The following is a 72,089-nucleotide window of genomic DNA, read 5'->3' on the forward strand; positions in this document are numbered from 1 at the left end:
ATTTGTTTGCTCGGATTAAGGGGGCTAGTTGGTTCACCAAGATAGATCTTCGTGGTGCGTATAATCTGGTGCGAATCAGGTGAGGAGATGAATGGAAAACTGCATTTCATACGCCCGAGGGTCATTTTGAGTATCTAGTGATGCCATTCGGACTTGCCAATGCTCCATCAGTGTTTCAGTCCTTTATGCATGACATCTTCCGAGAGTACCTGGATAAATTCCTGATTGTGTACTTGGATGACATTTTGATCTTCTCGGATGATTGGGAGTCTCATGTGAAGCAGGTCAGAACAGTTTTTCAGGTCCTGCGTGCTAATTCTTTGTTTGTGAAGGGATCAAAGTGTCTCTTTGGTGTGCAGAAGGTTTCATTTTTGGGGTTCATCTTTTCCCCTTCTACTATCGAGATGGATCCTGTTAAGGTCCAAGCCATCCATGATTGGACTCAGCCGACATCTCTGAAAAGTCTGCAAAAGTTCCTGGGCTTTGCTAATTTTTATCGTTGCTTCATCTGCAATTTTTCTAGTATTGCCAAACCATTGACCGATTTGACCAAAAAGGGTGCTGATTTGGTCAATTGGTCTTCTGCTGCTGTGGAAGCATTTCAAGACTTGAAGCGTCGTTTTTCTTCTGCCCTTGTGTTGTGTCAACCAGATGTTTCTCTTCCGTTCCAGGTCGAGGTTGATGCTTCTGAGATTGGAGCAGGGGCTGTTTTGTCGCAGAGAGGTTCTGATTGCTCAGTGATGAAACCATGCGCTTTTTTTTCCAGGAAGTTTTCGCCTGCTGAGCGAAATTATGATGTGGGCAACCGAGAGTTGCTGGTCATGAAGTGGGCATTCGAGGAGTGGCGTCATTGGCTTGAAGGAGCTAAGCATCGCGTGGTGGTATTGACTGATCATAAGAACTTGACTTATCTTGAGTCTGCTAAGCGGTTGAATCCTAGACAGGCTCGTTGGTCGCTGTTTTTTGCCCGTTTTGACTTTGTGATTTCGTACCTTCCGGGCTCTAAAAATGTGAAGGCGGATGCTCTGTCTAGGAGTTTTGTGCCCGACTCTCCGGGTTTGTCTGAGCCGGCGGGTATCCTCAAGGAAGGAGTAATTGTGTCTGCCATCTCCCCTGATTTGCGGCGGGTGCTGCAAAAATTTCAGGCTGATAAACCTGATCGTTGTCCAGCGGAGAGACTGTTTGTCCCTGATAGGTGGACCAATAAAGTTATCTCTGAGGTTCATTGTTCGGTGTTGGCTGGTCATCCTGGAATCTTTGGTACCAGAGAGTTGGTGGCTAGATCCTTTTGGTGGCCGTCTCTGTCGCGGGATGTGCGTGTTTTTGTGCAGTCCTGTGGGATTTGTGCTCGGGCTAAGCCCTGCTGTTCTCGTGCCAGTGGGTTGCTTTTGCCCTTGCCGGTCCCGAAGAGGCCTTGGACACATATCTCTATGGATTTTATTTCTGATCTTCCCGTTTCTCAAAAGATGTCAGTCATTTGGGTGGTCTGTGATCGCTTTTCTAAGATGGTCCATCTGGTACCCTTGTCTAAATTGCCTTCCTCCTCTAATTTGGTGCCATTGTTCTTCCAGCATGTGGTTCGTTTACATGGCATTCCAGAGAATATCGTTTCTGACAGAGGTTCCCAGTTTGTTTCAAGGTTTTGGCGAGCCTTTTGTGGTAGGATGGGCATTGACTTGTCTTTTTCCTCGGCTTTCCATCCTCAGACTAATTGCCAGACCGAACGAACCAATCAGACCTTGGAAACATACCTGAGATGCTTTGTTTCTGCCGATCAGGATGACTGGGTGTCCTTTTTGCCTTTGGCTGAGTTCGCCCTTAATAATCGGGCCAGCTCGGCTACCTTGGTTTCGCCATTTTTCTGCAATTCTGGGTTCCATCCTCATTTCTCTTCAGGACAGGTTGAGTCTTCGGACTGTCCTGGTGTGGATACTGTGATGGACAGGTTGCAGCAGATTTGGACTCATGTAGTGGACAATTTGACCTTGTCCCAGGAGAAGGCTCAACGTTTCGCTAATCGCAGACGCCGTGTGGGTCCCCGACTTCGTGTTGGGGATCTGGTTTGGTTATCTTCTCGTCATATTCCTATGAAGGTTTCCTCTCCTAAGTTTAAACCTCGTTTCATTGGTCGGTATAGGATTTCTGAAGTTCTTAATCCTGTGTCTTTTCGTCTGACCCTTCCAGATTCTTTTTCCATACATAACGTATTCCATAGGTCATTGTTGCGGAGATACGTGGCACCTATGGTTCCATCTGTTGATCCTCCTGCCCCGGTTTTGGTGGAGGGGGAATTGGAGTATATTGTGGAGAAGATTTTGGATTCTCGTGTTTCTAGACGGAAACTCCAGTATCTGGTTAAATGGAAGGGTTATGCTCAGGAAGATAATTCCTGGGTTTTTGCCTCTGATGTCCATGCTCCCGATCTTGTTCGTGCCTTTCATGTGGCTCATCCTGGTCGGCCTGGGGGCTCTGGTGAGGGTTCGGTGACCCCTCCTCAAGGGGGGGTACTGTTGTGAATTCTGTGGCAGAGCTCCCTCCTGTGGTCACAAGTGGTACTTCGGCTGATTCTCTCTGTGAGCTTCTGTTGGTGGAGGGAAGTGGTACTGCGGCTTCTGAGTTTCCTCCCTCAGGTGATCTGGTGAGGTCGTTAGGTGCTTCTCTACTTAACTCCACCTAATGCTTTGATCCTGGCTTCCTGTCAATGTTCCAGTGTTGGACTTGCTTTTCCCTGGATCATTCCTGTGGCCTGCTGTTCTGCATAGCTAAGTTCTTCTTTGCTATTTGTTTGCTATTTTTTCTGTCCAGCTTGTCTAATTTGTTGCTGGAAGCTCTGGGACGCAAAGGGTGTACCTCCGTGCCGTTAGTTCGGTACGGAGGGTCTTTTTGCCCCCTTTGCGTGGTTTTCTTTAGGGTTTTGTGTAGACCGCAAAGTTACCTTTTCTATCCTCGATCTGTTAAGAAAGTCGGGCCTCACTTTGCTGAATCTATTTCATCTCTACGTTTGTCTTTTCATCTTAACTCACAGTCATTATATGTGAGGGGCTGCCTTTTCCTTTGGGGTATTTCTCTGAGGCAAGGTAGGCTTATTTTCTATCTTCAGGCTAGTTAGTTTCTCAGGCTGTGCCGAGTTGCATAGGCAGAGTTAGGCGCAATCCACGGTTGCCTCTAGTGTTGTTTGGAGAGGATTAGGGATTGCGGTCTGCAGAGTTCCCACGTCTCAGAGCTCGTTCTATGATTTTGGGTTATTGTCAGATCACTGTATGTGCTCTGACCGCTATGTCCATTGTAGTACTGAATTGCCTTTCATAACAGGACTGTTTTTTTTTACAGCGGCGGAGGAATACAGTGTGGAAGGATACCTTCCTCCCGTCATTGTGTTCCTGGAGCCCCTAGAAAGCGGTCGCATCAGCTGATGCTGCCGTTCTCTATGGGAGATCATCGTGGGACACTCGTGGATTTCTGCGGACAGGGAGTATATTGGTTGTTTGTTATTTTCATATTTTTTACAGATGACACTGGCTTCGGGAAACAAAGTGACAAGTAATGGTGAGTATGAACTCTATGTTTAATGTACTGTATGACTGTATGTATGTATTGTATGTAATGTATGAATGCACTGTATGTAGTATATATGTAGTTTGTATGTAATATGTATGTAGTATGTATGTAGCATGTATGCATGTATGTATGTATGTATGTAGCATTTATGTATCATGTATGTAGTATGTAGCATGTATGTAGCATGTATGTATGTATGTAGCATGTAAGTAGTATGAAGGTAGCATGTATGTAGCATGCGTGTAGCATATATGGAGCATGCATGTAGCATGTAGCATGTATGTAGCATATATGTATGTATGTAGCATGTATGTAGTATGAATGTAGGATGTACAGTATGTAGCATGCATGTAGCATGTATGGATCATGTATGTAGCATGTATGTAGCATGTATGTAGCATGTATGTAGTATGTATTTTTTTTTCATTCAACACATTAGCCAGATGATGGGTCTACTACTGTCCCATCATTGGCTAATGAGTCAATCTCTGTCACTGTAGTAGGCATCGTCCGATGGGACTTGTAGTGTGCGGGTGGGGTCTGTGGTGACCGTGGGGTGGTCTGTGTGTGCCTGCTGGGGGTCTGTGTGGCGTGCCGGGGCTCTGTGCATGTGTGCCAGGGCTCTGTGCGGGCCTGCCGGGGCTCTGTGCGGGCTTGTCCCATCGGAGGATACCTGCACACAGGCACAGAGCCCCGGCAGCCCGCACAGAGCCCCGGCAGGCCCGCACAGAGCCCTGGCACACATGCACAGAGCCCCGGCACGCCACACACACCCCACGGTCACCACAGACCCCACCCGCACACACACACGCAGTCTCTACCCATGCACCGCCCACACTCAATTATAGTGCATCATTGCACTATAGGCACTTCCGATTCTGGTATCCGATATCGCAAAAGTATCGGAACTCCGTATCGGAATTCCGATACAGCGAATATCGGCCAATACCCGATATTTGCAGTATCGGAATGCTCAACACTAGTTAGGACACAACTTTTTTTCTTAATTAGGCCAGATGTATTTTTTTGATGGGTGAGTAGACATAAGGTCTCATATAAGTCTGTTTGTTGCAGCTTAGTGTGCTGCAATCCATGTAGGACAGGTAGGCAGTGTCATTGAACAATCAATGTTTGCTAAAATGTTGATTACACATTGTATCAGTCTATGCAGCTTGTTGACCTGCAAACACTGAAGGATAAATTTATGCAGATAATAATACTCAGATGAAATACTGAATTGCCACTCTACATTATGCCATCTTAAGGGACCACAGCCCCAGCTGGATGAAAATAGATCTGATCTATTGGCAATCATTGAACCCATGGAGACAATCAGAGAAGCCAGGTTGGGACAATCAGGTCACCTTGCCCCATGGAGACATTTGGAGAAACCAGGTTGGGACAATCAGGTCACCTGGCCAGGTACCTCAATGGACTGTAAGCTTCCTACGCTTGTCATTACCTCCTCTCTGTGGATGCCTGACAAAAGTGGGGAGGCCTAGTCCATGCAGTCTTTCCAAAGACAGGCAGGTCAGTGGACTAGAGCTCCCACTGACCCTCATGTCTCCACAGTTTGTATTTTAATTGAGATCATGAGGATGTCATTTGAAGTATCATAATCCCCTTCACCTCCACTTGATCAAATCGATGATGAACAACTACACCTAAGGATACTATGTCAATATCATACATTCTCAATTCTTGCCATCTGTTAGTTTGGTATTTCTGGTAATTGTTTGGAATGTGCTTGTGCTTTTAAAATGCAATGCAGTCATTGGTATCAATCTTGACTGTCACTTTGCTGTCCTTTTTACATTCTTTTATTTTGTATTTAAGCTTTAAATGGTGGTTATACCAACATAAGATTACACGGGCACATGAAGTAATATGTCACTCCAATAATACTATAAATAATATTATGTGCTATTTTAAAGGTCTGATGATCTGTGAAGTCCACAAATTAATCTATGTGTTCAATGAAGGTACATATTGAACAATAACCACATGGTATGGAGCACAACTTTGGGCCCTTAGATCTGAAGAGGATTTCTGACTTAGGAATAAAGTGGCTTCTACAAAGGAGATCATTCAATGTCTTGCTCCACTTGGCCAGCAGCTGTGGAATAGGGGTGTTGCATCTACACAAATTTAAGGGTCACATACTAATAATGGCCAAAATTGTGATTTTTTTTCTTGATCTTATTCCATTGAAAGTTATATAAAGCTGTCACTTTCAGATATTATTCTACATTCATGTACTTGCCATTTTAAGCCTGCTACAGAAGAAGAAGTAACCCGGCTCCTCGTTTCTTTTCGCTTCTCGGCCTGCAACCTGCAACCATGACTCTATTCCCTCTCATCTCTTGCAGTCTCTCCACTCACCTAACTAAAATATTTAACCTCTCGCTTTCTTCCAGTATCTTTCCCTCATTTAAACACACAATCATAAACCTTTAACTTAAAAATCATCCCTCGACCAGAACTGCTTTGCTAACTACAGACCTGTCTCTAATCTTCCTTTCATCTTTGAACTCCTGGAACGCTTGGTCCACTCCCGTCTAATCCGCTATCTCTCAGATAACACTCTTCTTGACCCCTTATAATCTAGATTCCACTCTTTATACTGCACTGAAACTGCCCTTGCTAAAGTCCCTAACAATCTATTAACTGCTAAATCCAAAGGTCACTGCTCCCTGCTAATTCTCCTGCATCTCTCTGGCGCCCCCTGAGGATGGTACAATACCGAAACGCATATCAGGGAGGACGGATGTCCCTGTGTTATCTACCATCTGCATCAGGTAATGTGCGTGGAGAGACGTAAGCATGTGATTTTTCAGCATTACGGCTGTTTAGTATAGCAATCGGATCTCCCATTAATTCTGTGTACGGCTACCAATGTTTCATGCATCGGTGAACGCCACCTCTACTGCACTTTGCACTCTGCACTTTATAGTTTTCCTGTATGCTATTACCTCTATTCAGGGATGTACCCTACCTTGGGCTTGGCATGATGCTGATGACATCCTACAGTATGTTATCTTTTTTTAGCCCTATTTTGTACTGCTTGTCTGGTTTGATATGTTTTATACTCTATTGATGATAATAAAGTGACATTAATTTTGGATTCCATGACTGCCTGTTGGTTCTCTAGATTGTTTACATTATGTTTTGCAGTTATCCATATATCCATGCTTAGGTGGTGGTGTGACAGATTGACATATAGGTGTGTGTATATATACATATATGCATATACGGATATCTCAAGGCTGCGATATTCTAATCTCCACCACCGATAATGTACATCAGAATATGGCTATGCATTTGACACTGTGGATAACCAACTCCTCCTCACTATGCTTCACTCTATCAGGCTCAAGGTCACTGTTCTCTCCTGGTTCTCCTCCTGCCTCTGACAGCATCTTCACTGTATATTTTGCTGGACCTCACACTCTCCTCTTCTCCTTACTATCAAAGTTCCTCATTGCTCAGTCCTAGGCCCCTACACAGCCCCTAATGGACAAAGAATCAGTAGATTTGGATTCCAGTATCATCTCTATGCTGAAGACACCCAATCATACACTTATTAGCTTGACATCACCCCTACCCTAATACAAAATAACAAGGATTGTGTGTCCGCTGTCTCTAATATCAGGTATTCCCTCTATCTAAAACTGAATCTCTCCAAACTAAACTTCTTGTGCTTCTTCCCTCAATTATCCTAACTGTACTTGACATTGAAATGACCTTGGAGGGTTCAGTCACAACTCCCAAGCAGCATGCCCACTGCCTTGTGGTTATATTTGACACAGAACGTTCCTTTATTCTCTATATGACACCGCTCACTCACTCATGTCACTTGCATCTTAAAAACATCTCCACAATCCAACCTTTTCTCATCTTTGAAACTTCTAAAACTCTTACTTTCGCTCTTATTCATTCTCGCCTGGACTACTGGAACTCACTTCTGATTGGTCTCCCTCTAACCAAACGTTCTCCTTTTCAATCAGCCAGGGTCGTATTTCTGTCCAGCTGCTTTACCGATGCCTCTACCTTGTTCCAGTCATAACACTGGTTGCCCATTCGCTACAGAATACAATATAACTCATATCTCTCACTCACAAAGCCCAACACAGTTCTGTACCACCCTATATCTCCTCCCTCATCTCTGTCTACACGTGCTCTCCCCTCTGAAACTGACCTATCACTAACATCCTCCATAATCTGCAACTCGCACCTCCGTTTTCACGACTTCTCCCATGCTGCCCCTGTTCTCCGGAATGCACTACCCCAGACAATCTAACTGATTCCTAGCCCCCACGCAAAGCAATCCATCGGCACCTGGGCATGGTGACATAAAGGAAATCTGTCAGTACAAAAACAGTGTTTAAAACAAAACACAGTACCTTGTAAGGCACAAAGCTCTGATAACATTTTTATTAATACTTTATCAATACACTCGTCATTCAAAAAAGCTTATGAGGTGCTTGGTACACCATTGACATAACCGAAAATTTCAACAAACTTTCACCAATACTTATTTTCCATCTACCTTTGCCCATCCCTGGCTTTTGTAAAGCAATAACTGTCAATCAAGGAAGCAGAGGGCAGAGGTAGATGAAAAACAAATAGGAAATAATGTTCTTTCAACCAAGGGTGTACTGAGCACCTCATTAGCATTTTTGAATGAAGACCGATTTCTGAAAATGCAGTGGCAGATTCGGACAGTAAAGGTAAGATTTTTTTTAGGGTTATGTTCATACATAGTGTTGCGCTAGGTTGGGACAGTTATTGTTTGCCGAAAGACTCTTTAAAGGCATTTCATAGGGTTAAAAGTGCTATCATATGTTGGTCCAATGTAAGGAGCCACATCAGTGAGTTCTATCTGTCACACTGGAAAGCATTCTCTGCCTCAAGAAAGAAAGTTTACTTCATTGTTATTATTTCTCGACTACTTTTGCACAGGGAAATATTTATTGAACTTCATATATAGAGCTTCAAGAGCTATATGAAGAATAGAATGTGTTAAATCACATACAATACATTTACAATTAAGGCATATCAAATATTCAGAAAAAATTATTTTCTTTTTTTATCTCGCTTTATATGTGTAGAATCATTACAACATTATTTGGATAAGTAAGGAAGCTTGTACTGTATATTTTGAGTATTTGAAATGAAATATATTGCTAAATGGAGCCACTGACTGCAAAATGTCGTCTATACTGAACAGGTTAATCCCATTATTCCCAATTATTTTCTAGGAGTCCCCAGAGAGCAGGCATCCAGTATTAGAATGTATAATCCAGTATCACAGCTGGAGATCTTCACTAGGCTCCATTAGAGAACATTTTTCCACTAATACAATCGCTGAATTATTCATTTTTCCATATCTGCCACAGGGCATTTTGCTGCATGTAAACAGCATACGAAAATGTCTGGTAATGACATCAGCTGTAATCTGCCAATGGTTATGCTTTTTAAGATTCTCTTCTATAACCTATAGTGCGAAATGTCTAAAGCAGGGGTCTCAAACATGCAGTCCGTGGACTGCATGCTGCCCCTCAGGCTGATTCATGCAGTCCGGTCCAGGTCTCCTCGTAAGCACATTCATTTGAAATTCATTTGAAGACCAGCTGTCTGCTCTGCAATGCCAATAGCAGCCCTCAGCCAATCAGAGGTCTGAAGCTGACGTCGGCGTGCCAGTAGCATATTACGTCACCGCGATGTGCTGTCCCGACTGTGGAAGAAGAAGGGGACACCGTTCACCAAAAGAGCGGAGGATAGGTGATTGTAATGTGCACGAAAGGGAATCATGGGTATATGGGGACCAGTCTGGGGGACATGGCTGCTATATGGGGACCAGTCTGGGGGACATGGCTGCTATATGGGGACAAAGCTGGGGACATGGCTGCTATATGGGGACAAAGCTGGGGACATGGCTGCTATATGGGGACAAAGCTGGGGGACATAGCTGCTATATGCGGACCAGGCTGGGGACATGGCTGCTATATGGGGACCAGTCTGGGGGACATGGCTGCTATATGGGGACAAAGCTGGGGGACATGGCTGCTCTATGGGGACAAAGCTGGGGGACATAGCTGCTATATGCGGACCAGGCTGGGGACATGGCTGCTATATGGGGACCAGTCTGGGGGACATGGCTGCTATATGGGGACAAAGCTGGGGGACATGGCTGCTATATGGGGACAAAGCTGGGGGACATAGCTGCTATATGCGGACCAGGCTGGGGACATGGCTGCTCTATGGGGACCAGTCTGGGGGACATGGCTGCTATATGGGGACAAAGCTGGGGGACATGGCTGCTATATGGGGACAAAGCTGGGGGACATAGCTGCTATATGCGGACCAGGCTGGGGACATGGCTGCTCTATGGGGACCAGTCTGGGGGACATGGCTGCTATATGGGGACAAAGCTGGGGGACATGGCTGCTCTATGGGGACCAGTCTGGGGGACATGGCTGCTATATGGGGACAAAGCTGGGGGACATAGCTGCTATATGGGGACCAGGCTGGTAACATGGCTGCTATATGGGGACCAGGCTGGGGGACATGGCTGCTATATGGGGACCAGGCTGGGGGACATAGCTGCTATATGGGGACTGGGCTGGGGGACATAGCTGCTATATGGGGACTGGGCTGGGGGACATGGCTGCTATATGGGGACCAGGCTGGGGGACATGGCTGCTATATGGGGACCAGGCTGGGGGACATAGCTGCTATATGGGGACTGGGCTGGGGGACATAGCTGCTATATGGGGACTGGGCTGGGGGACATGGCTGCTATATGGGGACTGGGCTGGGGACATGGCTGCTATAAGGGGACAAGACTGGTAACATGGCTTCTATATGGGGACCAGGCTGGGGGACAAAGCTGCTATATGGGGACTGGGCTGGGGGACATAGCTGCTATATGGGGACTGGGCTGGGGACATGGCTGCTATATGGGGTCAAAGCTGGTGACATGGCTGCTATATGGGGACAAGACTGGTAACATGGCTCCTATATGGGGACTAGGCTGGGGGACAAGGCTACTATATGGAGACTGGGCAGGGGACATAGCTGCTATAAGGGGTCCATGCTGGTGGACATGGCTGATATGTGCACCAAGCTGACATTGCTTCTGTAATGGGACCAGATTTGAGGATATGGCTGCTATATGGGCACCAGGCTGGGGGACATGGCATTTATAGAGGGACTAGGCTGAGGTACATGGCTGCTATATGGGGACCAAGCTGTGGTACATGGCTCCTATATGGGGACCAAGCTGTGGTACATGGCTCCTATATGGGGACCTGGCTGGGGAACATGGCTGCTATATGGGAAACAGGCTGAAGGACAAGGCTGCTATGAGGAGACCAGGCTGGGGTACATGGCTGCAATATGGTGACAAAGCTGGGGTACATAGCTTCTATATGGAGACCTGGCTGGGGACATGGCTGCAATATGGTGACAAAGCTGGGGTACATACTGTAGCTTCTATATGGAGACCTGGCTGGGGGCTGGGGGACATGGCTGCTATATGGATACAATGCTGGGTGACATGGCTGCTATAAGGGGACCAGGATGGGGGACATGGCTGCTATATGGGAACCAGGCTAGGAAACATGGCTGCTATATGGGGACCAGGCTGGTGGACATGACTGCAATATGAAGAACAGGCTGAGACACATGGCTATTGTATGGAAGCCAGGCTGGGGAACATGGCTTCTATATGATAATTAGGCTGGGGCATATGGCTGCTGTAGCGGGACCAAACTGGGCTACATGGCTGCTATATGGGGACCTTGTTTGGAGATATGGCTGCTATATGGGGATCATGCTGGGTGACATGGCTGCTATATGGGGACCAGGCAGGAGGACATGACTGCTACATGGAAGCATGGATGGGGGACATGGCTGCTATATGGGGACCAGGATGGGGGACATGCTGCTATTTTGGGTCATGGATGGGAGATATTGGTGCAATATGGGGACTGGGATGGGGGCATTACTGCAACATGGGGACCAGGATGGTGATCATTATTACAGGATAGGGACCCGGACAGAGACATTACCTCAATATGAGGACAAGGATGGGAGACATTACTACAAGATGTTAGTTAGAATTATTTTATGGTGCTAATTATCAGACAATATTATTCTATGGGGAAAACTGAGGACAAAATAACAGGGAAAAAATTGTAAATAAAAAAAATAAATTATGAAAAAATATTTGCCACTAAAAGTACTGTTTGATATTCACAATAAAGTAAACAAAAAAAGTGCACATTTATTATCCCCACCTTCGTTTTGTCCCAAGCTATAAAACTGTACCATAACCCATACAATTAATGCCATTTAAAACAACTAAATAAATAACATGCCAAATATGTTACAAAATGCTCAAAAAGTGTTTAGAAAAAAAAAGTGGTATCACTAAAAATGTCATCTCATGCTGCAAAGAATGTGGCTCATCAAATTAATAATTTTTTTCTATATATGGCCAATATACCCAGAGTTTGAGCCAGATGTAGTCTCAAATAGCTCACCTGCAGACATTTGTGCTACCAGTGAGGGGTAAATGTTTTTTTTTTTTTTCAGATTTTATATCTCACAACGAACTAGCGCATTTCATATTTAAAAGGGTTTTTTTTAGCCTAGTAAAAATGTTGTTTTATATTTAGAGGAATACCAAAGTCTATTCCATAGTTGCAAGATGAACGTGCTATGAGAGAGGGATCTGCACTCCACAGGAGAAAGACATAGAACACAGAGCAAGAATTGATGGTTGCTTAGCTGAGGTTTAAATATTCATACTCCTTTGAAGTTTCAAAATTTGAGAACTTGCTGAAAGTCAGAGCTACCTTGTGCTAAAAATGAGACAAAATAGCAATTAAATCTTACTGATGAGTTATACTGAAAGGATATTTTGTTCTAGAGCTATGCAAATTGAAATCAAAATATCTCGTTAAATTAGGAAAAAAGACAAAATCCTTCACCTGTAATCAGCGTTGCAGGTTTGATGGAGTAAAAGGGAAAATACACAGTTGTACCACTGCTTTTTACTACTGCCGTAGAGGTGCTATCACTTATTAAAACATATTCATGTTCAGACACTTTCCGTCTGTGTTAATGAAGCATTACAAATGTTACAAATTTGCAGTATACCCAAAAGTCTCAGCAAATTAATAGTACTGGTTTGGAATATTTTATTTAGTGATTGTATTATAAGGTTTCTTCTAGGTTTGCTTGAACAAATTAGAGAGACTGTACATGCATAACCTTGATAAATAAGCATTATGGCCTATAATGAAACTTGGAGAGTGACCCTGCTCTTCCATGGCTCCTATCAGCAGCAAATAATATTAGAACATCTAAAGTTTAGGACTAGGGATGAGAGGACCAGTGGAAGTTCAGGTTCAGGTACCAAACTGGACTTTAGTCTAAAGTTCTATTTGGGCACCAGAACTGTACCGAACTTGAACCTGGCTTCGCCAGTGAGTAGCGATCGATGAACCCGATAAGTAAAGTTCGAGGTCCGTAACGAACACCTAGTGTCCATGCACGGACCCTGAACATGGATTTCTCCAGAAAGTCCCTGATGCTGTTCAGTTTCAGCAGCCTGAATATTGGCTGTTTCTTACGCTGCCACCTGTGTGACAGCACAAGAAACACCAGCTCTGATCAAACTTACCATCAGTCAGTGTGCTGTGGTTCCCACCCTGGTTGTCATACAGATGACAGCGCGTAAGCCAGCAGTACTACTCTCATCATCGTACACCTGCTCTCTGTTAGTGTAGGATGATGAGAGTATTCACCAGTCGGCACCTCTGAACTAAATAAATAAAAAAAGTTGTGCGGTCCCCTCTATTTTTGACAAATAGCACAAGCATAACTGACAGCTGTGGGATGCAGCCCTCAGCTGTCAGCAATATCTTGGCTGGTTATCAAAAATAGAGAGGTTCTTAGGCTGTTTTTTTTTTTTCAAATTATTTAAATAAATAATAAAAAAAAAACGGTGTAGGGTCCCACTCATTTTTGATAACCAGCCAAGCTAAAGCAGACAGCTGGGGGCTGGTATTTTATCTCAAATAAGGGACTTTATTCTTGCTGTGTCGTTATTGCAATCTTATTATGGGGTGTCTTTTGTTACTAACCCATATCAGCTAACATTTCAAAGCTGACATCAACACCACAAATATTACCCTACTTGCCACTGCACCAGGGCAAGTGGGACAAACCCGGCATATCCAATGCCCCCTTACCAGTCTGAAAATACCAGCCCCCAGCTGTCTGATGTAGCTTTACTGGTTGTCATTTAAAAAATGGTATTGGGACATCTCTATTTTTGATAACCAACCAAGATAATGATGCCGATTGCAGCTGTCAGTTTTGCCTGCTGTGGTCGTCAAAAACAGAGGGAACCACATGTTATTTTTAACCCCTTAGTGACGGAGCCAAATTTTTGAAAACTGACCAGTGTTATTTTATGTGGTAATAACTCTGCAACGCTTCAACATATTCCAGTGATTTTGAGGATTGTTTTTTTGTGACACATTATACTTTATGATAATGGTAAATTTAGGCCAATATTTTTTATAAATAAACACAAAACATCAGAAATCTGAGAAAAATGTAAAAAAATTAGCAATTTTCAAACTTTGAATGATTATCCCTTTAATCCATATAGTCATAACACACTAAAACATTAATAAGTAACATTTCCCACAAGTCTGCTTTACATCAGCACCATTTATAAAATATTCTTTTATTTTGTTAGCATTTTTAGAGGCTTCAAAATGTAGCAGTCTTATTCTGACTCACGTAGACACATTGAAATCAATGTGTCTCTGCACATGTCAGCATGTTTTCACGTGACCGCTTATACAGGAGAAGCTGGCGCTGAGAGGAAGCTGCGAGGGAGCCGGGTGAGTATTTTAGTAACAGCTGGAGGGGGGGGGGGCGCACAGGGGGTGGGAGGGGGTTGGGGCTCAGGGATCTTTATTTTAAACACGAAAAAAAAAAAATTTTCATATCTCTCTAGCGAACGCTGCTGGAGAGAAGATATGAATGGCGGCCTCAGCACCAGATGCAGGGGACATCGCTTACTTGTAGCGCTGTCATCTGCATGGTCCGTGTGGTACCCAGTTGGCACACGGCCGGCACACGGCTGCTGCACGTGTGCCACACTGATGTTCACGGTAAGTACACGGACACACGGACACGGATAATTCCTGGACGTGTTAGACTGGCCTTATATCTCAGGTCAGTAAAAAGATGTACTGGCTGTTATTAAGGGGTTTAAATGTATTTATTTACTTATTGCACAGTCGGCAGCTGGTGAATTCTCTTATCATCATACACATGCTCTCGCTGCTGTCAGCCATGTTCGGGCACTACATTCATTTGAATGGGGTCCAGGTTCAGGTTCAAGTTCTGGTAACATTCTAAAACCCGAAAAAACTATTTAAAATGTTCTGCCGAACCCGCTGGACCTGAACATCTACGGATTTGCCCATCTCTACCAGTGAGGCTTCTGCTAACTGTTGTTGAGGAAAAACTGTGTCTGCAGTTTTCATAAGGTACGCCTACCAGGTGACCTGTGTCATCCAACAGCGATTCTCAAATGAGGAGCATGACCAAAAACATCTGTGAAATTTGCTGTCACATGACTATTTTAACCCCCTAATGACCTGAGCTTTTTTCGGTTTTGTGTTTTCGTTTCTCGCTCCCCTCCTTCCCAGAGCCATAACTTTTTTATTTTTCAGTCAATATGGCAAATTGAAGGCTTATTTTTTGCGGGACAAATTGTACTTTTGAATCACACCATTGGTTTTACAATGTCATGTACTAGAAAACAGGAAAAATTTCCAAGTGCGGTGAAATTGCAAAAAAAGTGCAATGCCAAACAATTTCTTTGCTTGGCTTTTTTGCTAGGTTTGCTAAATGCTAAAACTGACCACTATTTTAATTCTCCAGGTCATTACGAGTTCATAGACACCAGGTTCTTTTTTATCTAAGTGGTGAAAAAAAATCCAAACTTTGCTAAAAAAAAAAAATTGTGCAATTTTTCGCTACCCCTAGTGTTTCTATTTTTCATGATCTGGGGTTGGGTGAGGGCTTATTTTTTGCATGCCAAGCTGACATTTTTAATGATACTATTTTGGTGCAGATATGTTCTTTTGATCACCCATTATTGCATTTTAATGCAATGTTGCGGCGACCAAAAAAACGTAATTCTGAAGTTTTGACTTTTTTTCTCACTATGCCATTTAGCGATCAGGTTAAGGGTACGTTCACACGATCCTGAATTCCCTGCGGATTTTTCAGGTCCTTTTTTGGAAAATCCGCAGTGCAAAATCAGTGCATTTTGCACTGCGGATTTTCATGCGTTTTCTTCTGCGGATTCCTCTGCGGGTTTTCACCTGCACTTTCCTATTGGTGCAGTCGGAAACCCGCTGCGGAATCCGCAGAAAGAATTGACATGGTACTTCTTTTTTTCCGCAGCGTTTCCGCGCGTTTTTTTCCGGGAAATTCAGGATCATGTGCACAGCGGGTTTCGTTTTCCATAGGGTTACATTGTACTGTACACCACATGGAAAACGGCTGCGGATCCGCAGCAGCAAATCCGCTGCGGATCCGCAGCAAAAACCGCACCGTGTGAACGTAGCCTAATCCTTTTTTTAATGATAGATCGGGCGATTATGAACGCGGTGATATCAAATATGTGTAGGTTTGATTTTTTTTTATATAGTTTTAATTTGAATGGGGTGAAAGGGGGGTGATTAAAACTTTTATATTTTTTAAATTTCTTTCAGATTTTGAAAAACATATTTTTTAAATTTTGGCATGCTTCAATAGCCTTCACGGGAGTCTAGAAGCTGCCACAACTCAATCGCCTCTGCTACATAGAGACAATGCTCTGATCGCCCCTATGTAGTAGAATTGCAGCATTGCTATGTGCACCGACCACAGGGTGGCGCTCATAGCAATCTGGCATCAACAACCATAGAGGTCTGCAGGAGACCTCTGGTTGTTATGTCGATGCACCGCTGACCCCGATCATCTGACGGGGGTCACGATGTGTGCATATCCAGCACGATAGCGGAAAGCACTTGTTAAATGCCGCTGTCAGAGATTAACAGCGGCATTTAACTAGTTAAAAGGCGCCGCTGGAGCCCATATCAAAGAGGGGGTTCTGCCATCGGATGTACTATTCCATCCGATGCCAGAAAGGGGTTAAAGATATAATTTCTCATCAAAAATGTAAAAAAAAGAAACAATTACATTTCATGCAAGTGATAGTTGCATGCTGCCTGCATTGAACTCAATGGCAAATCGACCAGCAACAAAAAATTCTGCAATTTTCAATATAATTTTGATTATGACAATACTGAAGTTGTTCAACGCTTGTTTCCCGGCCTCTTTCCACCAGCTGAGGAATAATGATGGGACAGAACGATCACTAATAGATCACTAACAGATTACATACAGTATCATGTTATAAGCAGCACATCTTCAGTTTACACCGGCGATGTGCTGCTGAGAACAATGATTTTTGTTCCAGCAAAAACAATCTGAATGCGCAGCATTTTACTTGTTTAGTAAAACACACCCCATAGTCCTCCATATATTATAATGTGCACCACAGTCCTCCACATAGTATAATACACTCCCTATAGTCCTCCATATATTAAAATACACTGCTCAGTCCTCCATATAGCATAATACACTCCTCATATTTCTCCATATAGTATAATGCACCGCTATAGTCATCCATGTAGTACAATTCACTTCCCATAGTATAATGCACCCCATAATTCTGCATATAGTATAACGTATTGCCCATAGTCCTCGATACAGTATAATGCAGCCCACATATAGTATAATGCAACCACCACCCTAAAGAATAAAATGCAGCCACCCCAGAGTATAATGCAGCCACCCCAGAGTATAATGCAGCCACCCCATAAAATATAATGCAGCCCCCTCATAGTTTAATGCAGCCCCCTCATAGAGTATGATGCAATCACCCCTCAAAGAATATAAATATAATACAGCCCCCCATAGAATATAATGCAGCCCCAAATAGAATATAATACAGTCCACCTCCCCACAGAATATAATGCAGCCCCAAAGAGTATGATGCAGTCATCCCTCATAAAATCTAATACAGCCCCATAGAATATTATACAGCCCACCTCCCCATAATATATAATGTAGCCCCCATAGAATATAATGCAGCCCCCCATAGTATATAACACCGCCACCCCATAGAATATAATATACCCCCCATAGTATAAAACACAGCCACATAGTATATAACATGGTCTCCCCATAGAATATAATATACCCCCCATAGTATATAGCAAAGCTCACATAGTATATAGCAAAGCCTGCATAGTATATAGCACAACCCGCATAGCAGATAACACAGCCCATGTAGTAGTATACAGCACAGCCCACACAGTAGTATACAGCACAGTCCACAGAGTAGTATACAGCACAGCCCACGTAGCAGTATACAGCACAGCCCTCATAGCAGTATACAGCACAGCCCACGTAGCAGTAATCAGCACAGCCCACGTAGCAGTATACAGCACAGCCCACGTAGCAGTATACAGCACAGCCCACGTAGCAGTATACAGCACAGCCCATGTAGCAGTATACAGCACAGCCCATGTAGCAGTATACAGCACAGCCCACGTAGCAGTATACAGCACAGCCCATGTAGCAGTATACAGTACAGCCCACGTAGCAGTATACAGCACAGCTCATGTAGCAGTATACAGCACGACCACGTAGCAGTATACAGCACAGCCCACGTAGCAGTACACAGCCAGCTCACTTATCAGTATACAGCACAGCCCACACAGTAGTATACATCACAGCCCGCATCTCTGCTCCCCCCCGAGAATGGCCCCACAGTCCAGTAAAAGCAAAAAAACCACACTCTTCACCTCTCATCGTACCCACGTTGCTCACTGCTCCTGTCTCGGTGGCTGCCGTTGCACTGCCTGGCACACAGTGAGTGCACGCGCACCCGCAGAGTCGGAGGCAGAGTGGGGGAATGATGGGAGAGAGGGCGTCAGCAGACGATCTCTCCTCCATCATTGCATTCAACTGTAGTGGCGTCATAGACGTCGGTATAGTTGAATGTGGCGACGGCGCTGGTGGGGGGTGAGTATTACCTCTCGTTCAGATTTAACTTTGCAAGCCCATTCTTTCTTTTTAAACAAAAATGGGAGCATATCCAATAAGGAAAACATTACCAAAAGAAAGTTTTAGCAATGCTATGATGTTCCATTAAAAGGGCTAGATTACCATTTTTCTTTAAAATAAAGAAAAATAAATGCAACTAGAGCAATAGCATTTCACGTAAGGAATTGGGCAATATTGTGTGCACTGATGTGCTGATGTGACACCAAGATCAGTTCTGTGATAGATCGTCCCAAGCCTTCTTTCACATGTATTGTGTAATTGTAATAAATAGTGACCAGTGAGCACTAAAATGCTCAGGTGCTCGTTGCTCGGGTCGAGCAAATTGGAATGCTCGGGTACTCGACCCGAGCAGCGAGCACAACGTGAGTCTATAGAAAAACCTGAATATTTCTACCGCGATCCCCCCGGGGGTCCTTTTAAGGTCTAAAAATGTCTGATAATGATGGAAACACTGCTCAAATCACATCGTGGGGATCGCCACTAGAATAATTTCTGACTCCTAGGTCACAGCTGTAAGCAATGTTGCCAAAGTTTCACGCCATTTTTACAGGTGCATCAAAAAACATACAAAAACAAAACCAAAATGGTTTTTTCTGGGAAATATGTTGAGGTACATCCTTTCCAGGGTAATGACTTGTATATAAGGGAAAATAATTAACCCCAGACCAAAGTGTTCCTCCACCACTTGGGCTATGTTCACATGCAGCATTTTTGATGCGTTTTTCAACTTTTACATTGCTTTCAACCAATATAAATGCATTCACTGGGAAATGTCATTGTAACATTTAACAACCCTAGCTGGCCATGTGGTGTGTGACATATAAGGCCTCTTTCACACTTCCGTCTTTCCTTTCCAGTCACAAAGCGTCGTTTTGTGAAAAAAAACGGAACCAGCAAATGTTTCTGCTGGATCCGTTTTTTTCTCATAGACTTGTATTAGCAGCGGATTGTGGCAGATGGCCTTCCATTTCATCCATCATGTACGGGATCTGTCCTAACATTGCTGTCTGTCGGGTGGAGACAACGCACACAGGAACGTTTTTTCTCTATGTCGGGAAATCGCTCAGCGATAAATCCTGTGCTGTCCGTCGTTGGCTATAATGGAAGCCTATGGACGCAGGATCCGACGCTGACTGTCAAAAGCAGGAATCCAGTGACGGATGCCAACTTTTGAAACTGAGCATGCGCGGAAGAATTTCCTGTCAGGGAAATTCTCTCTCGCTCTCTCTCTTTTTTTACTATTGATGCTGCATATGCAGCATCAATAGTAAAAAGATATAATGTTAAAAATAATATTCTTACCTTCCCGCGTCCCCCACAGCCTTCCCAATGCTCGCAGTGAAGCCGGCAGCTCCCATTCCCAGTAATGCCTTGAGAAATGACCCGATAATGTAGCTTTCTCATGAGGCATTACTGGGGATGGGAGCTGCCAGCAGGATCGCGAGCATATGGAAGGCCACGGGAAGGCTGCGTGGGACGCCGGATGGTAAGTATATCACGATTTTTTATTTTTAAAATTATTTTTAACCTGGGTTGTGTTGTGTGTGCGTTTTCGCAGTGAAAAAACATGGTGAAGACACATACACAATGTGTGTACATAGCCTCGACGGATCCATCAAAAGAACGGACCCAGTGCATCCATTTTTTACAATCTGCACAGGATCCGTCTTTTCAACATTTTGATGGATTGTGACTGATTGTAAAAAATGGAAGTGTGAAAGAAGCCTAAGGAGACAATTCTTGTTTCATTTATGAAGGAGGGACTCTTAAAGTCACAAAGCCTATTTTTAGAGGGGCATCAGGCAGCATTAATATTCTTAAAGGGCCATTATAAAACAGTGGGTCTCCTATTCTGTTATTGCCTATGCAGTGAGTGGCTGGACTGCCAACAATTACAATGCACCACAATACCCCTTTCACGAGAGGTACAGGAGGGCTTCCTGAAAAAATGTTGCATTTAATGCAAGGCCTGCCCTGCTACCCAGTCATATGCACCCAAATAAGCCTTTGAACCCAGGTACTGGATGGCCACAGGAAAACCCACTTCACATTCTTCAGTTGGTCCTGCCATACTGTTTTCTTATGTATTAACTGCAAGGCCTGCCCTGCTACCAAGTCATATGCACCCCAATAAGCCTTTGAACCCAGGTACTGGTTGGCCGCAGGAAAACCCACTGCACATTCTTCAGTTGGGCCTGCCATATTATTTTCTTATGTATTAACTGCAAGGTCTGCCCTGCTGAGTGCACGTGAGTGCTGAGACGGCATCTGTGGTAGTTTGGCAGCAGGGGGCGGTGTCTCCTCTTTGTGGTGACTGTGCTTTGCTTTTTGTAGGGTTTCACTTAGCAACATGGCTGAGACGGTGCAGCAGCAACAGAACTTGGTGGTAAGGCTGGTAAACCTCCCACTGGTGAGCTCAACCTATGACCTGGTGTCCTCTGCCTACATGACCACTAAACACCACTATCCCTACTTGAAGTCTGTATGTGACGTTGCAGAGAAAAGTGTGAGGAGTATCACGTGTGTGGCCATCACCGGTGCCATGGCAATCCTGCAGAAACTTGAGCCTCAAATTTCTTTGGCAAACAATATGGCCTGTGTTGGACTGGACAAGATTGAGGAGAAGTTGCCTATTCTGCATCAGCCTCCTGGAAAGGTTGTGGCTAGTACCTTTGAAGCTGTTGTTGGTGCCAGAGATGCTGTAGTCCATAGTATCATAGGGGTAGTGGATAAATCAAAGGGAGCTGTGTAGGATGGTGTGGAGATGACTAGGACTGTTGTACATGACAGCATTAACACTGTCCTGGAAAGCCATGTTGTGAAGATCATGAGCAACTGTGTGGATTCTACACTAACTAGGTCTGAATCTCTCCTGGAACACTACCTGCCACCAACACATGAGGAGTTGGCTAAGGAAGCAACTAAGACAGAAGGCTTTGAGGTGTCCCAAGATGAGCCTGGTTACTTCTTGCACCTGGGGTTGCTCTCTGTCCTGCTACCAAGTCATATGAACACCAATAAGCCTTTGAACCCAGTTAATGGAAAGCCACAGGAAAACCAACTTCACATTCTTCAGTTGGTTTTGCCATACTGTTTCCTAATGCATTGACTGCAAGGGCTGCCTTGACCCAAATTTGCATGCACCTTAATCCCCCTTGGAAGAAATATGGAGGAGGGCCTCATAACAAAACTGTCCCATTACAAAGGAGCTGGTCTCCTAGAATAGTAATGCCCATACACTAAGTGTATGGGCTGACAAACATTTCCCCAAGGGGGGTAATTTTTAAAAAAAATATTTAATGGGGATCATAGACACCCTTGCCAAAAAATTAACGGTCTGTAGCAGTATGGAACACGTGAACCCTGGTGATCTAGTGCTGGAAAATTATGAGAGGTGGAGGAAGGCCTCATTAAAAACTAGGCCCAATTTAAAGGAGCGAGCCTCCTACACTTGTTATGCCCATATACTAAGTGTATGGACTGACAAACATTTCCCCATGGGGGGTAATTTAAAAAAATATATATTTTATGGGGATCATAGACACCCTTGCCAAAAAATTGATGGTCTTTAGCAGTACGGATCACGTGAACCCTGGCGATCTAGTGGTGGAAAATTATGAGAGGAGGAGGAAGGCCTCATTAAAAAGTAGGCCCAATTTATAGAAGTGGGTCTCCTAGACTTGTAATGCCCTTACAATAAGTGTGTGGGCTGACAAACATTTCCTCATGGGGTTAGATTTTTAAAAAATATTTAATGTGGATCACAGACACCCTTGCCAAAAAATTGACTGTCTGTAGCAGCACGGAACACTTGAACCCTGGTGATCTAGTGTTGGAAAATGATGAGACGTAGAGGAAAGCCTCATTAAAAACTAGGCCCAATTTGAAGGAGCGTTTCTCCTAGACTGATAATGCCCATACACTAAGTGCATGGGCTGACAAACATTTCCCCACAGGGGTTACAGCTTTAAAAAATTATTTATGGGTAGGATCATAGATGCCCTTGCCCAAAAATTGAATGGCTGTAGCAGCATATGACATGTTCACCATGGTGATCTAGTGGTGAAGAATGAGGAAACATTGCTGAAGGCCTCATTAAAAACTAGGCACAATACACACTAGTGTGTGGTTTATGTACGAAGTAAAAGATGAGCTGACGAGTAAGTTCCTATGCCCGCAGCCGAGCTCGTGTGCAGGAGCACACCACAAAGACCAACTGGACAGGTACAGCAGCCCCAAGGACCCCGGCCAGCAGTCAGATCTCAGCAACCAGCGCCTGAGCCTTTGCTTTTTGGAAGAGGGCGTGTCAAATGTAAAATACAGTCTGTATAGAGTCTTGTGCGTGGGTGCTAGGAAACACAGAAGACACAGGCTTGTTTAAGTAGTTCTTGTATTACTTCATACAAGTAAGGGTTAACACAGTTGCAGGCAGGATACAAGACAGGCAGGAATAAACCTTAAGTCCATCTAGTTACAGAAACAGGTTAAAGGTTCTCTCTCTACTTCCCTTGCCAATGTTGATGGTAAGCTGTGAGATTCCTGAGTCCACACATGTCCAAGGATCTGAAGTAGAAGGTGGTTAGGATAATAAGTCCAAGTCTTCCAGGAGCAAGGTGTCAAGTAAACTGCAGACTTGATTCTGAAGCACTGATTAAACAGCTGATGCTGCTTAAAAGGGGCAAGTGGCAGAGAACAGGGCGGAAACATTGAAACTGAGAACTCCATGCAGGTTAAGGGCAAAGTAGATACAGCAGAACAGAAAGCAAAATGGCCGACAGGAAAAACTAGGTTCTACAAAAAATAACAGCAGATATAGCAAATCGTCTAAAACCTTACATTACTCCCCTCTTAGGGACAGCCTCCGGATGACCCCAGACCCGGCTTGTCTGGGTACCTCTGATGGAACTGGCGAAGTAAGCGAGGAGCATTAATGTTATCAACCGGTTCCCATGAGTTATCTTCAACTGAGTAGCCTTGCCACTTAATCAGGTATTGTAGCTGATTTCTATGCAACCTAGAATCCATAATCTTTTCCACTACAAATTCCTCCTGACCATCAATCAGCACTGGGTCAGGATGAGGAGAAGATCGTCCAGGAAACATATTGGGTACTGCTGCCTTTAGTAGGGAAACGTGAAAAACAGGGTGAATTCTCATGGTTCTGGGCAGACGAAGACGCCAAGCTACGGCACTTACAATCTTATTGATCCTGTAGGGACCAATGTACTTATGTCCCAATTTGGATGATGGAATCCTTAACTTAAGGTTCTTAGTTGACAGCCAGACCAAGTCTCCTACCTTGAAGGCTGGTGCGGGTTTACGAAATTTATCAACTGCTCTCTTATATTTCTCCTGAGCCGATTCCAGATTCTCTTTTAGAAGATCAACATTCCGTTGTAGGGAAGCGATTCTGTCGGTCACAGCTGGCAGAGGCGTATCTATAGGAAATCGAGGAAGTATGTTAGGATGATAACCTAGATTAGCATAAAAAGGAGACTGCTTAGTGGAGGCACTCTGAGCGTTATTATAAGAAAATTCAGCCAAAGGAAGTAAATCCACCCAATCATCCTGTAGGTGGCAGATAAAACAGCGGAGATACTGCTCCAGGGTCTGGTTGGTCCGTTCTGTCTGGCCATTTGTCTGAGGATGAAAGGCAGAAGAAAGATTTACTTTAATGTCCAATGCGGCACAGAAGTTCTGCCAAAACCTTGAAGTGAATTGCACCCCTCGATCAGAAATGACCTCATCCGGTAGTCCATGCAAACGAAACACCTCTTGAATTATTAAATCTGCGGTCTGTTTAGCAGTGGGTAAGCCGCTACAGGGAATAAAGTGAGCTGCCTTTGTCAAACGATCCACCACCACCAAAATGGTGTTTTTCCCTTGCGAGGTTGGCAATTCCACAATGAAATCCATGGAAATGGATCCCCATGGACGGGATGGGGTGGGTAGGGGTTGTAATAGACCAGTCGGTGAAGAACATGGTGTCTTGCATCTCGCACACACTTCGCATGAAGAGACATAATTTAGAACATCTTTTCTATAAGTGGGCCACCAAAAGAAACGAGAAAGGAATTCTTGAGTCTTTAGGACTCCTCTATGTCCTGCTATCTTGGAGTCGTGGATGAGTTGTAGTACTCTGAGTCTGACCGTTTCAGATATATACAAACGTTGGCCTTGAAACCACACACCATTCTTATAAACAAGACTTACATCCCTAGGAGGTTGCGCCAGAAAGGAATCCGAATGGTATGCCTCCTTGATGTCATTAAGTAGGTCTTGATTGTGAATCACTCCCAGGAACCTGGAATCGGGAAGAATAGTCTTAGAAGTAGTGAGTGGAGAGGTCTCAGTTGAATGGATCCTAGAGAGTGCATCTGCTTTTCCATTGCACGACCCTGGCCTATAAGAGATTACAAAATTGAATTGATTCAAGAACAGACTCCAACGAGCCTGGCGAGGAGTCAGGCACTTAGCTGATCTGATAAATTCAAGATTGCGATGGTCGGTCAGGACGACTATCTGCTGTGCAGTTCCCTGAAGATGATGTCTCCATTCCTTGAAGGCAGCAATGATGGCCAATAATTCTCTATTGCCCACGTCGTAGTTCTTTTCTGCTGCAGACAACCGCTGTGAAAAAAAAGCACAGGAATGCAAAACATTCTTCTCACCTGTTCTCTGGGAGAGTATAGCTCCGATGGCACAGTCAGAGGCATCGACCTCTACTATGAAGGCCAGTTCAGGGTTGGGATGCACTAGGATAGGTGCTGTGGTAAATTTACTCTTCAGGTGAGAAAATGCTTCTTGGGCTTGAGGAGTCCAGGTGAAGGTAGATCTTTTACGGGTAAGTTGTGTGATAGGTGACACTACCTCAGAAAAGTTCCTAATAAATCGCCTGTAGAAATTGGCAAACCCGATGAAGCGCTGTACTTCCTTCACATTCTTCGGAACTGGCCAGTTCTTGATGGCTTGGGTCTTACTTTCATCCATACAAATTCCTCGTGATGACATTACATACCCCAAAAATTGAATCTCGGTCTGATGGAATTCGCATTTTTCAAGTTTGATATAAAGATGATTCTGTCGTAGACGTTCCAAGACCATCTTCATGTGTCCATGATGTTCCTCTGTAGAGTTAGAAAAAATCAAAATATCATCTAAATAAATCACTACAAAAGTATCCAAAAGATCCCTGAAAATGTCGTTCACTAAATGTTGGAAAGTTGCTGGGGCATTACATAGACCGAACGGCATGACTAAGTATTCGAAATGTCCATAACGTGATCTGAATGCGGTCTTCCATTCATCCCCAGGTCTAATACGGACCAGATTATAGGCCCCACGGAGATCCAGTTTAGAAAAAATCTTGGCATGCCGTACTCTCTCCAATAACTCAGGGATCAAAGGCAGTGGGTAACGGTTTCTGATAGTAACCTTATTAAGCTCCCGGTAATCTATGCAGGGTCTAAGAGATCCATCTTTCTTCTTTACAAAGAAGATGGGTGCACCTGCAGGAGATGAGGAGTGGCGTATGAAGCCTTTGGCTAAATTCTCATCAATATAGTCCTTCAAAGCCTTTAGCTCGGGCCCTGCCAAAGGGTAGATCTTACCAAAGGGTATATGTTGTGAATTCTGTGGTCGAGCTCCCTCCTGTGGTCATGAATGGTACTTCGGCTGGTTCTGTCTATGAGCTTCTTCTGCTGGATGTGAATGGGGCTGCGGCTTCTGAGTTTCCTTCCTCAGGTGACGAGGTTAAGTCGTTAGGTGCTGCTCTATTTAACTCCACCTAGTTCTTTGTTCCTTGCCTCCAGTCAATGTTCCAGTATTGGTCTTGCTCTCTCCTGGATCGTCTTGTGGCCTGTCTGCCCTGCATAAGCTAAGTTCTGCTTGTGTTACTTTTGTTTGCTATTTTTTCTGTCCAGCTTGCTATATTGGTTTTTCTTGCTTGCTGGAAGCTCTGGGATGCAGAGGGAGCACCTCCGTGCCGTTAGCCGGTACGGAGGGTCTTTTTGCGCCCTCTGCGTGGTTGTTTGTAGGTTTTTGTGCTGACCGCAAAGCTATCTTTACTATCCTCGGTCTATTCAGTAAGTCGGGCCTCACTTTGCTAAAACCTATTTCATCTCTGTGTTTGTATTTTCATCTTTACTCACAGTCATTATATGTGGGGGGCTGCCTTTTCCTTTGGGGAATTTCTCTGAGGCAAGGTAGGCTTATTTTTCTATCTTCAGGGCTAGCTAGTTTCTCAGGCTGTGCCCGAGGCGCCTAGGTCTGGTCAGGAGCGCTCCACGGCTACCTCTAGTGTGGTGTGATAGGATTAGGGATTGCGGTCAGCAGAGTTCCCACGTCTCAGAGCTCGTCCTATGTTATTAGTAACTATCAGGTCACTTTGTGTGCTCTTAACCACCAGGTCCATTGTGTTTCTGAATCACCAGTTCATAACAGTACTGGAGGCCCAAAGTACTATTGCTTCTCAATAGAGGGAAAAGAGAAGTTCTGAGACCATTTTTTTTTCTCTGCACTGTGTTTTGTCTTTCTTTTCCCCTAGACATTTGGGTGGTTCAGGACACAGGTGTAGTGATGGACATTAAAGGTCTGTCTTCTTGTGTGGATCATCTCACTGCAAGAGTACAAAATATTCAAGACATCGTGGTTCAGAAATCTATGTTAGAACCTAGAATTCCTATTCCTGGCTTATTTTCTGGAGATAGAGCTAAGTTTCTGAATTTCAAAAATAATTGTAAACTGTTTCTGGCTTTGAAACCCCGCTCCTCTGGTGACCCAGTTCAACAAGTTAAGATCATTATATCTTTATTACGTGGCGACCCTCAAGACTGGGCATTTTCCCTTGCGCCAGGAGATCCTGCATTATGCGATATTGATGCGTTTTTTCTGGCGCTCAGATTGCTGTATGATGAACCTAATTCAGTGGATCAGGCAGAGAAAAATTTGCTGGCTCTGTGTCAGGGTCAGGATGAGGTAGAGATATATTGTCAGAAGTTTAGGAAGTGGTCTGTGCTCACTCAATGGAATGAATGTGCGCTGGCAGCAATTTTCAGAAAGGGTCTCTCTGAAGCCCTTAAGGATGTCATGGTAGAATTTCCTATGTCTGCTGGTCTGAATGAGTCTATGTCTTTGGCCATTCAGATCGATCGACGCTTACGTGAGCGTAAAAATGTGCACCATTTGGCGGTATTATCTGAGCATAAACCTGAGCCTATGCAATGTGATAGGACTTTGACCAGAGCTGAACGGCAAGAACACAGACGTCGGAATGGGCTGTGTTTTTATTGTGGTGATTCCACTCATGCTATCTCCGATTGTCCTAAGCGCACTAAGCGGTTCGCTAGGTCTGCCACCATTGGTACGGTACAGTCGAAATTTCTTTTGTCCGTTACTTTGATCTGCTCTTTGTCATCCTATTCTGTCATGGCATTTGTGGATTCAGGCACTGCCCTGAATTTGATGGACTTGGACTTTGCTAGGCACTGTGGGTTTTTCTTGGAGCCCTTGCAGTATCCTATTCCATTGAGAGGAATTGATGCTACGCCTTTGGCCAAGAATAAGCCTCAGTACTGGACCCAACTGACCATGTGCATGGCTCCTGCGCATCAGGAGGATATTCGCTATTTGGTGTTGCATAATCTGCATGATGTGGTCGTGTTGGGGTTGCCATGGCTACAGGTCCATAACCCAGTATTGGATTGGAAATCTATGTCTGTGTCCAGCTGGGGTTGTCAGGGGGTACATGGTGATGTTCCAGTTCTGTCTATTTCATCATCCACCCTTCTGAGGTCCCAGAGTTCTTGTCGGATTACCGGGATGTATTTGATGAGCCCAAGTCCAGTGCCCTACCTCCGCATAGGGATTGCGATTGTGCTATCGATTTGATTCCTGGTAGTAAGTTTCCTAAGGTTCGACTGTTTAATTTGTCTGTGCCTGAGCACGCCGCTATGCGGAGTTACGTAAAGGAATCCTTGGAGAAGGGTCATATTCGCCCGTCGTCATCGACATTGGGAGCAGGGTTCTTTTTTGTGGCCAAGAAGGATGGTTCGTTGAGACCTTGTATTGATTACCGCCTTCTAAATAAAATCACAGTCAAATTTCAGTACCCCTTGCTGCTGCTGTCTGATTTGATTGCTCGGATTAAGGGGGCTAGTTGGTTCACCAAGATAGATCTTCGTGGTGCGTATAATCTTGTGCGTATTAAACAGGGCAATGAATGGAAAACAGCATTTAATACGCCCGAGGGCCATTTTGAGTACCTGGTTATGCCATTCGGGCTTTCCAATGCTCCATCCGTATTTCAGTCCTTTATGCATGACATCTTCCGAGAGTACCTGGATAAATTCCTGATTGTATACTTGGATGATATTTTGGTCTTCTCGGATGATTGGGAGTCTCACGTGAAGCAGGTTAGAATGGTGTTCCAGGTCCTGCGTGCTAATTCTTTGTTTGTGAAGGGGTCAAAGTGTCTCTTTGGTGTTCAGAAGGTTTCATTTTTGGGTTTCGTTTTTTCCCCTTCTACTATCGAGATGGACCCTGTTAAAGTTCAGGCCATTTATGATTGGACTCAGCTGACGTCTCTGAAGAGTCTGCAAAAGTTCCTGGGCTTTGCTAATTTTTATCGTCGCTTCATCAATAATTTTTCTAGTATTGCTAAGCCGTTGACTGATTTAACCAAGAAGGGTGCTGATGTGGTCAATTGGCCTTCTGCTGCTGTAGAAGCTTTTCAGGAGTTGAAGCGTCGTTTTTCTTCTGCCCCTGTGTTGTGCCAGCCAGATATTTCGCTCCCGTTCCAGGTCGAGGTTGATGCTTCTGAGATTGGAGCAGGGGCTGTTTTGTCGCAAAGAAGTTCTGATGGCTCGGTGATGAAACCATGTGCCTTCTTTTCCAGGAAGTTTTCGCCTGCTGAGCGTAATTATGATGTTGGCAATCGAGAGTTCTTGGCCATGAAGTGGGCATTCGAGGAGTGGCATCATTGGCTTGAAGGAGCTAAGCATCGCATGGTGGTCTTGACTGATCACAAGAACTTGACTTATCTCGAGTCTGCCAATTGGTTGAATCCTAGACAGGCTCGTTGGTCGCTGTTTTTCTCCCATTTTGACTTTGTGGTTTCGTACCTTCCGGGCTCTAAGAATGTGAAGGCGGATGCCCTGTCTAGGAGTTTTGTGCCCGACTCTCCGGGTTTGCCTGAGCCGGCGGGTATTCTCAAAGAGGGGGTAATTTTGTCTGCCATCTCCCCTGATTTGCGGCGGGTGCTGCAGAAATTTCAGGCTAATAGACCTGACCGTTGCCCAGCAGAGAAACTGTTTGTCCCTGATAGATGGACGAGTAGAGTTATCTCTGAGGTTCATTGTTCGGTGTTGGCTGGTCATCCTGGAATCTTTGGTACCAGAGATTTGGTGGCTAGATCCTTTTGGTGGCCGTCTCTGTCGCGGGATGTGCGTTCTTTTGTGCAGTCCTGTGGGATTTGTGCTCGGGCTAAGCCCTGCTGTTCTTGTGCCAGTGGGTTGCTTTTGCCCTTGCCAGTCCCGAAGAGGCCCTGTACACATATCTCTATGGATTTTATTTCAGATCTCCCCGTCTCTCAAAAGATGTCGGTCATTTGGGTGGTTTGTGATCGCTTCTCTAAGATGGTCCATTTGGTACCCTTGTCTAAATTGCCTTCCTCCTCTGATTTGGTGCCATTGTTTTTCCAGCATGTGGTTCGTTTACATGGCATTCCGGAGAACATCGTTTCTGACAGAGGTTCCCAGTTTGTTTCGAGGTTTTGGCGAGCCTTTTGTGCTAGGATGGGCATTGATTTGTCTTTTTCCTCGGCTTTCCATCCTCAGACAAATGGCCAAACTGAACGAACCAATCAGACCTTGGAAACATATCTGAGATGTTTTGTTTCTGCTGATCAGGATGATTGGGTGTCCTTTTTGCCTTTGGCTGAGTTCGCCCTTAATAATCGGGCCAGCTCGGCTACTTTGGTTTCGACATTTTTCTGCAATTCTGGTTTCCATCCTCGTTTCTCTTCAGGGCAGGTTGAGTCTTCGGACTATCCTGGTGTGGATACTGTGGTGGATAGGTTGCAGCAGATTTGGACTCATGTAGTGGACAATTTGACATTGTCCCAGGAGAAGGCTCAACGTTTCACTAACCGTAGGCGCTGTGTGGGTCCCCCACTTCGTGTTGGGGATTTGGTTTGGTTGTCGTCTCGTTATATTCCTATGAAAGTTTCCTCTCCTAAGTTTAAGCCTCGTTTCATTGGTCCGTATAGGATTTCTGAGGTTCTTAATCCTGTGTCTTTTCGTTTGACCCTTCCAGCTTCTTTTTCCATCCATAATGTATTCCATAGGTCATTGTTGCGGAGATACGTGGCACCTGTGGTTCCATCCGTTGATCCTCCTGCCCCGGTTTTGGTTGAGGGGGAGTTGGAGTATATAGTGGAGAAGATTTTGGATTCTCGTATTTCGAGACGGAAACTCCAGTACCTGGTTAAGTGGAAGGGTTATGGTCAGAAAGATAATTCCTGGGTCTTTGCCTCTGATGTTCATGCTGCCGATCTGGTTCGTGCCTTTCATTTGGCTCATCCTGGTCGGCCTGGGGGCTCTGGTGAGGGTTCGGTGACCCCTCCTCAAGGGGGGGTACTGTTGTGAATTCTGTGGTCGAGCACCCTCCTGTGGTCATGAGTGGTACTTCGGCTGGTTCTGTCTATGAGCTTCCTCTGGTGGATGTGAGTGGGGCTGCGGCTTCTGAGTTTCCTTCCTCAGGTGACGAGGTTAAGTCATTAGGTGCTGCTCTATTTAACTCCACCTAGTTCTTTGTTCCTTGCCTCCAGTCAATGTTCCAGTATTGGTCTTGCTCTCTCCTGGATCGTCTTGTGGCCTGTCTGCCCTGCATAAGCTAAGTTCTGCTTGTGTTACTTTTGTTTGCTATTTTTTCTGTCCAGCTTGCTATATTGGTTTTTCTTGCTTGCTGGAAGCTCTGGGACGCAGAGGGAGCACCTCCGTGCCGTTAGTCGGTACGGAGGGTCTTTTTGCGCCCTCTGCGTGGTTGTTTGTAGGTTTTTGTGCTGACCGCAAAGCTATCTTTACTATCCTCGGTCTATTCAGTAAGTCGGGCCTCACTTTGCTAAAACCTATTTCATCTCTGTGTTTGTATTTTCATCTTTACTCACAGTCATTATATGTGGGGGGCTGCCTTTTCCCTTGGGGAATTTCTCTGAGGCAAGGTAGGCTTATTTTTCTATCTTCAGGGCTAGCTAGTTTCTCAGGCTGTGCCCGAGGCGCCTAGGTTTGGTCAGGAGCGCTCCACGGCTACCTCTAGTGTGGTGTGATAGGATTAGGGATTGCGGTCAGCAGAGTTCCCACGTCTCAGAGCTCGTCCTATGTTATTAGTAACTATCAGGTCACTTTGTGTGCTCTTAACCACCAGGTCCATTGTGTTTCTGAATCACCAGTTCATAACAGGTATACCAGCTCCTGGCAAGAGTTCAATTGGACAATCATATGGACGATGAGGGGGAAGCTGCTCAGCGTTCCTCTTGTCACATACGTCGGCATACTCATGGTACATAGCTGGTAGCTCTGAAAGCGTGGAGGATCCCTCAGGAACAGCACAAACTGCAACTTCTGGACCTATCTGTTTCTCCGGGAAGTGCAGCTCCCTGGTCTCCCAGTTAATTGTAGGGTTCTGAGCCTGCAGCCATGGCAACCCTAAAATGATGGGAAAATGGGGAGAAGCAATAAGCATAAAAGACAATCTCTCTTGATGATCTTTACCCATGAACACCTTCAAGGGTTCTGTCTCCTGATCCACTGGTCCAGAGTTTAACAGGGAACCATCCACAGTCTCCATCTGTACAGGAGTAGCTTTCTTCACGGGACGTATCCCATGTTTCTGGGCAAAAGAGATGTCCATAAAATTGCCACTTGCCCCTGAGTCAATCATGGCAGAGCTACACACCCATACCGAGTCAACCCAGAGTTTGATGGAGAGGGAGCAATGAGAGTTGTTCTTCTTACAGCTCAACTGGGATACTGTTGGGGAAACTTGAAAAATTGCTGCATTTATACAATCATCAGGCTCTGAAATAATGGAGTTTAAGTCCGAGAAGTCAGTATCTATAGCTGCAGATCTCCCTAGAACTTGAGATTCGGATTTGACAGATCCCCTTTCGCAGCACTCACAATGTATGACTGCTGCAGCAGTCTTACGAGAACGGTTGGGGCAGCTTGTAATGAAGTGCCCTGACTTACCACAATAGAAACATAGATTTTCTTTTAGTCGATGTTCCTTGCGGACATCACTCACCCGTCTCTGTAAGGAGTCCACCTGCATTGGTTCAGGTTCTGGTTCCCGTGTGGTTCGGCTCACAGACTCCTTAGCTGGGGAGGAAGGCAAGAAATGATTAGGACGATTAATTTCAGACCATCTCTCCTGTCTGCGTTCAGTAAGACGGGCATCAATACGGATGCAGTAGTTAATAAAGTCTCCCAACGCGGTGGGAGGGTCGGCACGAGCAAGTTCGTCTTTAATCATAGGAGACAACCCTTTACGGAAAATTGATTTCTACGCGGAACTGTCCCAAGTGGTATCAAGAGCCCATCTCCTGAAATCCAAGGCATATTCAGCTACTGAGCGCTTACCTTGGCGCAAAGCCAACATGGCTGCTTCAGCTGTTGCACCTCGGTTTGGGTCATCAAAAACCTGCCCCATAGCTGAAATGAAAGCTTCAAGATTATTTAGACATTCATCCTCAGTCTCAATCAGGGGGTTTGCCCACATCAGAGCTTTGTTGGAGAGCAGCATGATTATGGTTAGCACCTTGGATCGTTCGGAGAGAAATTGTGAAGCATGAGCAGAGAAAAACAGTTTGCACTGATTAATAAATCCCCTAAATTTTTCCCGTTCACCGCCAAAACGGAAAGGTGGCAACTTTGGAAACCCAGAACCCGGGGATGTGGATGGTGCCAGGACTCGTTCCTCCAGAGCCTCAATCCTGTTTCGCAATTCCTGCGTATTTTGTCCGAAAACTTGCAAGTTGTGATTATTAAGATCTTGCTGGCTTGTAAAGCTGGTCTTTAAAGCCTGAATATCCGCAAGAATCTTATCAGTAACTCCACATAAATCTTTTACACGAGCCTCCATCTTCCCAGATATTTTACGGCAGAAAAGCTGGAAAAGAGGAAAGAGCGCACAATAATGTTTACCTGTGGTAACACACCTGGCTGAAAAAAGGGAATGCGCTCACCTGAAATGGTTGTGAGAAGTCACAACCACTGTCGTCACAGAATGTATAAATTAATATCTTCCCAGATCATTTAAGATAGAAATGCTGGAAGAGAAACAAGGGCGCACAATAGTGTTTACCTGTGGTAACATACCTGGCTGAGAGAACAAAAAAAAGAATGTGCTCACCTGAAATGGTTGTGAGAAGTACAACCACTATCATCACAGAAGGTATAACTGGATATCTGGCATTCACAGTCCACAGCAGACTCTAACGTTGGCTTCAGAATCTTGTCAAATGTAAAATACAGTCTGTATAGAGTCTTGTGCGTGGGTGCTAGGAAACACAGAAGACACAGGCTTGTTTAAGTAGTTCTTGTATTACTTCATACAAGTAAGGGTTAACACAGTTGCAGGCAGGATACAAGACAGGCAGGAATAAACCTTAAGTCCATCTAGTTACAGAAACAGGTTAAAGGTTCTCTCTCTACTTCCCTTGCCAATGTTGATGGTAAGCTGAGAGATTCCTGAGTCCACACATGTCCAAGGATCTGAAGTAGAAGGTGGTTAGGATAATAAGTCCAAGTCTTCCAGGAGCAAGGTGTCAAGTAAACTGCAGACTTGATTCTGAAGCACTGATTAAACAGCTGATGCTGCTTAAAAGGGCAAGTGGCAGAGAACAGGGCGGAAACATTGAAACTGAGAACTCCATGCAGGTTAAGGGCAAAGTAGATACAGCAGAACAGAAAGCAAAATGGCCGACAGGAAAAACTAGGTTCTACAAAAAATAACAGCAGATATAGCAAATCATCTAAAACCTTACAGGGCGCCAGAGAGGTCTGCCGTTAGCAGCAGCAGAGAGACCACCGCCCGAGGTTCTGCAGGTGTCATCTGGACTTGCAGATGTGTCTATCGGGGAACAGGGCAGCCGTAGGTGTGACTTCCATGACATCGGGGTGAACACCCGGAAGACTATCAAACACGTCCAAAAATCAAAAGCTGGCGCCTCTGGAACCAAGATTGCTCTTATGACCAATCACACCAATCTAGTGTCCCGACCATAGTGGGCCCTGTACCAGTATCACGTTGACTTCAACCCCGCCATGGAGTCCAAGCGTTTGCAGTATGGCCTCCTTTACCAGCATGAAGAAACTATCGGGAAGGCGCGGGCATTTGATGGAACTGTGTTGTTTTCACCAAAAAGACTGAATAAGGTCATCAAGGTGTTCAGCAAAACTCGAAATGGAACGAACGTGCATATAACAATCATCTTGACCAACGAGCTTCCACTGACCTCGCCCACCTGCTTCCATTTCTATGACATCATTTTCCGAAGACTCCTGAAGATAATGGATATGAAGCAGATAGGATGAAACTATTACAACCTGAGTGACGCCACCGAAGTCAGAGCCCAGAGACTCGCCATCTGCCTGGGGTTTTCCACCTCCATCCTCCAGTTTGAGTCCAGCATCATGTTGAGCATTGATGTCAGCCATAAAGTCCTCAGCAGTGAGACTGTGCACGTCATTATGAGCAGCCTCTACTCCTCGTGTGGCCCTCAGAGGTTCCAGGACATCTGTTGCAAGGAGCTGATCGGAAAGATCATCCTCACCAAGTCCAACACTAAAACCTACCATATAGACGAGATCGCCTGGAACATGACTACAACGTCCACCTTCAAGAAGGCAGATGGAAGTGAGATCAGCTTTGTGGACTACTAGAAGAACCAATACAATGAACAAGTGAAAGACATGATCCAGACTCTAATCGTGAACATCCCCAGAGGCCCAAGCCAGGAGCCACAGACGGAGCCATCATACTGGTGCTAGAGTTCTGTAACCTAACAGGTCTGACAGATAGAATGAAAAACGACTTCAATGTCCCGAAAGATCTGGCCGTTCACACCCGTTTACCATCAGAACAGAGGGACCGGCAAGTTGGGAAGTTCATGAACTACATGAACAAGGATGAGAGCATTAAGAAAGAGCTACGTGACTGGGGGCTGAATTGTGATACCGAATTGCTACAGTTCGAAGGGAGAATCGCACCTCCGGAAATAAAACATGCAAAAAGACAAATCTGCTGATTATAATCCACAGTTTGCTGATTGGTTGCAAGAGCAGAGGGGTCCCGTTCTGATCAGCCTCCGAGATATGAATAATTGGCTGCTCTTTTACACCTGGAGAAATTAGAATGCAGCGATCGCTCTTCTGCAGAACCTGATCAAGATCACACAGCAAATGTGCATCAAGATGAACCGGGTGTTGGTTGAAGTCGAGGAATTTTTGGGGGGGAGTTTGGTGAAATTTGAAAACAAGAGTAGAACAAGGCTAGCAGACAGAACTATGCAACTTAAGCCTGCTAAGCTACGATTTTTCCACCATCGATACACCAGGCCTCAGAGTGACAAAATAGACTGTATACATTTTTTTAGTTTTTTCTGGATTTTTTGAAAAAAAACAAAAATTAGTTTAACAAGTCTAGCAGACACAACCATGCAACTTATGCCTGCGAAGCAATGATTTTTCCACCAGAGATACACCAAGCCTCAGCCTGACATAACAGACAGTATAATTTTTTTTGTTTTTTTTTCAGATTTTGTTTTTTTAACTAAAAATGAGTTGAACAAGACTAGCAGACAGAACTATGCAACTTATGCATGCAAAGCTACGATTTTTCAACCACAGATACACCAGGCCTCAGCCTGACATAACAGACTGTATAAATTTTCTTTCATTTTTTTTTAAACAATAAAAACTGAGTCCACCAAGGCAATAAGACAGAACAATGCAACATATGCATGCAAACAAAAGATTTGTACACCACAGATACACCAGGTGTGTGACGGAGATAACAGACTGTATAATTTTTAAAAATTTTTATTTTTTAAAACAATAAATACTGAGTAGACCAAAGGTAGCAGATAGAAGAATGCAATGTATGCCTGCAAAGCATGGATTTTGACACCACTGATACACCAGGCATCAGCCAGAGACAACAGGCTGATCAAAATGTGGCCTTTTTTTGGCACACCAAAATTTTGTCAAAAAGTTGGCTATGACACCTAAAAATAAAATTGGAGTGCTACAATTTTAAGATATTTAGCGCAATGATAAGCGATGCGTGTGTTGTACAACACGCAGTGATAAATATAACAAATGTGGCTAATTTTTTGGGGGCAAGCTAAAGTTTTTTAGTGCAGCAAAATGGTGTCCAAAAATGTTATAAGACACAACAAAATATTAGATAGTACCCCCAAAAAAGGCCAGATTGTTAGGCTCACTCACATCTGATGCCTGGGCCCCCCAAAAATTGGTAAAAAATTACATTTTCACGCTCTTGTATTGCAATGACATGGCTGTAGTCTGCAGCGTGACCAAGCAAATAAATGTTGGAAAAAGGGGGCTATGGATTGCTTTATAACAAAATGAGCAGGTATAATCCCAAAAAAAAAAATTGACACAGATAGCTGCAGCTAGGTATATATAAAATACGCAGCAGCAGATCGTAATGGAGCCTTTTGATGTTTGCAGGGAGATCTATACACTCACATAGAGTGCCTGCAAGCCTTGCAGTTATGTTGATATGAGCACATAGACTCCCCTGCCCAACTAGGACAATTAAAAACTAGGCCTGATGATAAGGAGCTGGTCTACTAGGCTTCTAACGCCCATACACGAAGTGCATGGGCTGAGAAACATTTTACCATGGGGGGTACCTTTTAAAAAAATCTTTTATTGACATCATAGAGAGGCTTGGCAAAAATTGGACTGCATGTAGCAGCACAGAACATGTTAAGCGTGGCGATCTAGTGGTGGAGAATGAGGAGACACTGCTGAAGGCCTCATGAAAAAATAGGCACAATGTAAAGGAGTATGTCTCCTACACTTGTAATGCCCATACACGCAGTGCATGGGCTGACAAACATTTCCCAAGGGGGATACATTTTTTAAAAATATACTATGGTCATCATAGACACCCTTGCCAAAAATTGGACTGCCTATAGCAACACAGAACATGTTAAAGGGACACTGTCACCTGAATTTGGAGGGAACAATCTTCAGCCATGGAGGCGGGGTTTGGGGTTTTTTGATTCACCCTTTCCTTACCCGCTGGCTGCATGCTGGCTGCAATATTGGATTGAAGTTCATTCTATGTCCTCCATAGTACACGCCTGCACAAGGTGCAATCTTGCCTTGCACAGGTGTGTACTATGGAGGACAGAGAATGAACTTCAATCCAATATTGTAGCCAGCATGCAGCCAGCGGGTAAGGAAAGGGTGAATCAAAAACCCCAAAACCCCGCCTCCATGGCTGAAGATTGTTCCCTCCAAATCCAGGTGACAGTGTCCCTTTAAGCATGGTGAATAGTGATATAGTGGTGGAGAATGAAGAGACATTGCTGAAGGCCTCATTAAAAAGTAGGCCCAATGTAAAGGAGTGTGTCTCCTACACTTGTAATGCCCATACACGCATTGCATGGGCTGACAAATATTTCTCCAAGGGGGATACATTTTTAAAAATATGCTATGGGCATCATAGACACCCATGTCACAAAATTGGACTGCCTATAGCAGCACAGAAGACTTTAAGCCTGGTGATCTAGTGGTGGAGAATGAGGAGAGATTGTTGAAGGCCTCATTAAATACTGGGCCCAATGTAAAGGAACGTGTCTCCTAGACTTGTAATGCCCATACACTCAGTGCATGGGCTGACAAACATTTCCGCAAGGGGGATACATTTTTAAAAATTATACTATGGCCATCATAGACGCCCTTGCAATAAATTGGACTGCATGTAGCGGCACAGAAGATGTTAAGCCTGGTGATCTAGTGGTGGAGAATGAGGAGACATAAAGATAAATCATACTGAAAAAAAAAATCCACAGAATCCACCGATGAAAGTAAATAACAACATGGAGGGGCGAGCACAGGTTCATATATATGATGCTAGATTGTGTCCAACGAGATATGTTTGTCCCTAGCAACAGCTCAGAGACAGGAATATAAAAAAATATATCTAATAGTATTTTAATATTTTCATATAGTAGAGGTATACACTGGGTTATAAAAGGACGGTGCAGAGATATTAAAACTGGAATATATAAGAATAAATGGGAAAAATATACGTACATCTCATTCTGATGACAGTTACCCCTGGGGGAGTTTATTTGGTTTCTAATTAGTAACCGGCATCAGAAAAACACTCTTGCACAAAAATTGAGTGACTTTTGCATAACGGAATACGTTCACCCTCGTGTTGTACTGGTTGTGGATGATGAGGATGAGAATAAGGAGGAGGATAACACCAAACAGACAAACTCAGGAAGTTGATAGCCATGTGTGGTTGGGGAGAGGTGCATGACCATACTTGACCATACACCTCCACAAAAAAGACAATGTATTAGAGGTTATGTTTTGCTGTTTTCACTTGGTTGTGTACAGAAATCTTGCCCAATCCAGCCCTTGTTCATTTTTATAAGAGTCAGCTTGTCAGCATTTTCAGTTGACAAGCTGATGCGCTTATCTGTTATAATTCCACCAGTGGCACTAAAAACCTGCTCTGACAGAACGCTAGCAGCACGGCAGGCCAGGACCTCCAAGGCATAGAGAGCAATGTTTATGCCACGTGTCCAGCTTGGATACCCAATAATTAAAAGGCACAGAGGAATCACGGAGAATGTTTGTACGATCTGCAAGGTACTCCTTCAGCATCTTCCCAAACATTGTACTTCTTGTGACAGCACCCCTTTCCTCTGTGCCGGCACAATGGGAGGGTCTGAGAAAACTGTCCCAAAACTTTGCCATTGTTCCCCTGCCTGAGCTGGATTGTACTTCTGTCTCTCTCGCTTGGACTCCTTGGTTGTACAACAAACTCTGACGTCTGCTGTCAGAGTTCTCACATGGGAATTTTCTAAGTAATTCCGCTACAAAGGCCCTCTGGTACAGCATCATTTTAGTACACCTCTCTGCCTCTGGCAGAAGATATTGAAAGTTCCCCTTGTAGCGTGGGTCTAGAAGTCTCACCAACCAGTAATGAGTGTCACCAAAATTTTTTATAATGCGAGAGTCGCGTGTAATGCAGCATAACATGAAGTCAGCCATGCGTGCCAAACTGTTAACAGGCAAGACCTCCGTGTCCTCACCAACTACATGACTTACCATGATGTCCTCCTCATCTTCCTCCTTCCTGTCCACAGGCCATCTCCGCTCAACAGATGGTATGACAGCTGTGCTTGTAGTACCGTCTGTAGCTCATGAAAGTAGCTACTGTTCTTCCACCTCCTCCTCATTGCCTACCAATCCACGTTGAGAAGACTTGAGGCTGGGCTGAGTGCATTCCCCCTGTATGGTTCCTTGTTCCATGTCCTCGTCCTTTGCCTGCAATGCATTCTCTTTAATTGTGAGCAGAGAGGATTTCAGAATGCTGAGAAGTGGGATGGTGATGCTAATTATGGCGTCATCGCCGCTCACCATCTTGGTGCAGTCCTCAAAGTTTTGTAGGCTGGTACATATGTCTGACATGCATGTCCACTCCTGAGGTTTTATGTGTAGAGTCTGAGCTGATTATTGACGGCTTTGTTGATGTTGGTAATCAACAACTGCCCTCTTCTGCTCACAAATCCTTAACCACATATGCAGCATAGAGTTCCAACGTGTGGGGACATCACACACCAGTCGGTAAGCCGGAAGCTGAAAATGATGCTGAAGCAAGGTACGGGTGGCTGAAGCTGTATCTGAATTTCTAAAATGGGCAGACAGTTGGCGTACTTTCAGTAGCATATCCGGCAGCTCCGGGTAGCTTTTCAGAAAATGTTGAACCACGAAGAAAAGCACATGGGCCAGGCAAGGTATGTATGTGGGCTCACCTTTCCTCAGAGCCGCCACCAGGTTTGGGCCATTGTCACACACAACCATGATAGGCTGTAGGTTCAGTGGTGTCATCCAAATATCTGACTGCTCTTTCAGCGCTGTCCACAACTCTTCTGCATTGTGCGGTTTGTCACTTTTGCAGATTAGCTTCAAAACAGCCTGTTGCTGCTTGGCTGAGGTAGTGCTGCAGTGCTTCCAGCTTGTGACTGATGTGTTGATATCAGAGATGAAGGCTGAGGAGGAGAAGGAGGTGCAGGAGCTGTAGACTGTGAGGGCAACGATGATTTATGTAGGGTCCTCAATCCTTGGCGTGGGGAGGATTTGTTTCATCCCAAGGTCCGACTGGGTCCTGGCTATCAATCACCATGTTAACCCAGGGTGCCATCAGTGAGATGTACCATCCCTTCCCACAAGCACTTGTCTACGTGTCCGTGCTTAGGTGGACTTTCCCAGTAACAGCATTGTTGAGTGCATGGGTAATGTTGTGGGACACGTGCTGGTGTAATACTGGTACAGCACACAGGGAGAAATAGTGGCGAGTGGGGACAGAGTACCTTAGGACTGCCACCGCCATCAGGTTGCGGATAGCTTCTGTCTCAATGAGCATAAAAGGCAACGTTTTGAGTGCAAGCAGAAGTGAAATGTTAAAATTTAGGACTATGGCCTGTGGGGAGTTGGCTGAGTATTTCTGCTTGCGTTCCAATGACTGGGGTATAGACAACTGAAGGCTGTGCTTGGACAAGGATGTGGACGGGCTTGATGATGGTGCTTCTTGACTGTGGGCAGCAACAGGTGCAGGGCTAGAGGTATCTTCACATGCATGGTGGACATGTGATTGGCTTCTACACAAAACAGTGGAAGAAGCAGTGGGGTCACCTGCAGACATGCAGACAGTGGTCCTGAAGCCTGGGGTTTGGCCCACAAAGTAGGGTGCTCTGCTGCCATGTGCCTGATCATGCTGGTGGGGTCAGGCTGGTAGTTTTGCTACCCATGCTGATGTGTGCATGGCAGGTGCTGCAAATGGCCTGTTTGGGGTTATCGTTAGCGTCTTTAAAAAATAACCAGACATGGGAAGATCTAACAGTTGGAATGACAACTTCCCTCATGTTGGTGTAATGGGGAACGGATGCACAGCTTCTGTCTGTGGCCACCACACTGCTTCTTCCTGCCTGTTGGGGTGATATGCCTCCTTCCCCATATGTGCTGTTGTCCTCGCTCTGCATGTCCTCTTGCCAGTATGGGTCAGTCACTATGTCATCCACCACCTCATCTTCCACATCCACACCCTGCTCATCCTTCTGACTTTCTGGCAATTGTGTCTCATCATCGTGCACCTCTTTTCCACAATCGCCTTTATTTGACCGGGGCTGGTAAAAGCTTTGGGCATCGCTACATGCAAACTCATCTGGCCCCACTTCAAGTTGACCAGCCGAGGGTCCGGAATCTTGAAAGTGAAAACTTAACAGCTCTTCGGAGTGTCTAAGTGTGGGATCAGTTTTCTCAGGGCACTCGGCTTGGTCGGAGGAAGGAGGATCAGGGTGAGGAATATGGCCACACTCACGGCTACTCAGACTTGACAGTATGGAGGACATGGTGGTGGTGGTGGCTAAGTGACTGGAAACATTATCCGCTATCCAACCAACAACCATTTCACACTGCTCTGGCTTCAATAGTGGTGTGCTGCGATACCCTAGAAACTGGGACAGTAAGGTCAAGCGAGAAGATGTGGATCTTTGTTGTGGCTCACTTTCAGCTTGGCGACAGCCTCGTCCTCTGCATGCACCATCAGCATCACGTCCACTTTCCCATCCTTTGCCTTGCCCATTTTAAATGGACTACTGAACTATTTCAAAAGCTCAACACAAATGTATTTATTTGGAGCAAATTTATATCTGATTAGTATGCCTTCAAAGCTACGATTTTTCTACCACAGATACAACAGGCCTCAGCCTGACATAACAGACTGTATACATTCTTTTGTTTTTTAGGGAATTTTTTTTAAGAGTGGAAAAAGGCTAGCAGACAGAACTATGCAACTTACTGCAACTGCAAAGCTACGATTTTTGGTGAATTTTTGAGAAAAATTAAAAAAGAGTTGAACAAGGCTAGCACACAGAACTATGCTATGTATGCCTGCAAAACTACAATTTTTTCACCACAGATACACCAGGTGTCAGCCACAGATAACTGACTGCAAAAAATATTTTTTGTTTTTTGGTGAATTTTCAAAAAAAAAATAGAACAAGGCTAGCACATAGAGCTATGCTACGTAAGCCTGCGAGACTACGATTTTTCCACCACAAATACACCAGGCCTCTGCCTGACATAACAGACTGTATAAAAATGTTTTTGGGTTTTTGGTGAATTTTTGAAAAAAAAGAAAAAATTAGAACGTAGCACAAAGAGCTGTGCTACATAACCCTGCGAGACTACAATTTTTCCACCACAGATACACCAGGCCTCAGCCTGACATAACAGACTGTATAATTTTTGTTTTGTTTTTGGTGAATTCTTGACAAAAGAAAAAAAAAAGAGTACAAAAAGGCTAGTACACAGATCAATGCTAAGTATGCCTGCAAAATTATGATTTTTCCACCACAGATACACCAGGCCACAGCCACAGATAACAGACTGTTTAAAAAAATTTTTTGTGAATTTTTGAAAAACAAAAGTAGAACAAGGCTAGCACACAGAACTATGATATGTATGGCTGCAAAGCTATGATTTTTCCAGCTCAGATACAGCAGGCCACAACCAGAGATCACAGACTATATAATTTTTTTTCTGTTGTATGTGAAATTTGCAAAAAAATAAAAAATGAGTATAACAAGGCTAGCAGACAGAACTATGAAACTTATGCCTTTGAAGCTACGATTTTTTCCACCACAGATACACAAGGCCTCAGCCTGACATAACAGACTGTATACATTTTTTTTAAATTTTGATTATTTTTGATAAAAAAAAAGGAGTGGAAGAAGGCTAGCAGACAGAACTATGCAATCTATGCCTGCAAAGCTACGATTTTTCCACCAGAGATACATGCCTCAGCCTTACATAACAGACTGTCTAAAATTTTTGAAAAAAAGTAAAAAAGATTTGAACAAGGCTTCCACACAGAACTATGCGACGTATGCCTGCAAAACTACGATTTTTCCACCACACAAATACTCCAGGCCACAGCCACAGATAACAAACTGTATAAAATAAATTTTCTCTTTTGGTGAATTTTTGAAAAAAAAAGTAGAACAAGGCTAGCACAAAGAACTATGATATGTATGCCTGCGAAGCTATGATTTTTCCACAACAGATACACCAGACAGCAGCCACAGATATCAGACTGTATAATTTTTTTCTCTTGTATGTCAAATTTGGCAAAAAATTAAAAATGAGTAAAACGAAGCTGGCAGACAGAACTGTGCTACGTATGCCTGCGAAATTACGATTTTTCCACCACAGATACACCATGTTAGGGCTAGCGGAACGCACCAAATAATAAAGGTACCTTCACACTGAACGATATCGCTAGCGATCCGTGACGTTGCAGCGTCCTGGCTAGCGATATCGTTCAGTTTGACAGGCAGCAGCGATCAGGATCCTGCTGTGCCATCGTTGGTCGGAGCTAGAAGGCCAGAACTTTGTTTCGTCGCTGGACTCCCCGCAGACATCGCTGAATTGGCGTGTGTGACGCAGATTCAGCGATGTCTTCACTGGTAACCAGGGTAAACATCGGGTTACTAAGTGTAGGGCCGCGCTTAGTAACCCGATGTTTACCATGGTTACCAGTGTAAATGTAAAAAAAACCAAACAGTACATACTTACATTCCGGTGTCTGTCCTCCGACGCTCTGCTTCTCTTGAATGTGTAAGCGCAGCGGCCGGAAAGCACAGCGGTGACGTCACCGCTGTGCTCTGCTTTCCGGCCGGCGCTCAGTGCAGAGAAGCAGAGCGCCGGAGAGGACAGACGCCGGAATGTAAGTATGTAGTTTTTTTTTTTTTTTTACATTTACGCTGGTAACCAGGGTAAACATCGGGTTACTAAGCGCGGCCCTGCGCTTAGTAACCCGATGTTTACCCTGGGTACCAGGGGACCGGCATCATTGGTTCGCTGGAGAGCTGTCTGTGTGACAGCTCTCCAGCGACCACACAGCGATGCTGCAGCGATCGGGATCGTTGTCTGGATCGCTGCAGCGTCGCTTAATGTGAAGGTACCTTTAGAGAAAAGGAATAAGGTGCGTTCGCAGTCCGGGGTCCACCGTGCAGAGATGGAACCTGCTGCTAAGCAATGACGGACTATATGGCGGTACAATGAGAATACACACACGGGTTAGCTTCACCCTGTGTGAAAGAAGCGAACCCTGCTGCGTCACAGGGCCGCAGTACTGCATGTAATGGAAATAATAATAAAGTAGCATGAGAGTGCATGTTGTGCCGCACTGACGGATGCCACTAACCACCCAGACTTGGGTTTAGAAAGCGCGGTGATAGCGCATGGTGCCGCACTGGCGGTCACAGCAATAGACACTGTTTGTGTACTATGTCATGATTCCAATGGCAGGGAATCACAAAAGGACAAGCACCAACGAGCTCTAGGGTGATGGAACCTGAGCTGACCGCGACCCTAAACCTGAACACACAAATAACAATAGCCGGGGAACGTGCCTACGTTGATCCTAGACGTCTCGCACCAGCCGAAGATCTAACTTCCCCTATTAGAAGAAACACAGACCTCTCTAGCCTCCAGAGAAATACCCCACAGAAATAGCAGCCCCCCACGTATAATGACGGTGAAATGAGAGGAAGGCACATACACAGTATGAAATCAGATTCAGCAAAATGAGGCCCGCTAAAACTAGATAGCAGAGGATACAAAAGTAAACTGCGCGGTCAGCAAAAAACCCTTCAAAAAACCATCCTGTAATTACTTGAACTCATGTTCCAACTCATGGAACATGAGGAGCAATTACAGCCCGCTAGAGCAACCAGCAGCAAAGAAACAATTATATGCAAGCTGGACAAGACAAAAATAAATCAAAACGTGGAACAAGAAAATCAAAAAACTTAGCTTGTCCTGAAGATTACTGAAGCCAGAAGCTGAGGTAACAAAACACTCTGATAACCTTGATAGCCGGCGGGGAAATGACAAGAAAGCCCGGTTAAATAGGAAACTCCCAAATCCTAATAGAACAGGTGGACACCAGAGACAGCAGAACACAAATCACCCAGTACCATCAGTAACCACCAGAGGGAGCCCAAAAACAGAACTCACAACAGTACCCCCCCCTTGAGGAGGGGTCACCGAACCCTCACGAGAACCACCAGGGCGACCAGGATGAGCCCTATGAAAAGCGCGGACCAAATCATCAGCATGAACATCAGAGGCAACCACCCAAGAATTATCCTCCTGACCATAACCCTTCCACTTGACCAAATATTGGAGTTTCCGTCTGGAAACACGAGAATCCAAGATCTTCTCCACAACATACTCCAATTCTCCCTCCACCAGCACCGGAGCAGGAGGCTCAGGCGAAGGAACAACAGGTACCTCATACCTCCGCAACAACGACCGATGGAACACATTATGAATAGCAAACGATGCCGGGAGATCCAAACGAAACGACACAGGGTTAAGAATTTCCAAGATCCTATAAGGACCGATGAACCGAGGCTTGAACTTAGGAGAAGAGACCTTCATAGGAACAAAACGTGAAGACAACCACACCAAGTCCCCAACACGAAGTCGAGGACCCACGCGGCGACGGCGATTAGCAAACTGCTGAGCCTTCTCCTGGGACAACTTCAAATTGTCCACCACATGACTCCAAATCTGATGCAACCTATCCACCACCATGTCCACTCCAGGACAATTAGAAGGCTCCACCTGACCAGAGGAAAAACGAGGATGAAACCCCGAATTACAAAAGAAAGGAGAAACCAAGGTAGCAGAACTAGCCCGATTATTAAGGGCAAACTCGGCCAGCGGCAAAAAGGTAACCCAGTCATCCTGATCAGCAGAAACAAAACACCTCAAATAAGTTTCCAAGGTCTGATTAGTTCGCTCCATCTGGCCATTCATCTGAGGGTGGAATGCAGACGAAAAGGACAAATCAATGCCCATCTTAGCACAGAACGTCCGCCAAAATCTAGACACAAACTGGGATCCCCTGTCAGAAACGATGTTCTCCGGAATCCCATGCAAACGAACCACGTTCTGGAAAAACAGAGGGACCAACTCAGAGGAGGAAGTCAACTTAGGCAAGGGTACAAGATGAACCATTTTAGAAAAGCGGTCACACACAACCCAGATGACGGACATTTTTTGAGAGACAGGGAGATCCGAAATAAAGTCCATGGAAATGTGCGTCCAAGGCCTCTTCGGGATAGGCAAAGGTGACAACAATCCACTGGCTCAAGAACAGCAAGGCTTAGCCCGAGCACAAACCTCACAAGACTGCACAAAAGAACGCACATCCCTAGACAAGGAAGGCCACCAAAAAGACCTGGCCACCAAGTCTCTAGTACCAAATATTCCAGGATGACCTGCCAACGCAGAAGAATGGACCTCAGAGATGACTCTACTGGTCCAGCTATCCGGAACAAACAGTCTCTCAGGCGGACAACGATCAGGTTTACCCGCCTGAAACTCCTGCAAAGCACGTCGCAAGTCTGGGAATACGGCCGACAAAATCACCCCATCCCTAAGGATACCAGTGGGCTCAGAATTTCCAGGGGAGTCAGGCACAAAACTCCTAGAAAGAGCATCCGCCTTCACATTCTTTGAACCTGGCAGGTATGAAACCACAAAATTGAAACGGGAGAAAAACAGTGACCAACGAGCCTGTCTAGGATTCAGACGCCTGGCAGACTCAAGGTAAATCAAATTTTTGTGATCAGTCAAGACCACCACACGATGTCTAGCACCCTCCAGCCAATGACGCCACTCCTCAAATGCCCACTTCATGGCCAAAAGTTCCCGATTACCCACATCATAATTCCGCTCAGCGGGCGAAAATTTTCTAGAAAAGAACGCACATGGCTTCATCACCGAGCAATCGGAGCTTCTCTGTGACAAAACCGCCCCCACTCCAATCTCGGAAGCATCAACCTCAACCTGGAAAGGAAGCGAAACATCAGGCTGACGCAACACAGGAGCAGAAGAAAACCGGCGCTTAAGTTCCTGAAAGGCCTCCACAGCCGCAGGAGACCAATCAGCAACATCAGCACCCTTCTTAGTCAAATCCGTCAAAGGCTTAACAACACTAGAAAAATTAGTTATAAAACGACGATAGAAATTAGCAAAGCCCAAGAACTTCTGCAAACTCTTAAGAGATGCAGGCTGCGTCCAGTCACAAATAGCCCGAACCTTGACGGGATCCATCTCAATAGTAGAAGGGGAAAAAATATACCCCAAGAAAGAAATCTTCTGGACTCCAAAGAGACACTTTGAGCCCTTTACAAACAAGGAATTAGCCCGCAGGACCTGAAACACCTTCCTGACCTGCTGAACATGAGACTCCCAGTCATCAGAAAAAACCAAAATATCATCCAAATACACAATCATAAATTTATCCAGATATTCACGGAAAATATCGTGCATAAAGGACTGGAAGACTGAAGGAGCATTAGAAAGTCCGAAAGGCATTACCAAATACTCAAAATGGCCCTCAGGTGTATTAAATGCGGTTTTCCACTCATCACCTTGCTTTATTTGTATAAGATTATACGCACCCCGGAGATCAATCTTAGTGAACCATTTAGCCCCCTTAATGCGAGCAAACAAATCAGTCAACAAAGGCAAAGGATACTGATATTTTACGGTAATCTTATTCAAAAGACGATAGTCTATACAAGGTCTCAAGGACCCATCCTTCTTGGCCACGAAAAAAAAAACTGCTCCCAAAGGGGACGAAGATGGACGGATATGTCCCTTTTCCAAGGACTCCTTAACATAATCCCGCATAGCAGTATGCTCTGGCACTGACAGATTGAACAAACGACCTTTAGGAAATTTACTACCAGGAATTAAATCTGTAGCACAATCGCAATCCCTGTGAGGAGGAAGCGAACTGAGCTTAGGCTCCTCAAAAACATCCCGATAATCCGACAAAAATACAGGTACCTCAGAAGGAGTAGATGAAGCGATAGAAATCGGAGGTGCATCATCATGAACCCCCTGACATCCCCAGCTTAACACAGACATTGTTTTCCAGTCAAGGACTGGATTATGAGTTTGTAACCATGGCAGACCAAGTACTAGAACATCATGTAAATTATACAACACCAGGAAGCGAATCACCTCCAGATGAACGGGAGTCATACGCATGGTCACTTGTGTCCAGTACTGAGGTTTATTCATAGCTAAAGGTGTAGAGTCAATTCCCTTCAAAGGAATAGGGAATTCCAGAGGCTCAAGACTAAACCCACATCGCTTGGCAAATGACCAATCCATAAGACTCAGGGCAGCGCCTGAATCTACATAGGCATCGACGGAAATGGATGATAATGAGCAAATCAGAGTCACAGACAGAATGAACTTAGACTGTAACGTACTAATGGCAACAGACTTATCAACCTTTTTTGTGCGTTTAGAGCATGCTGATATAACATGAGCTGAATCACCACAATAAAAGCACAACCCATTTTTCCGCCTATAGTTTTGCCGTTCACTTCTAGACTGAACTCTATCACATTGCATTGTCTCAAGTGCCTGTTCAGAAGACACCGCCAAATGGTGCACAGGTTTGCGCTCCCGTAAACGCCGATCAATCTGAATAGCCATAGTCATAGACTCATTCAGACCCGTAGGCGCAGGGAACCCCACCATAACATCTTTAATGGCCTCAGAAAGGCCATCTCTGAACTTTGCAGCCAGGGCGCACTCATTCCACTGAGTAAGCACCGACCATTTCCGAAATTTTTGACAATATATTTCTGCTTCATCTTGCCCCTGAGAGAGAGCTAATAAAGCTTTTTCAGCCTGAATCTCTTGGTTAGGTTCCTCATAGAGCAAACCCAATGCCAGAAAAAACGCATCCACATTAAGCAACGAAGGATCCCCTGGTGCCAATGCAAATGCCCAATTTTGAGGGTCACCCCGCAGGAAAGATATAATAATCTTAACCTGCTGAGCAGGGTCTCCAGAAGAGCGAGATTTCAAAGAAAGGAAAAGCTTGCAATTGTTCCTAAAATTCAGAAAACTAGATCTATCTCCAGCAAAGAACTCTGGAATAGGAATTCTAGGTTCAGACATAGGAGCATGTACAACAAAATCTTGTATATTTTGAACCTTAGCAGCAAGATTATTCAAGCTGGAAGCCAAACTCTGGACGTCCATGATAAACAGCTAAGGTCAGAGCCATTCGAGGAGGAAAAAAAAAAAAAAAATCAGCCAGGCTGCAATTAGGGCTAGGCAGCAACCTCAGAGGAGAAAAAAAAAAAAAAAACTTCCTCAGACTACTTTTCCTCCTACTTCAGCCCAAACATTTTTTTTGGCCGGCTATACTGTCATGATTCCAATGGCAGGGAATCACAAAAGGACAAGCACCAACGAGCTCTAGGGTGATGGAACCTGAGCTGACCGCGACCCTAAACCTGAACACACAAATAACAATAGCCGGGGAGCGTGCCTACGTTGATCCTAGACGTCTCGCACCAGCCGAAGATCTAACTTCCCCTATTAGAAGAAACACAGACCTCTCTTGCCTCCAGAGAAATACCCCACAGAAATAGCAGCCCCCCACGTATAATGACGGTGAAATGAGAGGAAGGCACATACACAGTATGAAATCAGATTCAGCAAAATGAGGCCCGCTAAAACTAGATAGCAGAGGATACAAAAGTAAACTGCGCGGTCAGCAAAAAACCCTTCAAAAAACCATCCTGTAATTACTTGAACTCATGTTCCAACTCATGGAACATGAGGAGCAATTACAGCCCGCTAGAGCAACCAGCAGCAAAGAAACAATTATATGCAAGCTGGACAAGACAAAAATAAATCAAAACGTGGAACAAGAAAATCAAAAAACTTAGCTTGTCCTGAAGATTACTGAAGCCAGAAGCTGAGGTAACAAAACACTCTGATAACCTTGATAGCCGGCGGGGAAATGACAAGAAAGCCCGGTTAAATAGGAAACTCCCAAATCCTAATAGAACAGGTGGACACCAGAGACAGCAGAACACAAATCACCCAGTACCATCAGTAACCACCAGAGGGAGCCCAAAAACAGAACTCACAACAGTACTAATGTTGGTAAAGTCGGGCACTAGATTACAATCATCCTCCTTACGCGAGCATTCAAACATAAGGGAGGGGATGACTAAAGAGCGACTTTCACTCACAACACACACACATAAACAAGTGTTTAGTAGCGCATGGCCCTGCGGCCATGTGAACCTTTTATAGCTGCAGCAAGTTCAGGACCTTCCTAGAGGACCAATGAGAACTGCTACAGTAACTGAGCAACTGCAGGACCTTCCTGGAGGACCAATTGGAGCTACTGCAGTACCTGAGCATGTGACCCCAGACCTCCACTCAGAGGTCTTCCTTTGGGCATGCTCAGAAGGGGAAAAGCAGGACTTAGTCCCAGAGACGTCTGCTTGCCGGTGATCAGTACGGGCTACAGTGGCAGAGCCTGGAAAGACAGCAGTAACCCTTTGCACAGAACCAGACTGAGAGAGAAACTGGAACCAATGTATCTGCTGAGCAGGCTCCACTGTGGCTGATACAGAATGATAGACCGCAGCAGGCAAGGTTTTAGATTCCCCCTGTGCAGCAGCGGGAACTTAACTCCCAACACACCAGGCCTCAGCCTGACATAACAGACTGTATACGTTTTTGGAGAATTTTTTTTTTTAAAGAGTGGAACAAGGCTAGCAGACAGAACTATGCAACTTATGACTGCGAACCTAAGATTTTTCCAACACAGATACATCACGCCTCAGCCTGACATAACAGACTGTATAAAATATATATATATATATTTTGGGGGGTGAATTTTGAAAAAAAAATTAACAAGGCTAGCACACAGAACTATGACACATATACATGCAAAACTACATTTTTTCCACCACAGATACACCAGGCTGCAGCCACAAATAACAGACTGTATAATTTTTTTTCTGTTGTATGTGAAATTTGCAAAAAAACTAAAAATGAGTACAACAAGGCTAGCAGCAGAACTATGAAACTTTTGCCTGCGAAACTATGACTTTTCCACAAAAGATACACCAGGCCTCAGCATGACATAACAGACTGTATATATTTTTTGGGGGGGTTTGGAGAATTTTATTTTTTTTTAAAAGAGTGGAACAAGGCTAACAGACAGAACTATGCAACTTATGACTGCGACACTACGATTTTTCCAATACAGATACACCAGGCTGCAGCCTCAGAAAACAAACTATTAGTGATGAGTGAACTGCTCAACACTATTCATTACTCGCCCGAGTATTGGGGTACTCACCGAGCAGCGAGCAATTCCAGGATTATTCGGCGGTAATTGCAGTCTCCACCCCGCATTTTTGACAGACTTTAGAGACCCAATTACGGTGCAGGGATTGTCTGCCAGGCCATGAAACGCCGCAGCCATCTTTGTTGTGGTCATGCAGTGATTGGCTGGGCCGTACAGCATCCTCCCGAGTATAAGAGACCAGGCTCCGCCCTGCTCGTCGCATTCTGTTCCGGTTTCAGAGAGAGTAGGGAGAGCTGCTGCCGAGATAGGATCAGAATCGTGGTTTTAGAGTTAGTGTAGGTCTGCAACTCTTAGGCTGCCGTCACACTAGCAGTATTTGGTCAGTATTTTACATCAGTATTTGCAGCCAAAACCAGGAGTGGAACAATCAGAGGAAAAGTATGATAGAAACATATGAACCACTTCTGCATTTATTACCCACTCCTGGTTTTGGCTTACCGATGTAAAATACTGACCAAATACTGCGAGTGTGACGGCAGCCTTACATCCACAACTCCTGAGAGACCAACAGTCTTTTTAAGGGCTAATTTGTGGGTCGCGATATTAAAGCGCTAGGCAGGCAGGGCACAGCATATCCACATCAGTGCAAGGCCTGCAGGCACTGTATGTGTGTCCATTGCTCCCACTGCATCCTTACGAAAGCTCCATAACTTACTGCTGCTGCAGCTTATTTACTGTCTATATACCTTTTTTCCCACAAATTACCACCCCCCAAAAAAAATATATATATACAGTCTGTTCTGTCAGACTGAGGCCTGTTGAAAAGTGATAGTTTGTCAGGCATACGTAACATAGTTGTGTGTGCTACCCTTGTGCCCCCTTTTTTTTTGGTGTTTTAAATTCACTGAAAAAGGCCTCATGTATCTCTGTGCTCCAAGTTTGGTCATTGGAGGCCGGTGTTCTTGTTTTTTGGCTGTGTGATATTCAAATTCTATACAGCGCTATTTAGCATAAAAAAAATTGAAAGGCCACAGATTTGCCAGTGTGGTATTTCCGTTACAGCTGTCATATATCTCTGTGCTCTAAGTTTGGGCATTGGAGGCCGGTGTACTTACTTTGTGGCTGTGTGATACTCAAATTCTATGCAGCGCTATTGTAGTGAGCTGGCCGGCTGTGACTGTTCTATTATCATTGACATAGAATCTGTGACAGACACTGCCCCCGTGTGGCCAGAAGTTATACCTATGCCGAATGTGATTACAGAGAAACAACCTGTGTTGGCAGAACTTCCCCCTGTGATGTCATGTGAACAGGAAGGGGAGGGAAAGAGGAAGCCCGGGAAACTGGTGTGTGCAGAGAGAGGTCTGTGTCTGCTGGCATCCTCCTGTAGATGCGATATAGAAGATTGCCTGGATGACCGCTATCTCTTGGAAGCCGACATCCAGATTGTTCCCAGCTCCCACACTGCGGAGCACCCAACGGTGACATCTTCACAGACCCTGGAGCCCATGAACTGTAAGCGGGTCCTCTGTTGAGAGGCCGAACATTCCACCCTTACCTGTTGAACCCCAAGGACTACAGTCTGGACCTGAGAGACGGAGTTTTGTTCAATCCCTGTTGTTTTTCTCTTCGGCTGGAGCGTCCCCCTGCAGTGACAGACAGGCCTGCGACGTGGGAAGATAACCTCTTGGAACAAAGGAACTGGTAACGTGTGGATAGGGAAAGTGAGGGACAGTTTGTTATTACACGTTATCTCTGTGAATAGGCATATTTTGTACTGTATATTATTGTGTTCCGCTGTGTTAAAGAAAATGTATAACAGTAAAGATACGGTTGTTAAAATAGAATCTGAGTGTGGAAGTTTTGCTGGGCCAGATCATGGATATACATGGGCGACCTTACCCTCGGTCACTTCATCTGGCGTAGTCGGCAGGATCTGTGCCCAGCAAGATTCCCACCCAGTGTACAGTCAGAAACCGCCGCCGGTGTCCATTGTAAACCAGGTCAGGAAGTTTGGCGGGCGAAACTACCCCGTACCAGAATGGGTGGAACAAGTGCGGATACTGGGAGAAATGTATAATATTGACCCTAAGACCTTGGCAGAAATGGCGGTACTGACGCTAGAGGGGGAGGCATGGACGACAGTCAGACTGGAGACGGTCAGGGGGCAGCGTACGTTGGAGGACTTGGTGCGGGTGCTGGAAAAGACCTATGGACCTACTACGTACCAGGGAACACTGCGATACCTGTTCTTTAGACGGACACAGCTTGAATGGGAAGACATCCCCCAATATGCAAATGCCCTTCAGGTACTCCTTGAACAAGTCTGTGCAAAAGGGGAACAACTGACTACTATAGCTCCTCGTGACCTGGTACTGAGAGACCAATTCGCTATAGGACTGAGAGACCAGTATCTTAACCGTACGCTACAGGACTTGATTCGGATGACGCCGACTCTCACCTTTGCTGAAGTCAAGCAGGAAGCCATAGAACGTTCTAGGGGACCCGTCATGGATGTGGGGACTCAAAGCGCTGCGTGCAGATCCATATTATACATTAAACAGCCCAACAGTGACACTGAGGAGCTGAAACAGATGGTAGCAGATTTACAGCAACAGGTGTCACAGTTAACACTAGAACGACAGAGAGACCAGCGGATGCAACCTAGCCGTCCCGCAGGACCGTGTTGGTCATGTGGTGATCCTCGTCATAGGGCGAACCGTTGTCCTCAACAAACAAACCATCAGTTACCACGACGAACGGAATATCAGCTACATCCACGAGCAGAGCCGTCACGCCAGGTCTCACCACAATGGCCGCCGTTAAACTAGACACCCCTGCAGCTGAGGTTCGAGCAGCAGGGGGGGATAGAGAATGGGGTGTAGAAAAACAGAGCCAGCAACGGAGTACTCTTGCCTCGAGTAGTCCTACACTTGAAGTTATTCTGGAGGGAGTTGCAGTACAAGGATTGATGGACACTGGGTCGCAAGTGACCACGATCTCTGAACAGTTTTATGAAGAGTACCTCAAACCAAGAACTGCTTGTGATCCAGATACCACCATTAAGATAATTGCGGCTAATAACCTACCCATTCCAGTAACCGGAGTCGCCTGGATGGATACGAGGGTCTGCGGACAAGACCTAGGGAAACGAGTAATCGTCATTATCAAGGAAGGCTTCGGCTCCGAGACCCCAGTAATAATCGGAATGAATATCTTGAAAGACCTGGATCTTATGCTGTTGACAAGAAAAGGGCCCAAGTACTGGCAGAAGGTTACGAAACATAAACCGACTCGTCTGGCGTTCCAGCGCGTAATCCGGACCGTTGGACTTCAACAGATGGCAAAGGAACAACTACCCCTAGCAGCCATTAAGGTGCCCCGCTGTACCCGGATTACTTTGCCCGCTGAAAAAGAGACAGTCATTTCCCTGCCTCTTAACACCAACTGACAGCTTGAAGGAGTTGAAGTGTTAATCGAGCCGAGGGCTCCAAGTGGGGGTAAGCTACTGGTCGCCCGCACCCTAGCCGTCGTGAGGAACGGAAGAGTCCCTGTCCGGCTGAACAACACCGCAGACGTAGGTGTAGCCCTCGAAGCTGGCACGCAACTTGCCAGAGTATATGCTCTACCCACAGAAGTGAACCCCATGGGGCCCTTACAATTCACCCCGTCTACAGAAGATGGCTGGACGGTAACTGTCTCAGCCATAAATGCTCAAGCAGATGATGAAGATATTGGGCGAAAATTACTGGAAAAAGTGCAACTGGACCCGTCCCAGTACACCAAACAGGAAGTGTCTCAAGTGGAGGGACTACTGCGAGAACACCAAGACTCCTTTGCAAAGCATGACACCGACTTCCGGTACACCACCAGTATCCAACACGAGATTCCCACGGGCGATACTGCTCCTATTCGCGAGAGGTACCGACAAATACCACCTCAACAATACCAGGAGGTGAAAAGCCTCTTAGAATCTATGCTACACGCTGGAGTGGTGCGGGAGAGCCAGAGCCCATGGGCTGCACCCGTGGTGATAGTCAAAAAGAAAGATGGATCCCTGAGATTTTGCGTAGACTACCGTCGGCTGAACGCGTGCACGATCCGGGACTCCTATCCACTCCCCCGGATCGAAGAGTCACTGACCGCCCTGAAGAAGGCCAAATTTTTTTCGTCTCTAGACTTGGCCAGTGGATATTGGCAGGTCCCCATGAGTGAGAAGGACAGAGAAAAGACCGCCTTCATCCTTCCCATGGGCCTGTACGAGTTTGACCGGATGCCATTCGGCTTGAGTAACGCACCAGGGACCTTTCAGAGACTGATGGAACGCTGTCTGGGAGATTTCAACTTCGAATTCACGCTGATATACCTTGATGACATCGTGGTATACTCCGCCACCTTTGAGGATCATCTTCACAAGCTTGGCAAAGTGCTCCAGCGCTTGAAGAGACACGGCTTGAAGTTGAAGCCCAGCAAGTGCCGTCTATTCCAGCAGGAGATCGATTACCTGGGACACCGGATCTCAGCCGAAGGTGTCCAACCCTCTCCAGAGAAGATAGCAGCTGTCCGAGAGTGGCCACAACCAACTACCATCAAAGAAGTCCAGGCTTTCCTGGGACTAGCGGGCTACTACCGCCGATTTGTCAAGGACTTTGCCCGGCTTGCGGAACCACTGCATGAGACTCTCCGAGGGACCGCAAACAGTCCCAGAGGACGACGCATCAGCTGGGGGCCCGACCAAGAAATATCCTTCCGGGCGCTTCAAGCTGCTTTGACATCGCCCCCTATTCTGGCATTTGCAGATTACACCCTGCCGTTCCAGTTATACACCGACGCCAGCCTTCAAGGTCTTGGGGCGGTCCTCTCCCAAGTCCAAGATAACAAGGAACGCGTAATAGCCTATGCCAGTAGATCCCTCCGTGACACCGAAAAGAACCCCGTCAACTACAGCTCTTTCCGCCTGGAACTCCTGGCCCTGACCTGGGCTATGACAGAGAAATTTGCTGGCTACCTGACAGGGGCGGAGGTGCTGGTCGTGACAGACAACAATCCTCTTGCCCACCTAGAAAATGCCAAACTAGGGGCAATGGAACAGCGCTGGATGGCAAGGCTCTCTAGATTCCATTACAAAATTAAATACAGAGCGGGGACGGAGAATCAGAATGCTGACAGCCTTTCCAGAGTGACATCATCCTCGCCAGTGGGGGACAGGGATGAAGAGTTGGAGGAAGATGAACTGCCCGACTTTGCCCGGCTAGCTAAACAAATAGAAGATAGCCACCAGTATGCTGTAGGCGGGATCGAAGCCATAGTGGGGTCCCCCCTGTCCCAACAAGAATGGGCCAAGCTTCAAGATCGAGACCCTGAACACGTCTTACTGAAACAGTACGTGAAGACACAAGAGAAACCACCCTCCGAAGTAAGAGCCCGACTATCAACCAGGACCTCTGCCCTACTTGCCCAATGGGATCGGCTGATCGTGAAGGATGGAGTCTTGTATCGCAGGGCCCTTTTATCCCATATGCTGGAAGAATGTTTGCAGATTGTCGTCCCGGTGCAGCTGGCCCATGAGATGGTGGCTGAAGCCCACAGAAGGAACGGCCACTTCGGCATAGACAAGACCCTCCGGTGGACCCAGCAATTCATTTTTTGCCCAGGACTCCGTAAGCTGGTTGAAAACGTCTGCCTAGGATGTTGTACATATGAACTCCACAAGTCTACTGAGCAGCGTGCACCCGTCCAGACTATTAGCACATCCAGGCCCCTCGAATTGTTGATGGTGGACTATCTGTTGATTGGAACGGCGAATAGTGGCTACCAGTACTGTCTGGTGATGGTAGACCACTTCACGAAATTCGCCGTCGCTGTTGCTACCAAAGATCAGACTGCCGAAACAGCTGTACAGGCCATCTGTCAGCACTTCGTTCGGGTCTACGGGTGTCCGAAGCGGCTACACTCTGATCAGGGGGCGTGTTTCGAAGGGCGAGTCATTGAAGAACTCCAGCAGATGTATGAAATCAAGAAGTCCAGGACCACCCCGTATCATCCGCAAGGGTATGGCGCATGTGAACGTTTCAACCGGACCCTCTTACAACTGATCCGAACCTTAGCAGAAGACAAAAAGCCCGACTGGCCTCGATTCCTCCCAGAACTGCTGTGGGCCTATAACAATCAAGTCCATTCTGTCACTGGATACACGCCTTACACCCTCCTTTTTGGCCGCCCAGGCAAAGGCATCCATGAGCTACACCTGTCTAACTCTGATGAAGACACCTGTGGTACCTATCCTTCCTGGCTACAAGCACACCGTCAAAGGATGGAAACTGTCTACCGGCTGGCGGAACAGCAGATCCAGGACCAGGTCCACGCTGACCCACTTCCAGTACAAGAAGACCTACTGAGTGTGGGTCAACTGGTCCTAGTTCGTATAAAGAAACCACAAGGAAAACTCCGGCCCAAGTGGGAGACCGAAGTCTATCGAATAATTGGACACCCGTACCCTGGTGGCCCCGTCTACCAAGTACAAGGCGAAGACAGCGGCAGCCTCCGCACCCTGCACCGCAACATGTTGCGCCCCTGTCGTTCTCAGCCTGACGTCCCTCCTGTAATACCTGGAGAGATGGATATCACTAATGCTGTGGGAGACACCGATACCGGGGATGTAGAGGTGGAAGACATCCCTACCCCTGCTCGCCTGACTGACGCGTCTGAACCCCTTACCTCCTCGACTGACTTACCGACTGGGGTGACTGATCGGGGGGAGGGGCTGGCACCCATTAGGCGGACAATGAGGACTACCGCCGGAGTGCCCCCGGGACAGTCCTACAGAGACCAATATGTGTGGCCTTTTCCGCAGCCGGGTCCTACAACCTCCACAGCCATCGCCGCCCTGGAGACAGTCGTTGACAGGGACTGCCAACCTTTAAGCGGGGGGGCGTGTAGTGAGCTGGCCGGCTGTGACTGTTCTATTATCATTGACATAGAATCTGTGACAGACACTGCCCCCGTGTGGCCAGAAGTTATACCTATGCCGAATGTGATTACAGAGAAACAACCTGTATTGGCAGAACTTCCCCCTGTGATGTCATGTGAACAGGAAGGGGAGAAAAAGAGAAAGCCCGGGAAACTGGTGTGTGCAGAGAGAGGTCTGTGTCTGCTGGCATCCTCCTGTAGATGCGATATAGAAGATTGCCTGGATGACCGCTATCTCTTGGAAGCCGACATCCAGATTGTTCCCAGCTCCAACACTGCGGAGCACCCAACGGTGACATCTTCACAGATCCTGGAGCCCATGAACTGTAAGCGGGTCCTCTGTTGAGAGGCCGAACATTCCACCCTTACCTGTTGAACACCAAGGACTACAGTCTGGACCTGAGAGACGGAGTTTTGTTCAATCCCTGTTGTTTTTCTCTTCGGCTGGAGCGTCCCCCTGCAGTGACAGACAGGCCTGCGACGTGGGAAGATAACCTCTTGGAACAAAGGAACTGGTAACGTGTGGATAGGGAAAGTGAGGGACAGTTTGTTATTACACGTTATCTCTGTGAATAGGCATATTTTGTACTGTATATTATTGTGTTCCGCTGTGTTAAAGAAAATGTATAACAGTAAAGATACGGTTGTTAAAATAGAATCTGAATGTGGAAGTTTTGCTGGGCCAGATCATGGATATACATGGGCGACCTTACCCTCGGTCACTTCACTATTTCGCATAAATTAACTTTAAAAAAATTTAAAACAAAAATTGAATACAGTCTGTTAGGTCAGGCTCAGGTCTGCCTGGTGTTTGGGTTTGAAAAATCGTAGATTTGCAAGCATACTAATCACATATTATTTCGCTAGTAATAAAGACATTTGTGTTGAGCATTTGAAATAGTGCAGTAGTCCATTTTAAATGGTCAAGGCAAGGGTCAAGGGACAGGGAAGTTGACGTGATGCTGATGGTGCATCCAGAGGAGTGTGAAATTGTTGTTGGTTGGATAGCTGATAATGCTTCCAGTCACTTAGCCACCACCACCACCTTGTCTTCCACACGGTCACGTCTGAGTAGCCGTGAGTATGGCCAGGATATTCCTCACCGTGATCCTCCTTCCTCCCACCTTGCCGAGTGCCCTGAGACAACTGATCTCACACTTGGACACTCTGAAGAGCTGTTCAGTTTTCCACTTCAAGATTCAGAAATCTCTGCCAGTCAACTTGAAGTGGGGAAAGATGAGATTGCATGTAGAGCTGCCCAAAGCTTTGACCAGCCCCCGTCACACAAAGGCGATGGTGGGAAAGTGTCAAGAGGTGGACGATGATGAGACACAATTGCAGAAAGTCAGGAGGAGGAGCAGGGTGCGGATGTGAAAGACAAGGTGGTGGATGACATAGTGACTGACCCAACCTGGCAGGAGGACATGCAGAGTGAGGACAGCAGCACAAATGAGAAAGGAGACATATCCCCCCAACAGGCAGGAAGAAGCAGTGTGGTGGCCACAGACAGAAGGCGTGCATCCGTTCCCTGTAACACCACCATGAGTGAAGTTGCCATTCCACCTGTGAGATCTTCCCGAGTCTGGCTATTTTTTAAAGACTCTGCCGATAACCCCAAACAGGGCATTTGCAGCACCTGCCATGCCTGCATCAGCAGGGATAGCAAAACAACCAGCCTGACCACCACCAGCATTATCAGGCACATGCAAGCAAAGCACCAGACTTTGTGGGCCAAACCCCAGGCTTCAGGACCACTGCCTGCTGGTCACACCACTGCTTCTTCCACTGTTTTGCATAGAAGCCAATCCCCAGTACACCGTGCATGTAAAGATGCCTCTAGCCCTGCACCTATTGTGGCCCACAGTCAAGCAGCACCATCAGCAAGCCCGTCCACTTCCTTGTTCCAGCACAACGTTCAGTTGTCTATAACCCAGTCTTTGGAATTCAAGCGGAAATACCCAGCCAACGCCACACATTCCACAGTCATCATTTCTAATATTTCTCTTCTGCTTGCGCTAGAAATGCTGCTTTTTAGGCTTGTTTAGACGGAAGCTTTCTGCAACCTGATGGCGGCGGCTTTCCCAAGGTACTCGGTCCCCAGTCGCCACTATTTCTCCCGGTGTGCCATACCGGCATTACACCAGCTTGTTTCCCACAACATTTCCCGTGCCCTCAACAATGCTGTTACTGGGAAAGTCCACCTAACCACGGACACGTGGACAAGTGCTTGTGGGCAGGGATGGTATATCTCAATGACGGCACATTAGGTTTATACAGTGGAAGCCAGGACCCAGTCGGACCTTGGGATGGAACACATCCTGCCAAGAAGGAGGAGGAGGAAGAACAGGAGATACTTTCATGTGCTATAGACGGTACTACAAACACATCTGTATGAGCTTCTGTTCAGCCGGGATGGCCTGAGGACAGGGAGGAGGAGGACGAAGAGGAGGAGGACCGCATGGTCAGTCGTCCTGTTGGTGAGGACACGGAAGTCTTGCCTGTTATCAGTCTGACACGCATGGCTGACTTCATGCTGTGCTGCATTTCGCGTGACCCTCGGATTATCAACATTTTGGGTGATACTCATTACTGATTGGTGGCACTTCTAGACCCACGCCACAAGGAGAACTTTCAATCTCTTCTGCCAGAGGGAGAGAGGTGTATTAAAATGTTGCAGTACCAGAGGGCCCTTGTGGCAGAATTACTTAGAAAGATCCCATGTGAGAACGCTGACAGCAGACGTCAGAGTTTGTTGTACAACCAAGGAGTCCAAGCGAGAGAGACAGAAGTACAATTCAGCCCAGGCAGGGGAACAATGGCACAGTTCTGTGACAGTTTTCTCGGACCCTCCCATTGTGGCGGCACAGAGGCAAGGGGTGCTGTAACAAGAAGTGCCATGTTTGGGAAGATGGTGAGGGAGTACCTTGCAGATCGTACAAATGTCCTCCGTGATTCCTCTGTGCCTTTTAATTATTGGGTATCCAAGCTGGACACGTGGCATGAATTGGCTCTCTATACCTTGGAGGTCCTGGCCTGCCCTGCTGCTAGCGTTAGAGAGGGTTTTTAGTACCGCTGATGGAATTATAACAGATAAGCGCATCCGCCTGTCAACTGAAAATGCTGACAGGTTGACTCTTACAAAAATGAACAAGGGCTGGATTGGGAAAGACTTCTGTACACCACCAAGTGAAAACAGAAAAACATAACCTCAAATACACTCTCTCTTTTGGGGTAGTGTATTCTCATGCACCTCTTTACAACCACACATGGGTATACTCTTCCAGATTTGGTCTGTTTGTTTTTATCCTCCTCCTTTTCCTCATCCTCCTCATCCAGAACCACTATATCACCAGGGTGAACGTGGTCTGTACAGTGCATTTTGGCCAAGGGTGCTGTGATGGCACTCTTTTATTTTTTTAAAAAAGGACAACACATTGGGGAAATGGGCATGGCATTACATTGGGCCGACTTCTTAACTCGGTCCCCTGCAATCTAAAATGTACCTGCCACCAGATCACCAGGGTGATCGTGCTCTGTACGGTGCATTTTGACCAAGGGGGTTGTGATGGCACTCTTTTATTTTTAATAAAAGGATTTTACATTGGGGAATTGGGCATGACATTACATTCGGCCTACTTCTTAACACTGTCTCCTGCAATCTGTCCTGTACCTGCCAGTAGATCACCAGAATGAACATGGTCTGTGCGGTGCATTTTGGCCAAGGGTGCTGTTATAGCACTCTTTTATTTTTTAAAAAAGGACAACACATTGGGGATTTGGGCATGGCATTACATTGGGCCGACTTCTTAACTCGGTCTCCTGCTATCTAAAATGTACCTGCACTAGATCACCACGGTCAACGTGCTCAGCACTGTTAGATCCCTACCAGAAATAAAATTATATTTTGTGATGTGTTATATGCATGCGAAGATATATATTAATCACAATATCACACAATATGACGTGCAAAAAATGGACTGTCTATATATAAAAAAGTGCTATACATGTAAATCACATATATGTCCAGCTAGAAAGTGCATTATGTCAAAAAAGTAAATTACATATGCTTCTGCAGGTGCTTATATGCTCAAATGGTCCTACGTTCAAAAGAAGTGCTAAGTGCTGTGCTTATAATCAGCAACCAAATGCCTAGTGCCAAAGATAAAATGCTTACATGCTCAGATGGGCCTAAGCCCAAAAAAAGTGCTAAGTGCTGTGCATATAATAAGCAGAGGCCTGGCTAAAAAAACACTTGTGCCAAAGATAAATATGCTAAAAGAAGTGTTTACATGCTACAAAAAATCCTGAAATAGAGGAATACTAAATATATAAAGTGCACGGAAGGGACCACATTGGGGAATTTGGCATGACATTACATTGGATCTACTTCTTAATTCGGTCTCCTGCAATCTGTCCTGTACCTGCCACTAGATCACCAGGGTGAACGAGGTCTGTATGGGGCAGTTAGGTATAGGGGGCTGTGATGGCACTATTTTATTCAGTCCAAAAAGGACCCCACATTGGGGAATTGGGCATGGCATTCCATTGGTCCTACTTCTTAACTCTGTCTCCTGCAATATCTCTTGTTTAACTGCCACTAGATCACCAGGGTGAACATGCTTTGTATTGTTATAGGCCGATGAAGTTTGGTCAAGGGGGGCTGTGATGGCACTAGTCTATTTTTACAAAAGGTACCCCTCATTGGTGAAACCACATCCTCGTTGGAAAACACTTCATAACATTTGTGTATCTTAAAGAGCTCACTTGAAAAGCTCCTTTTTGTGTTGCCTGGTTGCTAGCATTGGACACAATACACTTCATATAAATTTGGTAAAGCAATGCTGTTACTTTGCCTCAGTTGTTCATTAAAAATACAGCTTTGTCCACTATATTTGTTTCTCTCCTTGTGAGCTTTAACTTTGTCTGCCTCAAATGTACAAATGGACAATATACAAATGGCAATTTGTAAACAAGATTGAAATACTGTATACCAAATGCATTCAGACAATCACATAGCTGCATTTCTTGTAAAACATTTAGAGATGTGACAGACAAGGCTCATAGTGACACAATCTTGATAAATGTGTGTTTATTCACTTCACAAACAGTTCTAAGCCTCTATATGTTTGCTGTTTGTCATTTTAAAACATTAAGGTTTACTGAAACTATGCCAGTGGTGGTTTGATCTAAATCTTTGTGGCTTTTTTTTTCTAGGGGTTTATGGCCCCTCGTCTGATGACTCCATGATATCTAAGTTTCATCCAACCTTGAAAAGTTGCCACTTGAAGGTGTGGGTGAAACTAGAGTTACTACATAGTGTTATTCACTATATAAGACCAGAGAAACATGACTAAGACGATGCCATAACTGGGGTACCTGTACATATACAGTGTGCTGACACCTGCGTAATTGGGGACGCCCATGCAGTGTAGGTAATCTCCCAGGAGTTCTCTGTCTTGATGTTGCTTCTCTGATATTCCAGACAGATGATGTTTAAAAGCCTCTTGGTGATGATCTAAATATACTGTATGTAGTCAATCTTCATATATATGTAATCACTATATTTATTTAATCCTTATATGTACTTATTAACCTGTGTATGTTAACACATACAAAAGTGTACGCACTTACACTATTCAATCACACTATTCCTTGAATTTTGTAGTTTGCAATAAAATTGCCTTGTATTGCAAGTATGTACCTTTTTTAACGCCATATCTGAACCTTAGTGTTAACAACATGTCAAATAAAAATGCAAAATTCTCCTGTAAATAATTGTGCAAAGAGGGAACCATCGTACCATTAAAAAATTCGTGTAAATTTTCCTGGGCCCATCCAGTATGTGGGCTCCAAGGCCTAATGGGTTGCATATGACTATGCAGCAGAGCTCGCCTTTCTGCCAATGTATAAAACAAAGAGTATGGAGCACACAATGCTATTGTGAAGTGGATTTTCATAGATGCATCCAGTATGTGGGTTCAAAGGCCTAATGGGGTGCATATGACTATGCAGCAGGGCTCGCCTTCCTGCCAATGTATAAAACAAAGACGTATGGAGCACAAAATGCATATAGTGAAGTGGATTTTCATGGGCCCATCCAGTATGTGGGTTCCAAGGCCTAATGACGTGCATATGACTATGCATCAGGACTCGCCTTCCTGCATGGTATAAAACCAAGGAGTACGGGAGTATAAAATGCATATTGTGAAGTGAGTTTTTATGAGCACATTCAGTATGTGGGTTCCAAGGCCTAATGGGGTGCATATGACTGACTACGCAGGAGGGCTGGCCTTGCCACCAATGTATATATCAAAGAAGTATGGAGCACACAATGCATTATGTGAAGTGGATTTTCATGGGCGCATCCATTATGCGGGTTCCAAGGCCTAATGTGGTGCATATAACTGACTATGCAGTAGGGCTCGCCTTCCTGCCAATGTATAAAACAAAGGAGTGTGGAGCAAACAATGCATATTGGGAAGTGGATCTTCATGGGCCCATCCAGTATGTGGGTTCCAAGGCCTAATGGGGTGCATATGACTATGCAGCAATGCTCGCCTTCCTGCCAATGTGTAAAACAAAGGAGTATGGAGCACAAAATGCATGTTGTGAAGTGGATTTTCATGGGCCCATCCAGTGTGTGGGTTCCAAGGCCTAATGGTGTGCATATGACTATGCATCAGGACTCGCCTTCCTGCCAACGTATAAAACAAATGAGTATGGAGCAAAATATTCATATTGTGAAGTGGATTTTCCTGGGCCCATCCACTTTGTGGGCTCCAAGGCCTAATAGGATGCATATGACTGACTATGCAGCAGGGCTGGCCTTCCTGCCAATGCATAAAACAAAGGAGTATGGAGCAAACAATGCATTTTGTGAAGTGGATTTTCATGAGCTCATCCAGTATGTGGGTTCCAAAGCCTAATAGGGTGCATATGACTATGCAGCAGGGCTCGCCTTCCTGCCCATGTGTAAAACAAAGGAGTACGGGAGTACAAAATGCATATTGTGAAGTGGATTTTCATGGGCCCATCTACTATGTGGGTTCCAAGGCCTAATGGGGTGCATATGGCTATGCAGCAGGGCTCGCCTTCCTGCCCATGTGTAAAACAAAGGAGTATGGAGCACAAAATGCATATTGTGAAGTGGATTTTCATAGGCCCATCTACTATGTGGGTTCCAAGGCCTAATGGGGTGCATATGGCTGACTATGCAGCAGGGCTCGCCTTCCTGCCAATGTGTAAAGCTAAGGAGTACGGGAGTTCAAAATGCATATTGTGAAGTGGATTTTCATGGGCACATCCAGTATGTGGGTTCCAATGCCTAATGGGGTGCATATGAATTGGTAGCAGGGCAGGCCTTGAATTCATTGCAACACTTTTTCAGGAGTCCCCCCTGGACATCTTATGACAGGGGTATTGTGGTGCATCATAATTCTTGGCAGCCCCTCTACTCACAGCATAGGCCCTTTAAGAAGATTAATGCCACCTGATGCACCAGTAAAAATAGGCTCTGTGACTTTAACAGTCCCTCCTTCGTTAATGAAACAAGATGGGTCTGCTTTTGTGCCACACACCACATGGCCAGCTAGGGGTGTTAAATGTTACAATGACATTTCCCAGTGAATGCATTTGTAGTGGTTGAAAGCAATGTTAAAGTTGAAAAACGCTTCAAAAAGTAGCATCTGAACTAAGCCTAAGTGGGAGAGGAAATTTTCCGTCTGGGGTTAAATATATGGCCTTACCGGCAAGTCATTAACCTGCAAAGTATGTACCTTGTCATATTTCCAAGCAAAACCCGTTTTGGTTTCGTTTTCATGTGTTTTTTGTGGCACCGGGAAAAATGGCATGAATCTCTGAAAAAATTATTAAGGATGTGAACTAGGAGTCAGGAATGCTTTCAGAGGCGATCCCCATGAGGTCCCTGTGTCATTTGAGCAGTGTTTCCATCATTTTCAGATGTTTTTAGACCTTAAAAGGACCCCCGGGGGATCGCGGTAAAAATACTCGGTTCTCCCATAGACTTACATTGGGCTCGTTGTTCTGGCCGAGTATTCCAATTTGCCCAAGCTTCGAGCACTCGAGCATTTTAGTGCTCGCCCATCATTACAGACTACATTTTTTTTCTGTTGTATGTGAAATTTGCAAAAAAATTAAAGATAAGTATAACAAGGCTAGCAGACAGAACTATGAAACTTCTGCCTGCGAAGCTACAATTTTTCCACCACATATACACAAGGCATTAGCCTGACATAACAGACTTTATACATTTTTCTTGGACTTTTGGTGATTTTTTTATAAAAAAAAAAGAAGAGGAACAAGGCTAGGAGACAGAACTATGCAACTTATGCCTGCGAAGCTGCAATGTTTCTTCCACAGATACTCAAGGCCTCAGCCTGACATAACGGTCTTTATACATTTTTTTTTATTTTTGGTGATTTTTTTGATTAAAAAAATGAGAGGAACAAGGCTAGGAGACAGAACTATGCAACTTACGCCTGCGAAGCTATGATTTTTACAAAAAAGATACACCAGTCCTCAGCCTGACATAACAGACTGTATAAAATATATATTTTTTTGTGAATTTACAAAAAAAGAAAAAAAAGGAAAATAAGACTAGCACACAGAATTATCGTACGTATGCCTGCGAAACTACGATTTTTCCACCACAGATATACCAGGCCGCAGCCATAGATAACAGACTGTATAATTTTGTTTTCTTTTGCATGTGAAATTTGGCAAAAAATTAAAAATGAATACAACAAGGATAGCAGACAGAATTCTGAAAACTTATGCCTGCGAAGCTATGATTTTTCCACCACAGATACACCAGTCGTTATCTTCAGATAACAGACTGATCAAATGTGGGTTTGATTTTTTTTGGCACAACTAAATTGTGTAAACAAGCTGACTATAACACACACAAAAAAAGATTTTTTGGCGCACTCATATCTGGTTTCTGGGACAAAAAAAATGGTAGATTTGCACTTTCTTCGATTGCAATAACCTGGCTGTAGTAGGATTGCTTTAGAATAAAAAGAGCAGGTATAAGGTGAAGAAAAAAAAAGCCACAGATAACTGTAGCTAGGTATATAGTAAATAAGCAGCAGCTTCAGACAGTAATGGAGCTTTTGGAGGTATGCAGTGAGAGCTATGTACGCACATACAGTGCCTGCAGGTCTTGCACTGATGTGGATATGCACACATAGACTCCCCTGCCTATCTAGTGCTGCAATCTTGGGACCCCCAAATTAGCCCTAAAAAGGACTGTTGGTTTCTCAGGAGTTGTGGACAGAACAGTTACAGACCTACACTAACTATTAAAAGAATGATCCTGACTCTATCTCAGCAGCAGCTCTCCCTACACTCCCTAAGTCCGGAGCAAAATGCGGCAAGCAGGGCGGCGCCAGGCCGATGACACTGCTGCCAGCAAATCACTGTAATACCACAACAAAGATGGCTGCGGTATTACAATGAATGGCTTACAATCCCTGCACTGTCATTGGCACTGTAAACAGCGCCAGAATTGCTGGGCAGAGACACGAGCTACGGCCGAATAATCCCCTAAATACTCGGTGCTCGCCAAATACACCGAGCATAGTGACACTCGGGCGAGTACCAAGTAGTGGCGAGCATGTTCACTCATCACTAGTAATATACTATAGATGGAATAAAATAGGTTGCTATATTGTAGAAAGGATAATCTACTAATCCACTGTGAAGTCATATGCAGGAGAAAAAGGCAGGCCAACATAAGATGTCTGCAATATACAAAAGTAGCAAGTAACATTTGCAAATTGGAGTGCTACCTTAGTGACCTAGATAATGCCAGAGGTGTAGTCTGCCCCAGGAGAAAGAGATTACCCCTTTTGATGAAAAAAATGCCATTACAGAGATGAGAAAATATGACGTTTCATTGAGTGAAGAGAATATCTGCCAATAAAGAGAAATTTAACCACTATAAGAGCAAAAATTAGATGCACCATGCAGTGTCAGACTGGGGTGCCAAGGGCCCACCAGTAGCAATGACTTTGAGGGGCGCGCTTTTCATCTGCATACAAATATTACAGTACCTTTGCTCACAAATTTACCTATATCTCTATATAATAATAAACTGGGTAGCGAGGTTAATGAATGATGAGATGCTGTTTTTTCTGTACGGAGTTAATCATGTGAATTATGCCAAGTACTGCCCATATAGTAGAGTTGGGGGCCCAGATCTACACAGGGGCCCACCGGGGGATTCCCCTGTTCCCCTATGGGCCAGTCCGAGCCTGGCACAACGTATATAGCCTTATTCCTGAGAGAGGATTGACACACAAATAGCAACTGGCAATGTCAGATAAAATCTACTGCAGAGCATTGCTGCCAAGAGAAGCAACTGTGAGAAAAGATGATGACCAGCACAGTGGACGCATGCTGCGCTCCATTGCAAAAGCATCAACAAGATGGTGTCTGAGTGAAGGGTGTGCTGATAATGTGTTTGCTAGCAGACGATTGCAAGTATGAGAAAAGTGTCATCAATGTTATGTTGCTGCTGTATATCAACAGTCTACCCCGATAAAGCCTGCTACCTTATAAAGAGACTCTTTAAATTTAAGCATGGTGACTCTCAGTGAGTAGAAATCCATTATACCTATTGGTGTCCAACTGCATCCCTTTTGAGGGAACAATTTTGTCCAACAAGTGTAAAGCTATCCAGCACACTCATTACAGTCTAGTTAATAAAAATCAATATATATGGCAAGGACCATCCAAACCACTGGCAATTATAATTTCACCCTTTTAATTGAGGATTGGAAGGAGAGGGAGCAATTGGCATTCCTTAAAGCAAGCCTGTCAGCAGGATGTTGGTATGTAAACTACAGACATTGTCAGGTTGGCAGTGTTAAACTGACTAAAATGATACCTGGAGTGAAGAGATCTGTCTTTTGGTTCTTGTAGCTGTAGACAGAGTCATATCTTTCTGCTCTAAGCCAAAGAGAAAAAAAGAAAGATTTGCTCACAGGCCCGCCCCGAAGCACAAACAGTCTGTCTCGCTCTGTCTCTATGATGAGGAACATGTTTGTGCTTCTGGGTGGTCCTCTGGGCAGGTATTTTCCTGGTTTTTCTGGCTTAGAGCAGGAAGATAAGATTCTTCCTGCAGACACCGCCCCAGAGCACGGCATCATGCCTGTAGTTTTGTAAAATTTTGCCAATGTCACATGAAAATAAAACTTTGTAAATTAGCTCTCCTCTCTCTAAGAGTAGCTAAACTTATTTTATTTTACTGTATTTTCCCATAAAGTGTAGCTAAACTTTTTTCACAGTAACTAAATTAGAGCTCTTTCTTTAACCCCTTCATGACCCAGCCTATTTTGACCTTAATGACCTGGCCGTTTTTTGCAATTCTGACCAGTGTCCCTTTATGAGGTAATAACTCAAGGAATCCTAGCGGTTCTGAGATTGTTTTTTCGTGACATATTGGGCTTCATGTTAGTGGCAAATTGAGGTAGATAATTTTTGTGTTTATTTGTGAAAAAATAGAAATTTGGCTAAAATTTTGATAATTTTGCAATTTTCAAATTTTGAATTTTTATTCTGTTAAACGAGAGAGTTATGTGACACAAAATAGTTAATAAATAACATTACCCACATGTCTACTTTACATCAGCACAATTTTGGAAACAATTTTTTTTTTTTTTGCTAGGAAGTTATAAGGGTTAAAATTTGACCAGCGATTTCTCATTTTTACAACGAAATTTACTAAACCATTTTTTTTAGGGACCACCTCACATTTGAAGTCAGTTTGAGGGGTCTATATGGCTGAAAATACCCAAAAATGACACCATTCTAAAAACTGCACACCTCAAGGTACTCAAAACCACATTCAAGAAGTTTATTAACCCTTCAGGTGCTTCACAGCAGCAGAAGCAACATGGAAAGAAAAAATGAACATTTAACTTTTTAGTCACAAAAATGATATTTTAGCAACAATTTTTTTTATTTTCCCAAGGGTAAAAAGAGAAACGGACACCAAAAGTTATTGTACAATTTGTCCTGAGTACGCCGATACCCCATATGTGGGGGGAACCACTGTTTGAGCGCACGACAGGGCTCGGAAGGGAAGGAGCGCCATTTGACTTTTTCAATGAAAAATTGGTTCCAATCTTTAGCGGACACCATGTCGCATTTGGAGAGCCCCTGTGTGCCTAAACATTAGAGCTCCCCCACATGTGACCCTATTTTGGAAACTAGACCCCCCATGGAGCTTATCTAGATGCATAATGAGCACTTTGAATCACCAGATGCTTCACAAATTGATCCGTACAAATGAAAAAGTACTTTTTTTTCACAAAAAAAATTCTTTTAGCCTCAATTGGTTCATTTACACATGGGCAACAGTATAAAATGGATCCTAAAATGTATTAAGCAATTTCTCCTGACTACACTGATACCTTACATGTGGGGGTAAACCACTGTTTGGGCACACGGCAGGGCTCGGAAGGGAAGGATCGCCATTTGACTTTTTGAATGAAAAATTAGCTCCAATCGTTAGCAGACACCATGTCGCATTTGGAGAGCCCCTGTGTGCCTAAACATTGGAGCTCCCCCACATATGACCCCATTTTGGAAACTAGACCTCCCATGGAACTAATCTAGATGTGCGGTGACCACTTTAAACCCTCAAGTGCTTCACAGAAGTTTATAACGCAGAGCCATGAAAATAAAAAATCATTTTTCCTTCCTCAAAAATTATTTTTAGCCCACAATTTTTTATTTTCACTAGAGTAACAGGAGAAATTGGACCCGAAAAGTTGTTGTCCAGTTTGTCCTGAGTACGCTGATACCCCATATGTGGG

General features: G+C 45.0%; 2 pseudogenes; both read left to right on the forward strand.

Annotated features, from left to right (window-relative positions):
- The first annotated feature begins 21,130 nt into the window (after nt 1-21,130).
- On the forward strand, nt 21,131-21,889 carry LOC138671637 (perilipin-2 pseudogene; annotated as a pseudogene).
- Nucleotides 21,890-34,193: 12,304 nt separating this feature from the next.
- Nucleotides 34,194-41,136, forward strand: LOC138671638 (piwi-like protein 1 pseudogene; annotated as a pseudogene).
- Nucleotides 41,137-72,089: the final 30,953 nt, after the last annotated feature.

Source organism: Ranitomeya imitator, chromosome 3 (assembly GCF_032444005.1).
Source record: "Ranitomeya imitator isolate aRanImi1 chromosome 3, aRanImi1.pri, whole genome shotgun sequence".
Lineage (NCBI taxonomy): Eukaryota > Metazoa > Chordata > Amphibia > Anura > Dendrobatidae > Ranitomeya > Ranitomeya imitator.